At 51.6% G+C, this 71,472-nt stretch overlaps 2 protein-coding genes across 2 annotated transcripts; one reads left to right on the forward strand and one right to left on the reverse strand.

Moving 5' to 3' along the window:
* Window positions 1–7,701: 7,701 nt before the first annotated feature.
* On the forward strand, window positions 7,702–49,425 carry ggcx (gamma-glutamyl carboxylase). The gene is made up of 15 exons (XM_038785507.1): window positions 7,702–7,881; window positions 9,237–9,443; window positions 20,117–20,275; window positions 22,654–22,819; window positions 26,819–26,897; window positions 28,629–28,735; window positions 31,167–31,330; window positions 34,009–34,301; window positions 38,423–38,554; window positions 42,600–42,751; window positions 43,884–44,053; window positions 46,692–46,822; window positions 47,896–48,043; window positions 48,813–49,008; window positions 49,165–49,425. The coding sequence occupies exons 1-15, from the start codon at window positions 7,845–7,847 to the stop codon at window positions 49,319–49,321; spliced, it is 2,298 nt and encodes a 765-aa protein (XP_038641435.1). The 5' UTR covers window positions 7,702–7,844; the 3' UTR covers window positions 49,322–49,425.
* A 9,459-nt stretch (window positions 49,426–58,884) lies between these two features.
* Window positions 58,885–68,099, reverse strand: LOC119957349 (S-adenosylmethionine synthase). Its single transcript, XM_038785263.1, has 9 exons — window positions 67,867–68,099; window positions 65,987–66,064; window positions 65,251–65,373; window positions 64,229–64,341; window positions 63,987–64,130; window positions 62,866–63,084; window positions 61,834–62,016; window positions 60,780–60,913; window positions 58,885–60,433 (listed from the first exon to the last, which is right to left on the reverse strand). Exons 1-9 carry the CDS (start codon window positions 67,955–67,957, stop codon window positions 60,331–60,333), a joined length of 1,188 nt encoding a protein of 395 aa, XP_038641191.1. The 5' UTR covers window positions 67,958–68,099; the 3' UTR covers window positions 58,885–60,330.
* Between the last annotated feature and the right edge of the window lie 3,373 nt (window positions 68,100–71,472).

The following is a 71,472-nucleotide window of genomic DNA, read 5'->3' on the forward strand; positions in this document are numbered from 1 at the left end:
CCTGGTGCAGTATTATTGATACCTGGTGTAGTATTACTGATACCTGGTGTAGTATTACTGATACGTGGTGTAGTATTACTGATACCTGGTGTAGTATTACTGATACCTGGAGTAGTATTACTGATACCTGGTGCAGTATTACTGATACCTGGTGCAGTATTACTGATACCTGGTGTAGTATTACTGATACCTGATGCAGTATTACTGATACCTGGTGTAGTATTACTGATACCTGGTGTAGTATTACTGATAGCTGGTGTAGTATTACTGATACCTGGTGCAGTATTACTGATACCTGGTGCAGTATTACTGATACCTGGTGCAGTATTACTGATACCTGGTGCAGTATCACTGATACCTGGTGTAGTATTACTGATACCTGGTGTAGTATTACTGATACCTGGTGTAGTATTACTGATACCTGGTGTAGTATTACTGATACCTGGTGCAGTATTACTGATACCTGGTGTAGTATTACTGATACCTGGAACAGTATTACTGATACCTGGTGTAGTATTACTGATACCTGGTGCAGTATTACTGATACCTGGTGCAGTATTACTGATACCTGGTGTAGTATTACTGATACCTGGTGTAGTATTATTGATACCTGGTGTAGTATTACTGATACCTGGTATAGTATTACTGATACCTGGTGCAGTATTACTGATACCTGGTGCAGTATTACTGATACCTGGTGCAGTATTACTGATACCTGGTGCAGTATTACTGATACCTGGTGCAGTATTACTGATACCTGGTGCAGTATTACTGATACCTGGTGTAGTATTACTGATACCTGGTGTAGTATTACTGATACCTGGTGTAGTATTACTGATACCTGGTGCAGTATTACTGATACCTGGTGTAGTATTACTGATACCTGGTTTAGTATTACTGATACCTGGTGTAGTATTACTGATACCTGGTGTAGTATTACTGATACCTGGCGCAGTATTACTGATAGCTGGTGCAGTATTACTGATACCTGGTTAGTATTATTGATACCTGGTGTAGTATTACTGATACCTGGTGTAGTATTACTGATAGCTGGTGCAGTATTACTGATACCTGGTACAGTATTACTGATACCTGGTGCAGTATTCCTGATACCTGGTGTAGTATTACTGATACCTGGTGCAGTATTACTGAACCTGGTATAGTATAGTGATACCTGGGTAGTTATTACTGATACCTGGTGTAGTATTACTGATACCTGGTGTAGTATTATTGATACCTGGTATAGTATTACTGATACCTGGTGTAGTATTACTGATACCTGGTGTCGTATTACTGATACCTGGTTAGTATTACTGATACCTGGTGTAGTATTACTGATACCTGGTGTAGTATTACTGATACTGGTGCAGTATTACTGATACCTGGTGTAGTATTACTGACTACCTGGTATAGTATTACTGATACCTGGTGCAGTATTACTGATACCTGGTGCAGTATTACGGATACCTGGTGCAGTATTACTGATACCTGGTGCAGTATTATTGATACCTGGTGAGTATACTGATACCTGGCGCAGTATTACTGATACCTGGTGTAGTATTCTGATACCTGGGTTAAGTATACTGATCTGGATGCAGTACCTAGTGGTGTAGTATTACTGATACCTGGTGCAGTATTACTGATACCTGGTGTAGTATTACTGATACCTGGAACGTATTACTGATACCTGGTGTAGTATTACTGATACCTGGTGCAGTATTACTGATACCTGGTGCAGTATTATTGATACCTGGTGCAGTATTACTGATACCTGGTGTAGTATTACTGATACCTGGTGCAGTATTACTGATACCTGGTGTAGTATTACTGATACCTGGTGCAGTATCACTGATACCTGGTGTAGTATTACTGATACCTGGTGTAGTATTACTGATACCTGGTGTTGTATTACTGATACCTGGTGTAGTATTACTGATACCTGGTGCAGTATTACTGATACCTGGTGTAGTATTACTGATACCTGGAACAGTATTACTGATACCTGGTGTAGTATTACTGATACCTGGTGCAGTATTACTGATACCTGGTGCAGTATTATTGATACCTGGTGCAGTATTACTGATACCTGGTGTAGTATTACTGATACCTTGTGCAGTATTACTGATACCTGGTGTAGTATTACTGATACCTGGTGCAGTATTACTGATACCTGGTGTAGTATTACTGATACCTGGTGTAGTATTATTGATACCTGGTGTAGTATTACTGATACCTGGTATAGTATTACTGATACCTGGTGCAGTATTACTGATACCTGGTGCAGTATTACTGATACCTGGTGCAGTATTACTGATACCTGGTGCAGTATTACTGATACCTGGTGCAGTATTACTGATACCTGGTGTAGTATTACTGATACCTGGTGTAGTATTACTGATACCTGGTGTAGTATTACTGATACCTGGTGCAGTATTACTGATACCTGGTGTAGTATTACTGATACCTGGTTTAGTATTACTGATACCTGGTGTAGTATTACTGATACCTGGTGTAGTATTACTGATACCTGGCGCAGTATTACTGATAGCTGGTGCAGTATTACTGATACCTGGTTTAGTATTATTGATACCTGGTGTAGTATTACTGATACCTGGTGTAGTATTACTGATAGCTGGTGCAGTATTACTGATACCTGGTACAGTATTACTGATACCTGGTGCAGTATTCCTGATACCTGGTGTAGTATTACTGATACCTGGTGCAGTATTACTGATACCTGGTATAGTATTACTGATACCTGGTGTAGTATTACTGATACCTGGTGTAGTATTACTGATACCTGGTGTAGTATTATTGATACCTGGTATAGTATTACTGATACCTGGTGTAGTATTACTGATACCTGGTGTAGTATTACTGATACCTGGTGTAGTATTACTGATACCTGGTGTAGTATTACTGATACCTGGTGTAGTATTACTGATACCTGGTGCAGTATTACTGATACCTGGTGTAGTATTACTGATACCTGGTATAGTATTACTGATACCTGGTGCAGTATTACTGATACCTGGTGCAGTATTACTGATACCTGGTGCAGTATTACTGATACCTGGTGTAGTATTACTGATACCTGGCGCAGTATTACTGATACCTGGTGTAGTATTACTGATACCTGGTGTAGTATTACTGATACCTGGTGCAGTATTACTGATACGTGGTGCAGTATTACTGATACCTGGTGTAGTATTACTGATACCTGGTGTAGTATTACTGATACCTGGCGCAGTATTAATGCTACCTGGTGTAGTATTACTGATACCTGGTGTAGTATTACTGATACCTGGTGCAGTATTACTGATACGTGGTGCAGTATTACTGATACCTGGTGTAGTATTACTGATACCTGGTGTAGTATTACTGATACCTGGTGTAGTATTACTGATACCTGGTGCAGTATTACTGATACCTGGTGCAGTATTACTGATAGCTGGTGCAGTATTACTGATACCTGGTGTAGTATTACTGATACCTGGTGTAGTATTACTGATACCTGGTGTAGTATTACTGATACCTGGTGCAGTATTACTGATACCTGGTGTAGTATTACTGATACCTGGTGTAGTATTACTGATACCTGGTGCAGTATTACTGATACCTGGTGCAGTATTACTGATACCTGGTGCAGTATTACTGATACCTGGCGCAGTATTACTGATACCTGGTGTAGTATTACTGATACCTTGTGTAGTATTACTGATACCTGGTGTAGTATTACTGATACCTGGTGCAGTAGTACTGATACCTGGTGTAGTATTACTGATGGCTGGTGCAGTATTAATGATACCTGGTGCAGTATTACTGATACCTGGTGTAGTATTACTGATACCTGGTGCAGTATTACTGATACCTGGTGCAGTATTACTGATACCTGGTGTAGTATTACTGATACCTGGTATAGTATTACTGATACCTGGTATAGTATTACTGATACCTGGCGCAGTATTACTGATACCTGGTGTAGTATTACTGATACCTGGTGCAGTATTACTGATACCTGGTGTAGTATTACTGATACCTGGCGCAGTATTACTGATACCTGGTGCAGTATTACTGATACCTGGTGTAGTATTACTGATACCTGGTGCAGTATTACTGATACCTGGTGTAGTATTACTGATACCTGGTGCAGTATTACTGATACCTGGTGCAGTATTATTGATACCTGGTGTAGTATTACTGATACCTGGTGCAGTATTACTGATACCTGGTGTAGTATTACTGATACCTGGTGTAGTATTACTGATACCTGGTGCAGTATTACTGATACCTGGTGTAGTATTACTGATACCTGGTGTAGTATTACTGATACCTGGTGTAGTATTACTGATACCTGTTGCAGTATTACTGATACCTGGCGCAGTATTACTGATACCTGGTGTAGTATTACTGATACCTGGTGTAGTATTACTGATACCTGGTGTAGTATTACTGATACCTGGTGTAGTATTACTGATACCTGGTGCAGTATTACTGATACCTGGTGTAGTATTACTGATACCTGGTTTAGTATTACTGATACCTGGTGTAGTATTACTGATACCTGGTGTAGTATTACTGATACCTGGCGCAGTATTACTGATAGCTGGTGCAGTATTACTGATACCTGGTTTAGTATTATTGATACCTGGTGTAGTATTACTGATACCTGGTGTAGTATTACTGATAGCTGGTGCAGTATTACTGATACCTGGTACAGTATTACTGATACCTGGTGCAGTATTCCTGATACCTGGTGTAGTATTACTGATACCTGGTGCAGTATTACTGATACCTGGTATAGTATTACTGATACCTGGTGTAGTATTACTGATACCTGGTGTAGTATTACTGATACCTGGTGTAGTATTATTGATACCTGGTATAGTATTACTGATACCTGGTGTAGTATTACTGATACCTGGTGTAGTATTACTGATACCTGGTGTAGTATTACTGATACCTGGTGTAGTATTACTGATACCTGGTGTAGTATTACTGATACCTGGTGCAGTATTACTGATACCTGGTGTAGTATTACTGATACCTGGTATAGTATTACTGATACCTGGTGCAGTATTACTGATACCTGGTGCAGTATTACTGATACCTGGTGCAGTATTACTGATACCTGGTGTAGTATTACTGATACCTGGCGCAGTATTACTGATACCTGGTGTAGTATTACTGATACCTGGTGTAGTATTACTGATACCTGGTGCAGTATTACTGATACGTGGTGCAGTATTACTGATACCTGGTGTAGTATTACTGATACCTGGTGTAGTATTACTGATACCTGGCGCAGTATTAATGCTACCTGGTGTAGTATTACTGATACCTGGTGTAGTATTACTGATACCTGGTGCAGTATTACTGATACGTGGTGCAGTATTACTGATACCTGGTGTAGTATTACTGATACCTGGTGTAGTATTACTGATACCTGGTGTAGTATTACTGATACCTGGTGCAGTATTACTGATACCTGGTGCAGTATTACTGATAGCTGGTGCAGTATTACTGATACCTGGTGTAGTATTACTGATACCTGGTGTAGTATTACTGATACCTGGTGTAGTATTACTGATACCTGGTGCAGTATTACTGATACCTGGTGTAGTATTACTGATACCTGGTGTAGTATTACTGATACCTGGTGCAGTATTACTGATACCTGGTGCAGTATTACTGATACCTGGTGCAGTATTACTGATACCTGGCGCAGTATTACTGATACCTGGTGTAGTATTACTGATACCTTGTGTAGTATTACTGATACCTGGTGTAGTATTACTGATACCTGGTGCAGTAGTACTGATACCTGGTGTAGTATTACTGATGGCTGGTGCAGTATTAATGATACCTGGTGCAGTATTACTGATACCTGGTGTAGTATTACTGATACCTGGTGCAGTATTACTGATACCTGGTGCAGTATTACTGATACCTGGTGTAGTATTACTGATACCTGGTATAGTATTACTGATACCTGGTATAGTATTACTGATACCTGGCGCAGTATTACTGATACCTGGTGTAGTATTACTGATACCTGGTGCAGTATTACTGATACCTGGTGTAGTATTACTGATACCTGGCGCAGTATTACTGATACCTGGTGCTGTATTACTGATACCTGGTGTAGTATTACTGATACCTGGTGCAGTATTACTGATACCTGGTGTAGTATTACTGATACCTGGTGCAGTATTACTGATACCTGGTGCAGTATTATTGATACCTGGTGTAGTATTACTGATACCTGGTGCAGTATTACTGATACCTGGTGTAGTATTACTGATACCTGGTGTAGTATTACTGATACCTGGTGCAGTATTACTGATACCTGGTGTAGTATTACTGATACCTGGTGTAGTATTACTGATACCTGGTGTAGTATTACTGATACCTGTTGCAGTATTACTGATACCTGGCGCAGTATTACTGATACCTGGTGCAGTATTACTGATACCTGGTGTAGTATTACTGATACCTGGTGTAGTATTACTGATACCTGGTGTAGTATTACTGATACCTGGTGCAGTATTACTGATACCTGGCGCAGTATTACTGATACCTGGTGTAGTATTACTGATACCTGGTGTAGTATTACTGATACCTGGTGTAGTATTACTGATACCTGGTATAGTATTACTGATACCTGGTGTAGTATTACTGATACCTGGTGTAGTATTACTGATACCTGGTGTAGTATTACTGATACCTGGCGCAGTATTACTGATAGCTGGCGCAGTATTACTGATACCTGGTGTAGTATTACTGATACCTGGTGTAGTATTACTGATACCTGGTGTAGTATTACCGTGTCTGCGTGGGTCTCGCCCCCACACAACCTAAAGATGTGCAGGGTAGGTGGATTGGCCATGCTAAATTGCCTTTTAATTGGCAAAAATGAATTGGGTACTCTAAATTTATAAAAAAGACAGAGTTTCTTGATTAATAAGGGGATCAGGGGAGAAGGCAGGAGAATGGGGATGAGAAAAATATCAGCCATGATTGAATGGCATAGCAGACTCGATGGGCCGAGTGGCCATAATTCTGCATCTTATGTGATAGATAGATAGAACAGTACAGCACAGAACAGGCCCTTCGGCCCTCGATGTTGTGCCGAGCCATGATCACCCTACTCAAACCCAAGTATCCACCCTATACCCGCAACCCAACAACCCCCCACCCCTTAACCTTACTTTTTAGGGCACTACGGGCAATTTAGTATGGCCAATCCACCTAACCCGCACATCTTTGGACTGTGGGAGGAAACCGGAGCACCCGGAGGAAACCCACGCACACATGGGGAGGACGTGCAGACTCCGCACAGACAGTGACCCAGCCGGGAATCGAACCTGGGACCCTGGAGCTGTGAAGCATTTATGCTAACCACCATGCTGCCCAAATGTGCTTGACCATATTTAATTTTCCTTTGATTGGGAGAGGGGGAAGAATTGGGTAATACATTTTTAAAATAATGACACAGATAAGGTTGGACAAAGAGGTTGGGTTTTGAAAGTGTGCAGTAAGGGGCAGGGGAGGGAACTGTAGAGCTGTTTTGTTGGAATAGCTGGCAGAGTTATTGGAGAAGGTGCTCTGTGTATGACGGCGTTGTGCTCTATTTGGTGAACAGCCACATTCAGGGGAGGGATCTGGGAAAGCTGGGAGGAGCTATTTGACGACAAGGCTTTGCGGCAGTGTGGCTGGGAGCAGAGGCTTGTGGAGGAGAGAGTGGGGACGTGCTTTCTGGCGGTGTGGCAGGCTCCTGAGGACGTGGGAGCTGCGCTGTGACTGTAGCCAGCGCTGGTTCCCAGATCCCAGCGGTGGACACAATGCAGCGGGCGAGCAGGGACAACCTGAGCAAGACAGGTAAGTGTGTAGACAGCACAGCACACAGTCCCCTCCAACAAATGCAACCACCTCTGAAACAGACGCACTGTGTCCACAAAGAAATAATGCAATCCCAAGATTCAACCTCACTCAGAATCAACAGTGGTTAATGATTTATAATGGGGAAATCAGCAAATACAGAGAGAGAGGTATATTTCACTGCTGTTGTAAGATGTAATGCACCCCTCTTAATCCCCAAAGACCCACTTGTCCTTGAAGTCTGTACTATGCAACAATTCCTTCTGCAAGTGGCTGACACAGTGGTTGGCACTGCTTTTTAAAAGTTTAATGGGCCCAATTCTCTTTGTTTTTTTGCTCAATTTTAGAATGGCCAATTCGCCAGCGCGGCGCACCTTTACGGGTTGTGGGGGTGAGAGCCACGCAGACACGGTGGGGGAGAATGTGCAAATTCCACACGCGGGGGGGGGGGGGAACCGGGGTCGGGACGCTGCCGTGGTTGGCATTGCTGCCTCACAGCGTCAGGGACCCGGGGTCGATTCTGGCCTTGGGGTAAATGTCAGTGTGTGGAGTTAGCCACCCCCTCGCCTCCCTCCCCGTGTCTGCGTGGGTTTCCTCCGGGTGCTCCGCATTCCCCCCACAGTCCAAAGATGTCCAGGTCAGGTGGATTGGCTGCGCTAAAATTGCCTCTTAGTGTCCAAAGATCTGCAAGTTAGGTCGATTGGCCATGCTAAATTTTCCCTCAGTAATAATATTTATTAGTGTCACAAGTAGGCTGACATTGACGCTGCAATGAAGTTACTGTGAAAAGCCCCTAGTCGCCACACTCCGGCGCCTGTTCGGGTACACGGAGGGAGAATTCAGAATGTCCGATTCACCCAACAGCACGTCTTTCGGGGACTTGTGGGAGGAAACCGGAGCGTCCGGAGGAAACCCACGCAGACACGGGGAGAACATGCAGGCTCCGCACAGACAGTGACCCAAGCCGGGAATCGAACCTGAGACACTGGTGCCGTGAAGCAACAGTGCTAAGCACTGTGCTACCGTGCTCTGCCCCATGTGTCCAAAGATTAGGAGGATTGGCTGGGCTGAAATGACCCCTTAGTGTCTAAAGATGTGATTAGGTGGGGTTACGGGGATAGGGTGGGGAGTGGGTGTAGAGGGGACGCTCTTTCGAAGCGATGGGCTGAATGGCCTCCTCCTGCACAGTCGGGATTCTATACTTGAATTAGATGGCGGAGCAGGCTTCAGAGACTTCTGGAGCCTCCTACGGCTCCTTGTTTGTGCGTTTGTAACATTTTGGGGGCTGGGCGGGAGGAGGAAATTAACAAAAAAGACATAAGTTGCTATTTGGTCTGTTTTTCTTTGGGGCCAAGCTGCGGCCTCTGGTTCCAGCTCTCCGGCTACGCCTCAGCGCGCGAGGGCGAAGGCCCCTCAGGGGGCCGGGACGGAGGTGGAGGAAGGCAAAATGAAGAGGATCTTTGGGTTTGAGCTGTCGGATCTGCGAAGCTGGCATCGATTTGTCTGTCTGCTGAACCGGCCCACCGACCCCGCTTCTCTGGGGGTCTTCCGATTCCTGTTTGGTGAGTCCAGACTTCTTTCCTGCCTGTCGAAAGCGGTGGTGGGGGGGGGGGGGGGGGGGGGGGGGGGGGGTAAAGCATGTGGCACTGTTCAAAGCAGAGAAGGATCATCCTGAGTTAGGCCTCATTTGGAATATTGCGCACAATTCTGGTCGCCACACGACCAGAAGGATGTGGAGGCTTTGGAGAGGGCACAGAAGCGGTTGATTAGGATGTTGCCTGGTATGGAGGGCATTAGCTAGGAGGAGAGGTTGGATAAACTCGGTCTGGTCTCACTGCAACGACGGAGGTTGAGAGGCGACCTGATAGAGGGCTACAAAATTGAGTGGCATGGACAGAGTGGATAGTCAGATGCTCTTTACTAGGGTCGGAGAGTCAAGTACTAGGAGACATAGGTTTAAAGTGCGTGGGGAAAAGTTTAGAACAGATGTGCGAGGCAGGTTTTGTACACAGAGGGTGGTAAATATATGGAACGCGCTGCCTGGGGAGGTGGTTGGAACAGGTATGACAGCGGCATTTAAGGGGCAGCTGGTCAGATATATGGATAAGGTGGGAATGGGAGGATACGGACTCCGTAAGTACAGACAGTTTTAGTTTAGACGGGCAGCATGGTCGGTACAGGCTTGGAGGGCCGAAGGGCCTGTTCCTGTGCTGTATTGTTCTTTGCACTCATCCCAGAGGGTGGTGGGTGCCTGGAACAGCTGAGGTGGTAGAGGCGGGCACGATAGCATCATTTAAGATGCATCTGGACAGATATATGAACGGGCGGGGAACAGAGGGAAGTAGACCTTGGAAAATAGGCGACAGGTTTAGATAAAGGATCTGGATCGGCGCAGGCTGGGAGGGCCGAAGGACCTGTTCCTGTGCTGTAATTGTCTTTGTTCTTTGTTTTTTATTAACTGGAAAATGTTTCCCCCGTGTCTCTCGAAGTGTCTCCTGAACAAGCAGAAACAAACTTTGAGATAAAAGTGACTTCAACAGAAACTTGTTTTGAAAAAAGTGTCACTCATTTAAAAGGCGATGGTTAATTCGACATTAATCAATTATCCCAAGTTAATTAAGTTTTCCATGACTTCTGTCCCACGTTCAAACTCCTTATGTCACATCTGGTCTCGGCTAGGATACTGTTTCAATCTTGTTGAATGTACCTTCATAGAATTTACAGTGCAGAAGGAGGCCATTTGGCCCATCGAGTCTGCACCAGCTCTTGGAATGAGCACCCTACCCAAGCCCACACCCCGACCATAACCCCATAACCCAGTCACCCCACCTAACACTAAGGGCAATTTGGACCCTGAGGGCAATTTAGCCTGGCCAATCCACCTAACCTGCACATCTTTGGACTGTGGGAGGAAACCGGAGCACCCGGAGGAAACCCACGCAGACACGGGGAGAACGTGCAGACTCCGCACAGCTTCATATCAGATAACGTCAGAACATGGGAGTTCATTATTTGTAACACTTGATAAAGCCGTGGACAGTGTTTATATAACTTACTCATCCGTCATTTTCAGGAATCGTTTTTTAGCTCAATGTTTTAAAGGACCCGCCCTCAATAATTGCTGAATCCAACAATGACGATTGTCGCTACGAAAGTACAACCAGTGGCTTTCAAACGTTTTGGGAGGCTGTGAAAGGCGCTATAAAAATGCACGCCTATGTTTCTTTAAATAGTTGAAAAGGTGCCCACCCTGTGCGTATGCTCACTGTTCACCTGCTTTGCCGGGGGAGGGGAGGAGAGAGAGAGGGAGGAGGGGCAACTTCTACCTTCTCTAAAGCCTGGGTTAGGCCTCAACTAGGATTAGGCCTCAAATGGAGTGTTGTGTCCAGTTCTCGTCGCCACGCTTTAGGGAGGGATGTGAGGGTTCCTCGAGTGGGAGATTTTGGAGAAGGTGAGGTTGGAGACGCTGGAGTTGGAAGGAGGTGGAGGGGGGAGATTTGAACGAGGTGTACAAGTTTGCGACAGGTTTGGATAAGGTCGTCAGAGGGAAGCTGTTCCCGTTTGCTGATGGTACAAGGACCCCGGGGCGGGGTGGGGGGAACTGTGAGGAAGAACATTTTTACCCAGCGGGTAGTAATGAGCTGGAATCCGCTGTCGAAGAGGACGATGGATGATTTCCAAAGAAAATTGGATGGACAATTGTGGGTTGCACGTTTGAAGCGTTACGAGCATAGAGGGTGGAAGTGGGACTACGTTGCAGAGAGCTAGCATGGACCCGATGGAATGAATGGCCTCCTGGACTGCAATGTTCTATGTTGGATGACTCCGTGGTAAAGTGTGCAACCTAATGGATTATTCATTTTTTAACCCAGAATAAAAAAATGTCGCATTTCATTTTTTAAAATAGTTTTTCTTTTCCACGTCAATGCGCTCTAACTGGAAAAGGAGCGTGTCCCAGGCAATCCCTGGTCTGTGATGTTAACCCTTTGAGCCAGGAAGGGAGAAAATAAAGAATGAGTTTCCAGTTCTACCCAGTGACCATGTCTGACTGATCTCACCGATCAACACACACACAAACATACAGAGAAAATAGCAGCAGGAGGAGGCCATTTGGCCCTTCTAGCCTGCTCCGCCAATCATTATGATCATGGCTGATCATCAAGTTCAATACCCTGATCCCGCTTCCCCCCCCCCCCCCCCCCAATATCCCTTTAGCCCCCAAGAGCGATATCTAATTCCTTCGTGAAATTAGACGTTTTGGCCTCAACTACTTTCTGTGGGAGTGAATTCCACAGATTCACCACACTCTGGGTGAAGAAATTTCTCCTCACCTCAGTCCTAAAAGGTTTACCCCTTATCCTCAAACTCTGACCCCTAGTTCTGGACTCCCCCCACCATCGGGAACATTCTTTCTGAATCTACCCTGTCCAATCTTCTCTCGCTCTTCTAGACTCCAATGAATGTAATCCTAACCGCCTCGTATGACAGTCCCGCCATCCCAGGAATCAGCCTGGTAAACCTTCGCTGCCCTCCCTCCATCGCAAGAACATCCTCAATAAGGGCCGGCTTGAACCTCTGGTTGACGTGGCGGCGAAACTCTGCAACAGGCTGTGGAGAAAATTGACTAGGCCTCAGCTGACAGCAGGGGTGCTGGAGTAGTGGGTGCGGGGCAGGTGGGGCAATGTTGGTTTCTAGTGGCTCCCTGTATGAGCCTAGCCTGGTTGGATGTCACCTGGCTACCCCCTAACCCAGGGGTCCGCAACCTGTAGCTTCCGGGCATCATGTGACTTTTGAAACATCCAATTTGCACCTCCCAACTTTTCCCAGTTGAATCGCATTGACATGGAAAAAAAACTATTAAAAAAAATGAAGCGAGGGCTATTTTTTATTGGAACGTAAAACATACAGTGCAGAAGGAGGCCATTCGGCCCATCGAGTCTGCACCGACCCACTTAAGCCCTCACTTCCACCCTATCCCCGTAACCCAATAACCCCTCCTAACCTTTTTGGACACTGAGGGCAATTTATCACGGCCAATCCACCTAACCTGCACATCTTTGGACTGTGGGAGGAAACCGGAGCACCCGGAGGAAACCCACGCAGACACGGGGAGAACGTGCAGACTCCGCACAGACAGTGACTCAAGCCGGGAATCGAACCTGGAACCCTGGAGCTGTGAAGCCACAGTGCTAACCACTATGCCACCGTGCTGCCCAAAAAAACTATATTATTGTGGGTTAAAAAGTTAATATGTTGCTCTTTAAGGCTTGAAATGATTATTTTCACAAAAACAGCATTGTGCTCCAAGTTAATCAGTTCCAATGGTTATAGATAAGGACTTTAATTTTGAACAACAGGGTTTAGGAAAACAATTTTGGTAGTTTTAATGTAGCAGGGATTATACATTATTCTGAACGCGTTTTGATGACGAGGCTCAATAGCTGATACATTTATCGTAACTCGACGCACCTTGGGCAGCATGGTGGCGCAGTGGTTAGCACTGCTGCCTCACGGCGCCGAGGACCCGGGTTCAATCCCGGCCCCGGGTCACCGTCCGTGTGGAGTTTGCACATTCTCCCCCGTGTCTGCGTGTGTCTCACCCCCCACCCCACAACCCAAAGATGTGCCGGGTAGGTGGATTGGCCACGCTAAATTGCCCCTTAATTGGGGACCAAAACAGAATTGGGTACTCTAAATTTAAAAAAAACTCTACGCACCTTAAGTTGAAGGTTGTTTTAAAGCTAACTTTACTGGCAAAATTATAGTAAAAAATAAAAAAAAGTGTGACAATTCAGCATTTTATAGAATCGGGTCCCTACAGTGCTGATGAAGGCCATTCGGCCCATCGAGTCTGTACCGACCCTCTGAAAGAGCGCCCTAACTAAGCCCACTCCCCCGCCCTATCTCCGTAACGCCATTACTCCACCTTAGCTGCACATCTTTGGACTGTGGGAGGATACCGGAGCGCCCGGAGGAAACCCACGCAGACACGGGGGAGGTACGGGCAAACTCCGCGCAGCGGGCGGTCAGGATCTGGAGAGGGTTGCCTGAGTGTGAGGTAGAGGCAGGTCTGGGCGAGGCTATCGAAAGAGAGCAATGGGCGAGGGTGTGGGCCGAGGTGAGTTACTTTTGCTGAGGATCTGACAACGCAGTGGGCCCAGCAAACAAAAAAATGTTTCTCTTTTGACTCCAATTGACTTTTGCGGGTCCCCTGCTTCAAACAAGGCCGTGCATTCCAGTTAAATGTCGGTGCCGTGACCACTCCCAATTCATTAAAAAAGCTAACATACACAGATTTGTTCTTTCCACTGCTAATCCAGCCCAGATTTCCTGTGAAGTTCAAAGCGATCATGTACCTCGCTCGTAACTTTGGGGGGGGGCGAGATAATTGAACGCACATGGACGGCTACCCTTAACGAGGGCTGAATCACCATCCACCAGGCCGTCACCTCTGTGCTGTGCGCGTGGCATGTTTTCTGGTTCTAGTTACGATATGCGGAGCTGGTTAGAACTTTTTTCAACGATCTTACTAACACACATAAGATCCCGAGGGAGCGTGATAGGGTGGACGCCCAAGAGGATGTTTTCCCTCGTTGGGGAGACGAGAAATAGGGGGACACGGGTTAAGAACAAGAGGTCACCCTCGGCACAGTGGTTAGCTCTGTTGCCTCACAGCTCCAGCACCCTCGGTTCGCAGTGTTGAAGTAAGCCTACTTGTGACACTAAGGAAGATTATCTCTAGCGTTAAGGTAGAGATGAGGAGATTGAATTTTTCTCTGAGGGTTGGTAATCGATGGAATCCAAGCGATCAGCGAGGCTGAGATTCATTCAAGGCAGATCTCTGATAGACACGGCAGTCTAGGATTATTGAGGAGGGGTGGGGGCGTGGGTGGGTGGGGAGGGGGAGCGCAGCGAGCAACCCCATTATGTCCCTCACAGATGAGCCTGGGTCCGAAATGCGCAGCAAAAAAAAAAATCATCTGCGTACAGAGATACCCTGTGCTCCACCCCCACCTCACTATCCCACTCAGCGCAACAATAATAATCGCTTGTTGTCACGGGTAGGCTTGAAATGAAGTTACCGTGAAAAGCCCCTAGTCGCCACATTCCGGCGCCTGTTCGGGGAGGCCGGTACGGGAATTGAACCCGCGCTGCTGGCCTTGTTCTGCATTACAAGCCAGCTGTTTCGCCCACTGTGCTAAACCAACCCCAGGTAAAGGGATGGCCGGCTTCCTGCGAGCCGGAATAGCCAACGGGGACAGAAGGGGGCAAATGGGCCTTTCTCATTCCCGGAATAGCGGGAAGTTCTCCGACCGCGTGTCATTCGTCCGCACACGAGCTGTCGGAGCCTGCTCCAGCAATTTTACCCAAGCCACAAACTTGGGCCCAATTCCAAACTTCTCCAGTGCCACCGCAAACAGATACCTCCACTCCACTCTTGCCGAACGCCTTCTCCGTATCCAACGCCACCGCCACCTCTAACCCCCTCCCCTGTGCCGGAGAAAGCTCCGCATTCTGCAGCCGTCGCAAGTTCGACAACAACTGACGGCCCTTGACAAACCCCGTCTGATCCTCCCCACCACCTTGGGAAGAGACTCCTCCAGCCTCACTGCCCACACCTTCGCCAGCATCTTGACATCCACATTCAGTAGAGAAATGGGCCTGTACGACCCACACTGCACCAGGTCCTTATCCTGTTTCAGTAACAATGAAATGGATGCCTCATTTTGTCCGGCAGCGCCCCTTTACCATCGCATCCTCAAACATGTCCCCATCAGCATCGCCAACTTATCCTTAAACTTCTTATTAAACTCCACCGGGAACCCATCCGGCCCCGGTGCCTTACCCAACTGAACCTTCCCTCCACTTCCTCCAATCCTAATGACTCCTCTAACCCGGCTCTCTCCTCCTCTCCCACCTCCGGCCACTCCAATTGGTCCAGGAACTCCCTCATCTTCGACTTGTATAAACCCCGATAAAATTCCTCAAACCCCTTATTCACCTGTTCCGGAGCCACCACCATCCCTCCCTTTCATAGAATTTACAGTGCAGAAGGAGGCCATTCGGCCCATCGAGTCTGCACCGGCTCTTGGAAAGAGCGCCCTACCCAAGGTCAACGCCTCCACCCTATCCCCATAACCCAGTAACCCCACCCAACACTAAGGGCAATTTTGGACACTAAGGGGCAATTTATCACGGCCAATCCACCTAACCTGCACATCTTTGGACTGTGGGAGGAAACCGGAGCACCCGGAGGAAACCCACGCACACACGGGGAGGATGTGCAGACTCCGCACAGACAGTGACCCAAGCCGGAATCGAACCGGGCACCCTGGAGCTGTGAAGCGATTGTGCTATCCACAATGCTACCGTGCTGCCTCGATCCATCCCTAATCTGCACCGCCTGCTACTCCTTCCTCCTCACCAAAAGCCCCGGCTCCGGATCCCCCATGTATCTTCCATCCACCTCCAAAATCTCCTCCAGTGCCTCCCCTACCCACCTTCATCTTGAATGCGATGACCTCCCCCCTCACTACCACCTTCAATGCCTCCTAAACCCCCTGACAATGAGCCCTCCCCATTTCGATTGAAGTCCACGTACTCCTCCATCACCCTCCCCACCTTGATGTGAAGTTTTGGGTCTGCCAACAAGCCCACATCCGGCCTCCATGCCTTCCCCAGGACCTCATCCAGCCAGTGCAGCGCGTGATCCGATATCCGCTCACCGGGTACTCCTCCTTCTTTACCCCTGCCAGCCACGCCTTCCCTACCATAAAGCACAAAGAACAAAGAAAAGGACAGCACAGGAACAGGCCCTTCGGCCCTCCAAGCCTGCGCCGACCATGCTGCCCGTCTAAACTAAAATCTACACTTCCTGGGTCCGTATCCCTCCATTCCCATCCTATTCATGTATTTGTCAAGATGCCCCTTAAATGTCACTATCGTCCCTGCTTCCACCACCTCCTCCGGCAGCGAGTTCCTGGCACCCACTACCCTCTGTGTAAAAAAACTTACCTCGTACATCTCCTCCAAACCTTGCCCCTCGCACCTTAAACCTATGCCCCCTAACAATTGACCCCTCTACCCTGGGGAAAAGCCTCTGACTATCCACTCTGTCGATGCCCCTCATAATTTTGTAGACCTCTATCAGGTCGCCCCCTCAACCTCCTTCGTTCCAGTGAGAACAAACCGAGTTTATTCAACCGCTCCTCATAGCTAATGCCCTCCATACCAGGTAACATCCTGGTAAATCTCTTCTGCACCCTCTCTAAAGCCTCCACATCCTTCTGGTAGTGTGGCGACCAGAATTGAACACTATACTCCCAAGTGTGGCCTAACTAAGGTTTTTACATATAGAATTTACAGTGCAGAAGGAGGCCATTCGGCCCATCGAGTCTGCACCGGCTCTTGGAAAGAGCACCCTACCCCCTACCCAAGGTCAACACCTCCACCCTATCCCCATACCTCAGTAACCCCACCCAACACTAAGGGCAATTTTGGACACTAAGGGCAATTTATCACGGCCAATCCACCTAACCTGCACATCTTTGGACTGTGGGAGGAAACCGGAGCACCCGGAGGAAACCCACGCACACACGGGGAGGATGTGCAGACTCCGCACAGACAGTGACCCAAGCGGGGAATCGAACCTGGGACCCTGGAGCTGTGAAGCGATTGTGCTATCCACAATGCTACCGTGCTGCCCTATACAGCTGCAACCTGACTTGCCAATTTGTATACTCAATGCCTCCTTATTTACCCCGCCCAGCAACGCCTTTCTTACCACAAGACACCCTAGGGCAGCACGGTAGCATTGTGGATGGAAGATACATGGGGGATCCGGAGCCGGATTGGTGAGGAGGAAGGAGTAGCAGGCGGTGCAGATTAGGGATGGATCGAGGCAGCACGGTAGCATTGTGGATGCTCTGGTTTCCTCCCACAGTCCAAAGATGTGCAGGTTAGGTGGATTGACCATGATCAATTGCCCTTAGTATCCAAAATTGCCCTTAGTGTTGGGTGGGGTTACTGGGTTTTGGGGATAGGGTGGAGGTGCTGACCTCAGGTGGGGTGCTCTTTCCAAAAAGCCGGTGCAGACTCGAAGGGCCGAGTGGCCTCCTTCTGCACTGTAAATTCTATGTCATTATGCACTGAGGAGAAAAACGAATATTCCCTGTCCCGTCAATGCAAAAACCTCCAGGATTCCGGTACGAGGATTTCTGAGCTTCGGAATTCCCTCCACTGTCTTCCCCAAGTTTTTCCGGGCCGGACAAGCTCAATGAGGGGAGTCCGCATTGCTTGCAAATGAATGTTAATCCACATTTGCTCCCTTTCTCCACCATGGAAGCTTTGACCCTTGTGGCTTGTGTGATCCTCGGCTGCGGGAAATTGAACCGTGGAGGCGGGGGCATCGTGGTATTGTCACTGGACTAGTAAACCAGGAGACCCAGGTTGATGCTCTGGGGACCCAGGTTCAAATCCCACCGCCGCAGTTGGTGAAATTTGAACGCAACAAAAATGGAAGTCTAAAGATGACCATTGTCGATGTCGTAAAAACCCATCTGGTTCACTAAAGTCCTTCAGGGAAGGAAATCTGCCGTCCTTACCCGGTCTGGCCTACTCGTGACTCCAGACCCACACAGCGATGTGGTTGACTCTTAACTGCCCCCTAGAGGGCAATTAGGGATGGGCAATAAATGTTAGCGCAGCCTGCGACGCCCTATTCCTATGAATAAATAAAGATTCGACCTTTACCGATGGTTTGCGATCAGTAACTCTCATACAGAAATGGCAAGTGGAGCTTAATCTAGGCAAATGTGAGGTAATTCATTTTCGAAGGTCTGACACACAGAGGGGAAATATATCGGAACTGGCAAAACTCTGAGGAATATAGAAAGTCGGAGAGATCTGGGCGTGCAGGTCCACAGATCTTTGAAGGTGGCAGCACAAGTGGACAAGTTAGTCAAGAAAGCAGACGGAATGCTTGTCTTCATTGGACGGGGCATCGAGTATAAAAACTGGCAAGTCGTGCTGCAGTTGGATAGAACCTTGTGAAGGCCGCGCTTGGGAATATTGCGCACAATTCTGGTCGCCACGCTCCCAGAAGGATGTGGAGGCTTTGGAGAGGGTGCAGAGGAGGTTTACCAGGATGTTGCCTGGTCTGGAGGGTGTTAGCTATGGGGAGAGGCTGAATAGACTCGGACTGTTTTCATTAGAAAGGCGGAGGTTGAGGGGCGACCTGATAGAGGCCTACAAGATTATGAGGGACATGGATAGAGTGGATGGGCAGGCACTCTTTCCCAGGGTGGAGGGGTCAGTCACCAGGGGGCATAGGTTTAAGGTCCGTGGGGCAAAGTTTAGAGGAGATGTAGGAGGCAGGTTTTTTACACAGAGGGTGGTGAGTGACTGGAATGCGTTGCCAGGGGAGGATGTGGAAGTAGATACATTAACGGCGTTCAAAAGGCATCTCGACAAACACATGGATAGGATGGGTATAGAGCAGGGGTGGGCAAACTTTTCCGTGCAAGGGCCACATTCAGAAATTCACAATTTTAAAGGGCCGCATAGTATTAATAGTCCCGGTTGTAACCAATTAGCGTGCGGCATATACCTCAGCGCTTCCCCCGGCGGCATCCTGCCTTTAGCCCTCTTTATCTCTACTTTTCAAAAATGGCGCTTCACCCGGTTATGATTCTGGGCGCCTCATATAGAACATAGAACAGTACAGCACAGAACAGGCCCTTCGGCTCTCGATGTTGTGCCGAGCAATGATCACCCTACTCAAGTCAACGTATCCACCCTATGCCAGTAACCCAACAGCCCCCCACATTAACCTTATAAAAAAAATAAAAAAATAAAAAATTAAAAAAAAAAATTTTTTTTTTTTGTGACTTGATCTTGGTGGGCCGCATAAAGACCTTTGGCGGGCCGCATTTTTCCCACCCCTGGTATAGAGGGATACGGCACAAGGAAGGGCTGAGGGGTTTGGCCAATGTTGGTATCATGGCCGGCAGAGGCTTGGAGGGCCGAAGGGCCTGTTCCTGCAATTGTTCTTCGTTCATTAGTTGTTCTTTGTCGCCCCCCTCTCAATGATTTTATTGGGTATTTCAAAGAGCTGGCACACCTGCGATGGCCTGAATGGCCTCATTTTGAGTTGTATGCGGCAGGATTTTCTTCTCCAACCTTTCTCTCCCTTTTCTCTGTCCCCCCCCGCCCCCCCCCCGCCCCAAACTTGCAGGTTTATTGATGACCATTGACATTCCACAAGAGCGGGGCTTGAGTTCGCTGGATTTCCAGTACTACGATGAGCTGGTGGTCTGTCGCTTTCCTCTCTTCAATTTCCTGCAGCCTTTCCCCTTGGACTGGATGTACGTGGTCTTTGTCATCATGTGGTTGGGTGAGTCTGTGGTCTCCGGTCCCTCATTTAGATCGGCCCGGAAACCCGGTTACACGGGACAGATTGGAGAGGGCCGGGAAGTTCCCCTTGGAGAAGAGGAGGGTTGGGGAGGAGGCTTGATCGAGGCGGTCAAAATCGCCAGGGGGGGTTCTGGGACAGAGCCGATAGCGAGCGAGACTGCTCCCGTGGGCGGAAGGGTTGAGATTAAGAGGGGAACATAGACGTAAAGTGATTTGTAGCAGAAGTGACTGAGGAGGGGCTGGCACCGGGGCCACGTGGAACACAATCCATTCCAACGGGAAACGGTGTGCGATTCGCCGGGTCCGTGATTGACACTCGGGAGGCTGACAAGCTGCAGCCGCAGAAACACATTACCCTCCCCACCCACACTCATCCCAGCCGCACACACACATTACCCTCCCCCCACACACTCATCCCAGCCGCACACACACATTACCCTCCCCCCACACACTCATCCCAGCCGCACACACACATTACACTCCCCACACACACTCATCCCAGCCACACACACACATTACACTCCCCACACACACTCATCCCAGCCCCACACATACATTACGCTCCCCACACACACTCATCCCAGCCACACACACACATTACACTCCCCACACACACTCATCCCAGCCGCACACACACATTACACCCCCCACACACACTCATCCCAGCCGCACACACACATTACACTCCCCACACACACTCATCCCAGCCTCACACACACATTACCCTCCCCACCCACACTCATCCCAGCCACACACACACATTACACTCCCCACACACACTCATCCCAGCTGCACAAACACATTACCCTCCCCACCCACACTCATCCCAGCCACACACACATTACACTCCCCACACACACTCATCCCAGCCGCACACACACATTACACTCCCCACACACACTCATCCCAGCCGCACACACACATTGCACTCCCCACACACACTCATCCCAGCCTCACACACACATTACACTCCCCACACACACTCATCCCAGCCCCACACACATTACACTCCCCACACACACTCATCCCAGCCGCACATACACATTACACTCCCCACACACACTCACCCCAGCCGCACACACACATTACACTCCCCACACACACTCGTCCCAGCCGCGCGCACACATTACACTCCCCCCACACACTCATCCCAGCCACACACACACATTACACTCCCCACACACACTCATCCCAGCCCCACACACACATACACTCCCCACACACACTCATTCCAGCCGCACACACACATTACCCTCCCCACACACACTCATCCCAGCCTCACACACACATTACACTCCCCACACACACTCACCCCAGCCGCACACACACATTACACTCCCCACACACACTCATCCCAGCCGCACACACACATTACACTCCCCACACACACTCATCCCAGCCGCACACACACATTACACTCCCCACACACACTCATCCCAGCCTCACACACACATTACACTCCCCACACGCACTCATCCCAGCCCCACACACACATTACACTCCCCACACACACTCATCCCAGCCACACACACATTACACTCCCCACACACACTCATCCCAGCCTCACACACACATTACACTCCCCACACACACTCATCCCAGCCGCACACACACATTACCCTCCCCACACACACTCATCCCAGCCTCACACACATTACACTCCCCACACACACTCATCCCAGCCCCACACACACATTACACTCCCCACACACACTCATCCCAGCCGCACAAACACATTACACTCCCCACACACACTCATCCCAGCCTCACACACACATTACACTCCCCACACACACTCATCCCAGCCTCACACACACATTACACTCCCCACACACACTCATCCCAGCCTCACACACACATTACACTCCCCACACACACTCATCCCAGCCTCACACACACATTACACTCCCCACACACACTCATCCCAGCCGCACACACACATTACACTCCCCACACACACTCATCCCAGCCCCACACACATTACACTCCCCACACACACTCATCCCAGCCTCACACACACATTACACTCCCCACACACACTCATCCCAGCCCCACACACATTACACTCCCCACACACACTCATCCCAGCCTCACACACACATTACACTCCCCGCACACACTCATCCCAGCCGCACACACACATTACACTCCCCACACACCCTCATCCCAGCCAACAAGATGGCACAGGTTGCCCTGGAGCGCGCCCATACAGCTGATGGGTCGGCTGGGGTCAGAGGGCACCGAGGGGGAGTGCTGTGGCGGACACCCATACGACCTGTGGCCACCTGCGCCACCGTGCCGCCCGTTTCTAACTCGGTTAACATTTCAGCACCTGCCTCTCCCTCTTTCTCTTTCCAGGGGCCGTCGGCATAATGCTGGGATGTTTCTATCGCCTCTCCTGCCTGATGTTTCTCATCCCTTACTGGTACAATTTCTTCCTGGATAAGACTGCCTGGAACAACCACTCGTACCTGTACGGTCTCATTGGTTTCCAGCTCAGCTTGATGGATGCCAACAGATACTGGTATGCAACTCCGGTGTTGCTCGTTACGCTTTTCCTTAATTTGCTCTGTTTTAATTACCTTTGCTCAAGAGTCGCCAGGTATCTTTCTGATACCACCACAGGGTTCAAAGCCGAATACTGATCAACGGCTCGATACACCAGTTAGTCAGTTTGAAATCAATACACATTTATTTACACACACAGTCAATTATTACTCATGCACAAACTCTACTCACTAAACTACAACTGCTACTAAAAGCCTATACTTAGCTTCGGGCGCCCACTCAGTCAGAGGGACAATGGCCGTTGTCCGGTTCTGATACTGCTGGCTTCGAACTGGTATAGAATAGTAGCTAGGAGCGCCTATCTCGTGGCGTGCGATGACCTTAGACTTCCTTGGCTGGTGCTTGGCGGTCCTCTCATCGCTGAGAGCCAAGGCCAAGAAGAAGAGAGCGATCTGTCTTGGGGGCTCCTCTTTATACCCCAAAGGGTTTCTCGCCCTTCTGGGCGGTTCCTGAACTTGGCCCCAATTAATTGGACCATGTCCCAATCGTTTGTATCGATTCTCTCCAATAAAGGGGTCGTTCCTCGATCACTGGGCGGGTCCTAGGTGATCGTTCGTCTGCCTTTGTTTTAGTCTCCACTGGCGCCGGGGAGTCTGCCCTGGTACCGATTGCTTAAATGTTTCTCTTTTGTCCCTGGAGATAGCTCATTACTATGCTAATGGCTTGTAGTATCAGTTCTGTCTGGGAGCTGCAAGCTCCAATCCACAGGCAAACCTTGCACCTGCTTGTTTTCCTAGCACTGTCCAAATTTTCCCTGTACTCGGGACGTGGCCACCCCAGGCGGGTACACCGGGCAAATGCCACCCACTGGCTTGACGGAGATTGAAGGGGAGATGGGGCTCCCGGGCACCCCCTTTCCTGCCGTGCGCTTTCTGTTTGTCCCCGCCCTCTATTACCGGGGCTCCGTCTTGAGAGATCCCTCCCTGGCCTGACTCAACGAAACCCAGCACCACGAATTGCGGCTGCGAGGGGCGGCAGGGTGGCGCATTGGTTAGCACTGCTGCCTCACGGGCGCCGAGGACCCGGGTTCGATCCCGGCCCCGGGTCACTGCCCGTGTGGAGTTTGCACATTCTCCCCGTGTCTGCGTGGGTCTCACCCTCACAACCCAAAGCTGTGCCGGTTAGGTGGATTGGCCAGGCTAAATTGCCCCTTAATTGGAAAAAAATGAATTGGGTACTCTAAATTTAAATGAAAATAAGATTGCGACCGCCCAATCTTTGATTGTCACTTGGCTGTACATAACTTGAATATCTGTTACGAGCGACATTTTTGCTGAAGTGTTTTTCGTTCTCCCTCGCAAGGACAAAGACAAAAATGCCAAATTTCAAACGCTTACAACAATTTATACCTCAGGAGTTGTTTTGAAAATCTAGTATCATAGAACAGAATCCCGACAGTGCAGATTCGGCCATTTGGCACCTCAAGTCAGACAGGCCGGAATCAAACCCAGGTCCTTGGAGCCGTGAGGCAGCGGTGCTAACCACTGTGCCACCCTGGCCACCCATTAGTCTAGTCTGATTGGCCAAGGCGTTGCCATGGAGATAGCAATGAGGAACTAGAGGCTCGCCAAGTGTAGTCAACACTCTTGTCTCCTGTCGTATAAATTGTGACTGTTTGAAATTTGGTATTCTTGTATCTGTCCCGATGGGAAGCTTCAACAACCTCTCGCTTTTCAGCAATATTCGTCTTTGATTATTGTATTTGGCGATTCATTGTTTTTTTTAAATTGAGGGGCAATTTAGCGTGGCCAATCCACCTACCCTGCACTTCTTTGGGTTGTGTGGGGGTGAGGCACACGCAGACACGGGGAGAATGTGCAAACTCCACACGGACAGTGACCCGGGATCGAACCCGGGTCCTCGGCGCCGTGAGGCAGCAGTGCTAACCCACTGTGTCCCCTCTAAACCTGAGCTCACCTAATACGCTACTGCCCCGGGTCTTAACTCACAGCAAGTCCCGATCATCCATCACCCCCCCCGTGCCTACATTTCATAGATTTCATAGAATTTACAGTGCCGAAGGAGGCCATTCAGCCCATCGAGTCTGCACCGGCTCCTGGAAAGAGCACCCTACCCAAGCCCACACCTCCACCCTATCCCCATAACCCAGTAACCCCACCCAACACTAAGGGCAATTTGGACCCTAAGGGCAATTTTAACGCGGCCAAACCACCCAACCTGCACATCTTTGGACTGTGGGAGGAAACCGGAGCACCCGGAGGAAACCCACGCAGACACGGGGAGAACGTGCAGACTCCACACAGACATTTGCACTCGATTAGGTTAGGTGGATTGGCCGTGATAAATTGCCCTTAGTGTCCAAAATTGCCCTTAGTGTTGGGTGGGGTTACTGGGTTATGGGGATAGGGTGGAGGTGTGGACCTTGGGTAGGGTGCTCTTTCCAGGAGCCGGTGCAGACTCGATGGGCCGAATGGCCTCCTTCTGCACTGTAAATTCTATGATCTATGATTAAGTAATGTAGCGATTTAAAAATTCTCATACTTCTTTTGAAGTACCTCCATGGTCTTCAGCCTCCCTACCTCTGCAATCTTCTCCAGCCCTCCGAGATCTCTGCCTGCCTCTAACTATCCGGGATGTCGCGCCTCACCTGATTTTTAATTGTTCCGCCATTGGTGTCCTTGCCTTTAGCTGGGTGGGACTCTTGAGTTCTGGAATTCTCTCCCTAAGCCTGTCCCGCCACCTCACTTTTCCCCATTTTAGACATTCAGGCCTACCTCATAGGCCGAGCGTTCGGTCACCTGACCTAATATCTCCTTCAGTGGCTCGGTGTGAAATTTCTCCCTCTTCGGAAGCTCCGGAGAAGCATCTCGTTGATGGATAAGGTTCTTTCGCTCGCAGGGTCAGAGGGCAAAGAACATCGAATTTACAGAGCAGAAGGAGGCCATTTTGGCCCATCGAGTCTGCACCGGCCCCAGGAAAGAGTACCTCGGGTATCGATGGAAGGATCATGTCCGAAGATGCAGTATGGGTGGAGGGGGTTACGGTCAAGTGGGAGGAGGAGGTGGAAGATGGGGTGTTGAGTCAGGCCCTACGGAGGGAGAACGCCACGCCCTCGTGTGTGTGAGGCTTGGTTTAATAGGGCTTAAAAGACTATAGGGCTCATTGGAATAGATCCAGGTTTTATGCGGGAGTGGGGGACGTGTTGTTGGCAGGGTCTGACCAGCCATGTTCTGGTCGCCTTCTAAGTTCGTGGGGATTCTGGGACTCCGTCGTTAGCACCATGTTGGCGATTCTGAAAACCAAACGGGAGCCCTGTCCCGTATTTGGGTGTCAAACGTGCCCGGGCTGCAGATGGGCCCGGGGGCCTACATCCTCGCTGACTGCTCGGAGGCAAGTGCTCACGGGATTGGGGTCAGCGTCTCTACCCTGTGCCTCGGTGTGGCTGGGGGATCTGATGGAGGCCTTGAGAAAGTCAAGATTAGGGCAGCAACGGCGGCACAGTTGGTCGACACCGCTGCCTCGCAGCTCCAGGGTCCCAGGTTCGATTCCCGGCTTGGGTGACTGTCTGCCCGTGTCTCCCCCGAGCCTCTCCCGCGGGTTTCCTCCGGGTGCTCCGGTTTCCTCCCTCAGTCCAAAGATGGTCAGGTGGATTGGCCGTGCTAAATTGTGTCCGAAAGGTGAGGTGGGGTTACAGGGATAGGGCGGAGGCGTGGGGCTTAGGTAGGGGGCTCTTTCCGAGGGCCGGTGCAGACTCGATGGGCCGAATGGCCTCCTTCTGCACTGTTGGGATTCTACACCATGAGGAGGGGGGGAGGCAATTGAGGAGTTCTATCAAAGATGGCAGCTGTTTATTTGCTTGTGGGGGGGGGGGGACAGTGGGTTGGAGGGCGTCACTTTTTCAATGGGGGGGGGGATGGGTGGGCGTGTTGTTTGGGTGTCATGTGTAAAATGGAAAATGACATGAATTCAAAAAAAAACTTGAATCTGTGTTTAGGTCCGTCGATGGACTGCGGACACGGAGGAAGAGGAATGCTCAGGTGCCGTTGTGGAATTACACTGTGCTGAGGACGCAGGTTAGAAATGCGCCGTGCGTCTCCCCACCCCCCCCCCCCCCGCGTATTTGTCCCTCACGTCGCGCGGTTCCCCTCCCCCCCCCCCCCCCCCCGCCCGCCGCTGGGGGTCGCTCCTCAGCTGAAGCCTGAGGCCCCTCTAACCTGGCCTGACGTGGCTGTCATAACCTCCATGAGGACCACGGGGGAACTTTCCTTGATCTCCCCGCGAAACTCTGCCTTCATATTCTATACGGCAGCAGGGTAGCATGGTGGTTAGCACAATTGCTTCACAGCTCCAGGGTCCCAGGTTCGATTCCCGGCTTGGGTCACTGTCTGTGCGGAGTCTGCACGTCCTCCCCGTGTGTGCGTGGGTTTCCTCCGGGTGCTCCGCCGTCCTCCCACAGTTCAAAGATGCGCGGGTTAGGTGGATTGGCCATGCTAAATTGCCCCTCAGTGTCCAAAATTGCCCTTAGTGTTGGGTGGGGTTACTGGGTTATGGGGATAGGGTGGAGGTGTTGACCTTGGGTAGGGTGCTCTTTCCAAGAGCCGGTGCAGACTCGATGGGCCGAATGGCCCCCTTCTGCACTGTAAATTCTATGATAAAGCCCAGGATCATGTGCGCTTTAGTAACCATGCCCCTTAACCATTCCACCATTTGTAATGAGATGTACACATGTAACCCCCCCCCCACAGGTTCCTCCGCATCTACACGCCCTTTTTTTTTATATAAATGTTTTTTGTTGGGATTTGCAACAAAGTATGTTTGCCGTTATGTACACAGGATATGTAGAATTGTACTTTTAACTGTATCCATTGTCAGCATGGAGGGACAGTGGTTAATCTTTAATGATCTTTATTAGTGTCACATTAGGCTGATATTAACACTGCAATGAAGTTACTGTGAAAAGCCCCTAGTCCCCACACTCCGGCACCTGTTCGGGTACACGGAGGGAGAATTCAGAATGTCCAATTCACCTAACAAGCACATCTTTCGGGGACTTGTGGGAGGAAACCGGAGCACCCGGAGGAAACCCACGCAGACACGGGGGGAGAACGTGCAAACCCCACACACAGACAGTGACCCAAGCCGGGAATCGAACTTGGGACCCTGTGCTACCATGGTTAGCACTGCTGCCTCACCGCGCCGGAGACCTGGATTCAATTCCGGCCTGGGGTGACTGTGCGGAGTCTGCACGTTCTCCCCCGTGCCTGCGTGGGTTCCCTCCGGGTGCTCCGGTTTCCTCCCACAAGTCCCAAGATCTGCAGGTTAGGTGGTTTGGCCGTGATCGATTGCCCCTTAGTTTGCAAAAAGGTTAGGTGGGGGCCTGGGGTAGGGCGGGGGAATGGGCTTGGGTTAGGGTGCTCTTTCAGAGGGTCGGCACAGACAAGACGGGCCAAATGGCCTCCGTCTGCTCTGTAGGGAATCTAGGCTTCTATGAATTCTACCATAGTCTCAGCATTTTTGGGGGCGTGACCCCAGTCAAACAGTGCCGCTCACAAAAATTCGGGGCAAGAACGGGGAATTTCTTCCTCAGGGAAAGATTACCCTTCGACTAAAATGGATTGTTTGGTCACTGCAGTTTGTGGGGGCTTGCTGAGTAACGTTTGGCCATCTTTCAGTGCACGTTTGAGTACTCCCTGCATTGTGACTGGCCCCTCTTCTGCACGGACATCTCTGGCGGCCAACGTCACTCTTTCGTGACGTCCCGGTGATGTTGCTGGTCCTTCATTTTCTCCTCCGTTCTCTTTCAGGTCTTCATTGTGTATTTTCTTGCCGGCGTCAAGAAGCTCGATGCAGATTGGGTGGGAGGATACTCCATGGGCCATCTCTCGCGCCATTGGCTGTTTGACCCCTTTAAGTAAGTCGCGCCAAGCCGGGCCTGTCCGACCTTTCCCCTCCAGGGGTCGCCGAGCGAAATTCAGGGCGGTACCCTTTTTGGCCAAACAATCGAGCCAATTTCAGAAAAGGTTGAGGTTTCAAGTCATCGCAAGGAAATGTTGAGTTTGCGGGGCGGCGCGGCGGCGCAGTGGTTAGCACTGCTGCCTCACGGCGCCGAGGACCCGGGTTCGATCCCGGCCCCGGGTCACTGTCCGAGTGGAGTTTGCACATTCTCCCCGTGTTTGCGTGGGTTTCACCCCCACAACCCAAAGATGTGCAGAGTAGGTGGATTGGCCGCTCTAAATTGACCCTCAATTGGAAAAGTTCTTTGCCCTTCACTCGCCCGCCAGCCGTAGGCTCACTGCTCAGCCAATCAGAGGCTCTTTCCTCCCCCCCTCCCGGGCTCGCTAGTCAGCCTATCGGCTGCGAGCAGGGGGGAGAAGCAGATTCTGATTGGGGGGGAGCATCTCCAAGTGGAATCTTGCATTGAAACTCAACTGGTAGACAAGAGGGCCGGGTTCTCCGGTTTGCAGACTTAAGTGCTGATGCCGGCGTGGGAACGGTGGCTTTAAGCCAGGAAAAATGGCGCAAAATCTGCACCGATCCTCCGTCAGGTGGGGAGGGGGTGGGTGGGGGGGGGGGGGGGCTAGCAGCCACCCAGCGTAAAGCGGCTTTACCTGCGGATACGGATGGAGAATTGCCGGGGATGTGGCCGCGTGTGACAGCAGCGGCCTGCAGCAGTTTCGCTGTACAACATGATGCCGGCCGCCAGTAACCCCTCTCGCCACCCCCCCCCCCCCAGCCCACACCAAAGCCCCCCCCCCCCTGCCCGTGGAACGTCCCCCCCCCCCCCCCCCCCCCCACCTCCCTTGACTATGACGGCGGCGCAGGTCACAGTCCGTAGCCGCCACGCCGTGCAGACGGAAAAATAAAAGGATAAGCGATCCACGCCGTCGGGAACTCTGCCCATCCGGGGCGGAGCATCGGGGGAACGGCCCCTCAGGCAAAGAACAGAGTAAAGTACAGCACAGGAACAGGCCCTTCGGCCCTCCAAGCCTGCGCCGACCATGCTGCCCGTCTAAACTAAAATCCTCGACACTTCCGAGGTCCGTATCCCTGTATTCCCATCCTATTCATGTAATTGTCAAGATGCCCCTTGAACGTCACTATGGTCCCTGCTTCCTTCCGAGGCCTTCGAGTACGCGGTTTCCGAGGGGGGGGGGGGGGCGGAGCATCGAAAAAGCGGCACCGCCCCCAATTCCAGGATTCTCCGGCCGAGTGCGATTTCGCCGTCGGCGACTAGAGAATCCCGCCCAGGGATTTTGAAGACTGCCTCGGCGTAAGGGGGTTTTGGGAATGCAGTGAGGCGAAATCTCCTCGATCAGAGAGTTGTGAATCTATGGAATTTTTTTCTTTCCCGAGCTAATTTTGGATGCTCCATCTTTGAATAGAATAATCTTTACTATCGTCACAGGTAGGCATACATTAACGAAAGATTCTTTCCTCACCCCTTCTCCCCTTTGCTTCCCCCTTCCCCTCCCCCCACATGTCCATCTGTCACAGTTTACCCTCTGATAGTTTCTCTGCTGTTTGACCTTTCACATCTTTTGTTCTCTCTGGGGACTGCCATTCGCACTCTGTCCCCTTGGTTTCTGTGGCCATTAGCACCCCGTTTCCCTGGGTTTCTGTGGCTATGACTCGTCTTTCATTCTCACTCCACAGTATAAATATTTCCCACTCTCTGACTGTTAGCTTTAACAAAGGGTCATCTGAACTTGAAACGTTGGCTCTTTTCTCTCCCTACAGATGCTGCCAGACCTGCTGAGATTTTCCAGCATTTTCCCTTTCGTTTCAGATTCCAGCATCCGCAGTAATTTGCTTTTATCCTAGGCTGACATTAACACTGCAAAGAAGTTACTGTGAAAAGCCCCTAGTCGCCACATTCCGGCACCTGTTCGGGTGAACAGAGAGAGAACTCAGAATGTCCAATTCACCCTAACAAGCACGTCTTTCGGGACTTGTGGGAGGAAACCGGAGCACCCGGAGGAAACCCACACAGACACGGGGAGAACGTGCAGACTCCACATAGACAGTGACCCAAGCCGGGAATCGAACCCGGTACCCTGGCGCTGTGAAGCAACAGTGCTAACCACTGTGCTACCGCGCCGCCCATACAGTCGGCATCTTGGTTCCCCAGCGAATTAAGGGATTGAGGAGTGGGTGAGGAATGTGGAGTTGAAGCCCACATTCAGCTATGATCAAATCGACAGGCCATCTGGTCTACCCCTGCTTCCTGTAACATTTGGTGATCTTCATTGTGTGTGTGGACATGGAGAAATCCTTTATTCTCAGTGAGTGGCCCATTCAGAACTCGGTTGTACTTACCTCTCTGTTTTTTCCCCTTTGAATAGGCTGGTGCTGACGGAGGAACTAGTGAATGTGCTGGTCGTACATGGTGGAGGCCTTGTCCTGGACTTGACCGCGGGGTACCTCCTCTTCTTTGACCTCACCCGCCCGTACGCCCTGGTTTTTGTCAGCTACTTCCATTGCATGAACTCCCAGCTCTTCAGCATAGGTAACTACCTCTCCTCGCTTCCCAGGATCCTTCGCAATCTCTTGTTGACACTGAATCTGGGACCTGCCGTAGGCCGCCGCCGCACAGCGCTCCCGTTGCGCCCAGTGGGCACGGCAATTTGGCCAGCGGGAGACAATCTTTGTAACGCAGTAAGTTGTGAGGTTCTGGACTGCCCTGTCTGAGGAGGGTGGTGGAGGAGGGCATTTTATATCGGCGGAGGTATCGAAACTGGCTCCGATTGGAATGAAGAGCTTGTCGTACGAGGAACGGTTGAGGACTCTGGGTCTGTCCTCGTTGGAGTTTAGAAGGATGAGGGGGGATCTTATTGAAACTTACAGGATACTGCGAGGCCTGGATAGAGTGGACGTGGAGAGGATGTTTCCACTTGTAGGAAAAACTAGAATCAGAGGACACCATCTCCGACTAAAGGGACGATCCTTTAAAACAGAGATGAGGAGGAATTTCTTCAGCCAGAGGGTGGTGAATCTGTGGAACTCTTTGACGCAGAAGGCTGTGGAGGCCAAATCACTGAGTGTCTTTAAGACAGAGATAGATAGGTTCTTGATTAATAAGGGGATCAGGGGTTATGGGGAGAAGGCAGGAGAATGGGGATGAGAAAATATCAGCCATGATTGAATGGCGGAGCAGACTCGATGGGCCGAGTGGCCTAGTTGCCTAACTCTGCTCCTATCTCTTATGGACCTATTTTTGGTATCTATGGACGGATTATGTCGTGGCCATGGTATCGGTGGAGGGGGTTCAGGCCAAGTGGGAGGAGGAGTTGGGGCCGGTGTTGGATGATGAATGAGCTCCACATCCTCGTGTGCAAGGCTCGGCTTAATACAACAAGCTCATGGGTTTCTGGTCAGGCCACATTTGGAGTACTGTGTGCCGTTCTGGTCGCCTCATTTTAGGAAGGATGTGGAAGCTTTGGAAAAGGTGCAAAGGAGATTTACCAGGATGTTGCCTGGAATGGAGAGTAGGTCATACGAGGAAAGGTTGAGGGTGCTAGGCCTTTTCTCATTAGAACGGAGAAGGATGAGGGGCGACTTGATAGAGGTTTATAAGATGATCAGGGGAATAGATAGAGTAGACAGCCAGAGACTTTTTCCCCGAGCGGAACAAACCATTACAAAGGGACATAAATGTAAGGTGAATGGTGGAAGATATAGGGGGGATGTCAGAGGTAGGTTCTTTACCCAGAGAGTAGTGGGGGCATGGAATGCACTGCCTGTGGAAGTAGTTGAGTCGGAAACGTTAGGGACCTTCAAGCGGCTATTGGATAGGTACATGGATTAGGCTAGAATAATGGAGTGTAGATTAATTTCTGCTTAAGGGCAGCAGGGTAGCATTGTGGATAGCACAATTGCTTCACAGTTCCAGGGTCCCAGGTTCGATTCCCGGCTGGGTCACTGTCTGTGCGGAGTCTGCACATCCTCCCCGTGTGTGCGTGGGTTTCATCCGGGTGCTCCGGTTTCCTCCCACAGTCCAAAGATGTGCAGGTTGGGTGGATTGGACGCGCTAAATTGCCCTTAGTGTCCGAAATTCTATGATTAACCTAGGACAAAAGTTCGGCACAACATCGTGGGCCGAAGGGCCTGTTCTGTGCTGTATTTCTCTATGTTCTATGTTCTGGGCCTCCTCCTTTGGCACCATATTGGCGATTCTGAAAGTTCAGCTGGAGCCGTGTCCCTTGGCGGCCATATTTGGGGTATCGTACTTGCTGAAGCTGCAGACAGGAGAGGGGTCAATGTCCGGGCGTAATCTCGCTGATTGCTCGGAGCGAGTCCTGATGGGATGGAGGTCGGCTTCTCCCACCCTGTGCCTCAGTGTGACTGGGAAATCTTATTTTAAAATGTTTTTAAAAATAAATTTAGAGCACCCAATTCTTTATTTTTTCCAATTAAGAGGCAATTTAGCGTGGCCAATCCACCTACCCTGCATATCTTTGGGTTGTGGGGGCGAAACCCACGCAGACACGGGGAGAATGTGCAAACTCCACACGGACAGTGACCCAGGGCCGGGATCGAACCCGGGTCCTTGGCACCGTGAGGCAGCAGTGCTAACCGCCAGACGACTGGGAGATTTGATGGGGTTCCCAGACCTCGTGAAAGTCAAGTTAATAATTAATCTTTATTAGTGTCACAAGTAGGCTCCCTGGTCGCCACATTCCGGCGCCAGTTCGGGTACACGGAGGGAGAATTCAGAATGTTCAATTCACCCTAACAAGCACGTCTTTCGGGGACTTGTGGGAGGAAACCGGAGCGCCCGGAGGAAACCCACGCAGACACGGGGGGGGGGGGGGGAGAACGTGCAGACTCCGCACAGACAGTGACCCAAGCCGGGAATCGAACCCTGGCGCTGTGGAGCAACGGTGCTAACCACTGTGCCACCGTGCCGCCCATTTCACGGAGCTATTTAAAACCATTGAGACTGCTGGCGGTTCAGGATTCATCTTGCGAGGGCCCTAGCCAGTTGTGTGTGCTGCCTCATGCGGTCAACTTGCCTGTTGATATTGACAGTCACTGATTGCCCTGTGGGATTGTGCCCCAGCAACGTTTAAAGCAGAACGGATGGAAGGAAAATCATCAATTTTAAATGTTACTGCGATTTCCTTTTCTAATCTGACTCTGAGATTGCCCCCCTCTCTCTCTCCCTCTCTCTCTCTCTCTTTTCAGGAATGTTCCCCTACACCATGTTGGCAACGTCTCTGATCTTCTGCCACACCGACTGGCCCAGGGCAATAATCCGGAAGTTCCCGCAGTTCCTGAGGCTCCTGCTTCCGCTCGTCGAGCCGCCCCAGCGGAGCAGCGCGTGTGTGTACCCTGGGGTGGAGCCTGTGCGCAAGGCCGGAAAGCGAGAGGGCGGCAACGGGGGGGCCTTGACTCTTCGGCAGAGCCTGGGGGCCATTTTCACCGTCCTCTATCTCACCGAGCAATTCTTCTTACCCTATTCACATTTCATCACACAGGTAAATTAATATAATGCGCGTATTGCTGACTAGGCCCGGTATTTGTGGCCCATCCCTAATTGCCCCTTGAGAAGGTGGGGGTGAGCCGCCTTCTTGAGCCGCTGCGGGCCGTGTGGTGTAGGTACACCCGCAGTGCTGTTAGGGAGGGAGTTGCAGGATTTTGACCCAGCGACAGTGAAGGAACGGCTGATATATTTCCAAGTCGGGGCGGTGAGCGACTTGGAGGGGAAACTCCAGGTGGTGGGGTTCCCAGGTACCTGCTGCCCTTGTCCTTCTAGATGGTAGAGGCCGTGGGTTTGGAAGGTGCTGCCTAAGGAGGTGAGTTACTCTCCGCAGGATTCCCAGCCTCTGACCTGCTCTGGTAGCCACAGTATTTATATGGCTGGGTCCCAGTTCAGTGTCTGGTCAATGGATGTTGGGAGCGGTGATCGTTGAATTGTGCCTGGTGAAGTGGGGAGAGTTACGGAGGAGCTGTACCCATGTGAGGAGTGACCAAGCTGCTGTATCCTGGCATCATTATCGAGTGGTATGCCCTTTGTCGCGTTTTCAGGCGGTAGTTGTGAAATCAGCGTTCTGGCGTGATTTAGTCAGCTGTCTCTTCCCCCCCCCCCCCCCCCCCCCCCCCCGCCTTTCCGTCACTGTGCTGCCAAAATACATTATAATCCTGAGCCTTGATTGTCCGTGTTGGTCAAAAGGCAGTGGGAGACAGAAATCTTTGAATACTGCCCCTCGTTCGCCTATTCCCCCCCCCCCCCCCCCCCTCCCCCCCACACTGTGATAGGACCATGGCCTCCAGCCTGCCCTGGTGGTGGTGGTGTGTGGTAAGCTGCCCTTACTCAGCCTGGCCACTAGGTGGGAGTGTTTCTCCGAGATTGAGCTTGCTTTCCGAATCTCCGAGTTTAGAGGGATAGCCCTTGACAAGAAACAGGCCATTCGGCCCAGCCGCTCTGTGCTGGTACCTACGCCCCGCACAAGCTGCCTCTTGCCCTGGGCGGCACGGCAGTGCAAGCGGCTAGCACTGTGGCTACACAGCGCCGGGGTCCCGGGTTCGATTCCCGTCTTGGGTCACTGTCTGTGCGGAGTCTGCACGTTCTCCCCCTGTGTGCGCGTGGGTTTCCTCCGGGTGCTCCTGTTTCCTCCCACAAGTCCCGTAAGATGTGCAGGTTGGGTGGATTGGCCGTGCTAAATTGCCCTTAGTGTTCAAAAAGGTTAGGAGGGGTTATTGGGTTATGGGGATAGGGAGGAAGTGAGAGCTTACGTGGGTCGGTGCAGACTCGATGGGCCGAATGGCCTCCTGCACTGTATGTCTATGGACAAATCCTTTTTATTTCCTTTCTCATTCCCCAAGGGGGCATTCCTGCCTCTCTCTGGGTAAAGACTCCTCGATAAATTCGGGATCTCCGAGAATACCTCAATGTCTGACTGCCTCTTCAAACGTGGGTTTGGTTTAAATCTCTGGATCGGTCTTGCCCTCGATGTCCCTCGTTTCCCTGTAGAACAGCCCCGAGGCCGTGAAAGAGACTTCTCCCCCCTGACCAACGGGTGAAAATCTTCATAAATACGTCACAAGGAGGGATAGGGACATCCGTATGAGGAGGAGCAGGAAAAGGCCATCCCAATCCCTCAGGCCTGCATCGCCATTCAATGCGGCAACAGCTGACCCGATTGTCAACCTTAACCTCGCGTTCCTGCCGACCCCTGACCCCCCCCTCCCCACAACCGATGACCTCTCACCCCCCTCGTTAATCGAGAATCTATCTCGCCCTGCCTTAAAAATAATCAACAACGCGGCGCCGAGGACCCGGGTTCGAATCCCGGTCCCGGGTCACTGTCCGTGTGGAGTTTGCACATTCTCCTCATGTCTGCGTGGGTCTCACCCCCACAATCCCAAAGACGTGCAGGGTAGGTGGATTGGCCACGCTAAATGGTCCCTTAATTTGGGAAGCACGGTAGCATTGTGGACAGCACAATCGCTTCACAGCTCCAGGGTCCCAGGTTCGATTCCGGCTTGGGTCACTGTCTGTGAGGAGTCTGCACATCCTCCCCGTGTCTGAGTGGGTTTCCTCCGGGTGCTCCGGTTTCCTCCCACAGTCACAAAGATGTGCAGGTTAGGTGGATTGGCCGTGATAAATTGCCCTTAGTGTCCAAAATTGCCCTTAGTGTTGGGTGGGGTTACTGGGTTATGGGGATAGGGTGGAGGTGTTGACCTTGGGTAGGGTGCTCTTTCCAGGAGCCGGTGCAGACTCGATGGGCCGAATGGCCTCCTTCTGCACTGTAAATTCTATGTAAAAATTTGGGGGGAAAAAAATAACTGGGCACTCTAAATTTATAAAAGACTCCGCTACCACCTCACTTTGAGGAAGAACGTTCCAGAGACTCGCCACCCTTTGAGGAAACAAATATCTCCAAGGTTGTGACAGGTTTGAATAAGGTCAGCTCTTCGCTTTAATGACAATGGCTTATTGTCACGAGTAGGCTTCAATGAAGTTACTGTGAAAAGCCCCTAGTTGCCACATTCCGGCGCCTGTCCGGGGAGGCTGGTACGGGAATCGAACCGTGCTGCTGGCCTGCTTTAAAAGCCAGCGGTTTAGCCGAGTGAGCTAAACCAGCCCCTTAGCTGATGGGACGAGGACTCGGGTTCCAGGTTTTGGGGGAAGGATACGGGGGGTGGAGGGATGTGAGGAGGAATTTTGTTTTCTCCAGCGAGCGGTAATGAGCTGGAACTCGCTGCCCAAGAGGATGCTGGGAGCAGAGAGGATGAACGATTTCAAAAGGCCATTGGTGTTTGAGGGTGTTGCTGCCTTCTGCTGGTGACAACGGGGCAAAACAGACACGACAGGCCTCACAGCAAGCTTTTAATTCAACCACTAAGCTTATTTAAACAGTCATGTAAGTTTCAAGTCTGACAAAATACCACCCGTCGGAGAGCGAGCTTGGCCAGGCTCGCTCTGGAGTGTGTGCACTGTTCTGAGTTTCCAAACTCCAGGGTCCCGTCTTACGAATGTTGATCCCAGCATTATCGCTGCTGAAATCTCAAAAGTCCCTACATTTTACAAGCCTTTTGTTCTTAGTTTATGGTTAATTCATGTAAGCAATCCTTGTAAAACATCGATTATGAGAGAAACTTGCTTTCGCTGTTCCAAAACAGAAGTGTTATCAAGCAAAAAGTCCGGTTGCATCCGTTGGTCTGTCTGCTCCCACGAAATTCATTTTGCTGAAGGCTACAGTTTTTCGCACACACGAGGCCGTTAGCCTCTTTTCCCATCGTGCCTCACTGTTAGCCTCTTTTCCCATCGTGCCTCACTGCTAGCCTCTTTTCCCATCATGCCTCACTGTTAGCCTCTTTTCCCATTGTGCCTCACTGTTAGCCTCTTTTCCCATCATCCCTCACTGTTAGCTTCTTTTCCCATCGTGCCGCACTGGTACCCTGTTTTCCCATCATGACATCTTTCCTACTCAGCAATGGAAAGAAACTGGCTGGGTTACGGGGGTGAAGCAGGTGCAATGGGACTGGCTGGGTTGATCTACACTGTAGATTCTACAGAGAGCAGACATGGACTCAACGGCCAGAATGGGTTCGATTCCGGCCTTGGGTGACTGCCTGTGCGGAGTCTGCACGTTCTCCCCGTGGGTTTCCTCCGGGTGCTCCGGATTCCTCCCACAGTCCAAAGATATGCGGGTTAGGTGGATTGACCATGATAAATTGTCCTTTAGTGTCCACCGGTTAGATGGAGTTATAGGGATAGGGCGGTGGGCGGGGGAGGGGGGGGGGGTGGCAGGGGTGCTCTTTCAGAGGATGAGTGAGACCCAATGGGCCGAATGGCCTCCTTCCGCACTGTAGGAATTCCATGAATGGCCTCCTGTGCTGTCATGACTAAATTGTCGCTGTGAGAGAAACCATTTTTCTGGGCCTTGATTTGAACCCAAAGTGACGAGCAGAAAATCGCGATTTGAACCGAACGATCTGAAGGGGGGGGGGAACCCGTTTACCTTTTGTCAATTCCGCCATTTCAATTTTCCAGCAAAGCCCGGGGCTCCACTTTCCACTTGTGACTACTTGCAAAGCAGAACGGCGACTGTGGTGAGAGGCAGGAGTGGCTAATTTCTGCATCTTCTTTCAGGGCTACAACAACTGGACGAACGGACTGTACGGATATTCCTGGGACATGATGGTCCACAGCAGATACCACCAGCATGCCAAGATCACCTACAAGGATGGAGTAACCGGAGAGACAGGCTACCTAAATCCTGGCGTGAGTTAAAGCAGGCCCGGGGGGGAGGGGGAGAGGGGGGGGAGGAGGAGGGGGGGGGGGGGGGGAGGAGGGGGGGGGAGGAGAGGGGGGGGGAGGAGAGGGGGGGGGAGGAGAGGGGGGGGGAGGAGAGGGGGGGGGGAGGAGAGGGGGGGGGGAGGAGAGGGGGGGGGGAGGAGAGGGGGGGGGGGAGGAGAGGGGGGGGGGGAGGAGAGGGGGGGGAGGAGAGGGGGGGGGGGAGGAGAGGGGGGGGGAGGAGAGGGGGGGGGGGAGGAGAGGGGGGGGGGAGGAGAGGGGGGGGGAGGAGAGGGGGGGGGAGGAGAGGGGGGGGGGAGGAGAGGGGGGGGGAGGAGAGGGGGGGGAGGAGAGGGGGGGGGGGGAGAGGAGGAGAAGGGGGGGAGGAGGAGGAGGGGGGGGAGGAGGAGAAGGGGGGGAGGAGGAGAAGGGGGGGAGGAGGAGAAGGGGGGGAGGAGGAGAAGGGGGGGAGGAGGAGAGGGGGGGGGAGGAGGAGAGGGGGGGGAGGAGGAGGAGGAGGGAGGAGGAGGAGGAGGGGGGGAGAGGAGGAGGAGGAGGGAGGGGGGAGGGAGGGGGGGGAGGGGGAGTGGTGGGGGGGAGGGGGGAGGGGGATGGGGGAGTGGTGGGGGGGAGGGGGGAGGGGGAGGGGGGGGAGTGGTGGGGGGGAGGGGGGAGGGGGAGGGGGGGGAGTGGTGGGGGGGAGGGGGGAGGGGGAGGGGGGTGGTAGGGGGGAGGGGGAGGGGGTGGTAGGGGGGAGGGGTGGGGGAGTGGGGGGGAGTGGTGGGGGGGAGGGGGATGGGGGGAGTGGGGGGGGAGGGGGAGTGGTGGGGGGTAGGGGGATGGGGGGGAGGGGGGAGGGGAGGGGAGGGGGGAGGAGGGGGGGGAGGGGGGAGGGGAGGGGAGGGGAGGGGGGAGGAGGAGGGGGAGGGGGGTAGGGGGGGAGAGTTGTGTAGAACTTTGGTGAGGCCACAGCTAGAGTACTGTGTGCAGTTCTCGTCGCCACTCTATAGGAAGGATGTGATTGCCCTGGAGAGGGAGCAGAGGGGATTCACCAGGATGTTGCCCTGGGCTGGAGCGTTTCAGCTATGGAGAGAGGCTGGTTAGGCCGGGGTTGTTTTCCTTGGAGCAGAGAAGGCTGAGGGGGAACCTGATTGAGGTGGACAACATTATGAGGGACTCGGATAGGGTGGATAGGGAGGAACATTTCCCCTGAGTTGAAGGGTCAGTTATGAGGGGACACAAGTTCAAGGTGAGGGGTGGGAGGGTGAGGGGGGATTTGAGGTCAAACTTTTTTTACCCAGAGGGTAGTGAGGGTCTGGGATGCACGGCCTGGGAGGGGGGGTAGAGGCGGGTTGCCTCACATCCTTTCAAAAGTACCTGGATGAGCAGTTGGCACACCATAACATTCAAGGCTACCGGCCAAGTGCTGACAAATGGGATTGGGTCGGCAGGTCAGGTGTTTTTTATCCGTCGGCGCAGGCTCGAAGGGCCTCTTCTGCCCTGTATTATTCTGCGATATTAAAGATGTTATGTAGACTGCAATTCATTCTTGCCATCTCAGACCCAACTCCGTCCTTATCCGAAGGGGTCAGCACTACCGCCTCCCAGCCCCAGGCACCGGGGTTCAATTCCGGCCTCGGGTGACTGTCTGTGTGGGGAGTCTGCACGTTCTCCCCGTGTCTGCGTGGGTTTCCTCCGGGCGCTCCGGTTTGCTCCCACAGTCCAACGGGTGAGGTGGATTGGCCGTGATAAATTGCCCCACTGTGTCCAAATGTTCGGTGTGGTAACAGTGATGGGGCGGAGGATTGGGCCTAGACAGGGGGCTCTCTCAGAGGGTCAGTGCAGACTCGATAGGCCGAATGGACTCCTGCACTGTACGATTCAACGAAAGCCACTCCATAGTTAACGGGAGTGAGAAGCTAGCTATTTTTTAAATATATCTGCTTTCAGCCTAACCCGCGAGGAGACAGACACCAGTCCTGACTGATAATTCCACAGAGTTTGAAATGAAATGAAAATCGCTTATTGTCACAAGTCGGCTTCAATGAAGTTACTGTGAAAAGCCCCTAGTCGCCACATTCCGGCGCCTGTTCAGGGAGGCCGGTACGGGAATTGAACCCACGCTGCTGGCCTTGTTCTGCATCACAAGCCAGCTGTTTAGCCCACTGTGCGCGAATTACGACTTCCACGTACCTCTGGTCGGGCCCTAAACCTGGTGACTTTTACCCGCTTTCCAGCTGGGGAGAATTCTCGTCATTGTTCTGTGCCACTCAAGGCTAGAGGGCTGCCTTTATTCCCGTAATAACTCAAGGAATAGGCGCAAGAGAAGGCAGTACGGCCCCTTGAGCCCCTCTGCCATTCAATACATAGTTGATCTCCAACAACACTGTTCGACACCATTCAGGAAAAAGCTTTGATCGGCACCCCATTCACTCCCTCCCCCACCGACGCACAGTGGCAGCCGTGTGTACCATCTACAAGATGCACTGCAGCAACTCACCAAGGCTCCTTAGGCAGCACCTTCCAAACCCACGGCCTCTACCATCTAGAAGGACAAGGGCAGCAGATACCTGGGAACCCCACCACCTGGAGGTTCCCCTCCAAGTCACTCACCGCCCCGACGTGGAAATATATCGGCCGTTCCTTCACTGTCGCTGGGTCAAAATCCTGGAACTCCCTCCCTAACAGCACGGTGGATGTCCCTACACCAAACGGACTGCAGCGGCTAAAGAAGGCGGCTCACCCACCACCTTCTCAAGGGGCAATTAGGGATGGGGAACAAATACTGGGCCTAGCCAGCGAGGCGCACGTCCCAGCTGCCCGCCGGGCTCCATATCCCAGAAATCCTAGAGACCGAAAGTATGTCCGTTCCACAGCCTTAAAAGTTTTTCAATGCTTGAGCTTGAGAATTCCAAAGATTCACGCAGACACGGGTGAGAACGTGCAGACTCTGCACACAGTGACCCAAGCCGGGAATCGAACCCGGGTCCCTGGCGCTGTGAAGCAACAGTGCTAACTGTTATGATGTGCAGACACACACATAATGATGTACAGACAGGCAGCTAATGGACACGGAGAACAGGACATGACCAATAAGCAGGCAGGACACTCAGGGGTGGGATCTGACTGTAAAAGACACGAGGCACTCACTCCGCCTCCTTCCACTGATGAACACCTAGAGCAGGGGTGGGCAAACTACGGCCCGCGGGCAAGGTCTTTATGCGGCCCACCAAGTCAATTTTTTTTTTTTTTTTTTTAAATTTTTTTTTAAGGTTAATGGGGGGGGCTGTTGGGTTACTTACTGGTATAGGGTGGATACGTTGACTTGAGTACGGTGATCATTGCTCGGCACAACGTCGAGGGCCGATATGTTCTATATGAGGCGCCCAGAATCATAATCGGGTGAAGTAATTATATTACTTAATATACTATGCGGCCCTTTAAAATTGTGAATTTCTGAATGTGGCCCTTGCACGGAAAAGTTTGCCCACCCCTGACCTAGAGAGTCAGTCAAGGGTGTTGTTACAATGTCACACCTCCAGCACGTGGCTAAGAGCTGGTCTGGTTCAGTCAGAGAGAGTAACCACACTTAAGTTAGCAGAGAGTCGGACTCACAGAGAGCTGTGCTAACTGTGCTATTAGTTCAATAAACCTGATCGAACTAACTTCAAGGTCTGGAGTATCTTTCTGATCTAAGCTGCATCCAGTTGCAGCCAGTGTTAGACCAGTGTACCTAACACGACACTAATCACTGTGCTACTGCGCCGCCCACGTGCAAATGTGCAGGGTAGGTGGACTGGCCACACTAAATTGCCCCTTAATTGGAAAAAATAATTGGGTACTTTAAATTTAAAAAAGAAAATTTGGAAATCCAAGTATACTACATCAACTGGATCCCCTTTATCCATCATACACGACACGTCCTTATAAAGAAAATCTGATTTGTCAATCTCAAATTTCTTTGAGTTAAAAACCTCGTCGACTTTCCCGCCTCTGAACGGTGTGACTAAAAATGTGTCCCTGTCCGATGCAGGTATGGACTCAGAGTCGGCGTTGGAAAGATCATGCAGACATGTTGAAACAGTACTCCACCTGCCTCGCCAGAGAGCTTCGGAAATACAACGTCTCCAATCCTGAGATCTATTTTGACATCTGGGTGTCTATAAACGAAAGGTTTCAGCAGAGGTGAGAACAGGAGTGAAGCCGTGTGACTTCTGTAGATTCAGTACCAGCCGTGACTTCACATCGAGGGCCGAAGGGCCTGTTCTGTGCTGTACTGTTCTATGTTCTATGTCCAATCCATGTCCATTTGCAGCAAATATCGCAACAACGTTCAGTCTCGGGCTGATAAGCGATAAGTAACACAGTGCCAGGCAATGACCATCTCTTAACAGTAGAGAATATAACCTTCCCTTTGACATTCAACGGCATTACCATCCCAGAATCCCCCACTATCAACATCCTGGGGGTTACCATTGACCAGACACTGAACTGGACCCAGCCGTATAAATACTGTGGCTACCAGAGCAGGTCAGAGGCTGGGAATCCTGCGGAGTGTAACTCACCTCCTGACTCCCCCCCCAAAGCCTGTCCACCATCTACAAGGCACAAGTCAGGAGTGTGAGGGAATACTCTCCACTTGCCTGGATGAGTGCAGCTCCCAACAACACTCAAGAAGCTCCACACCATCCAGGACAAAGCAGCCCCGCTTGATCGGCACCCCATCCACAAACATTCACTCCCTCCCCCACCGACGCACAGTGGCAGCCGTGTGTACCATCTACAAGATGCACTGCAGCAACTCACCAAGGCTCCTTAGGCAGCACCTTCCAAACCCACGACCTCTACCATCTAGAAGGACAAGAGCAGCAGATACTTGGGAACCCCACCACCTGGAGGTTCCCCTCCTAGTCACTCACCGCCCCGACTTGGAAATATATCGGCCGTTCCTTCACTGTCGCTGGGTCTAAATCCTGGCACTCCCTCCCTAACAGCACTGTGGGTGTACCTACACCACACGGGCTGCAGCGGCTCAAGAAGGTGGCTCACCCACCCCCTTCTCAAGGGGCGAATAGGGGTGGGCAACAAATGCTGGGCCCGGCCAGCGACAACCGCCTCTCACAAATGAATAATAACAGAAGAGGAGTCGGGTTGCTGACTTGCTGTTGCCCAGTTTAACCTGAGCCGTAGCAGTTATTATTTAGGTGGTTCAGTGTGAGAGTCCACAGGCCCATCATCCAGTTACAAAAGTGGTGTCCCTGTGCGCACTGTTGAAGAGCTGGCTCCTGTTTACGCCACGCTGAATCTTTCTTTCTAGACTCTTTGACCCCCGGGTAGACATTGTGACAGCCGAATGGTCTCCCTTTAAGAAGACATCTTGGCTGATGCCCCAGCTGGTCGATCTCTCTCCCTGGCGATCAAAGTTTAACGAAATTGAGAAAATGTTGGACAATCAGACGAATGTGGTTTTCATTGCAGACTTTCCAGGTAAATTAGAAAACAGGAACGGCGGGGGGTGGGGGGGGGGGGGGTGATGGGAGTAACCAGACAGCAGCAGGCTGTGACGGTTCCCGTGGGTGAATAGTTCTGCACCGCCTGATGGGGCGTCAGTCAGTTCAAAGTCTCCCCTGAAAGACTTGCACCTCCCACACTTCCTCAGTACTGGGCAGCACAAGTGGCTAGCACTGTGGCTTCACAGCGCCAGGGTCCCGGGTTCGATTCCCAGCTTGGGTCACTGTCTGTACGGAGTCTGCACGTCCCCCCCCCCCGTGTCTGCGTGGGTTTCCTCCGGGTGCTCCGGTTTCCTCCCACAGTCCAAAGACGTGCAGGTTAGGTGGATTGGCCGTGATAAATTGCCCTCAGTGACCAAAAAGGTTAGGAGGGGTTATTGGGTTACGGGGATAGGGTGGAAGTGAGTGAGTCGGTGCAGACTCGATGGGCCGAATGGCCTCCTTCTGCACTGTATGTTCTATGTACTGCATTAGAGTGTCGGACGTGATTTTCTAATGCTCGAGTGGGGTCTGAATGGATTGCCCCGTGGGACGGGGACGGGGGGGGGGGGGGGGGGGGGGGACAGGGGGGGGGGTAGCATGGTCTCAATGGGCCGAATGGTCGGCCCCTGTGCCGCAAATGACAGTCACCCAAGGCCAGAATTGAACCCGGGTCCCTGGAGCTGTGAGGCGGTATACAAACTTGACATTCCATTTCCCATCAAGCTCTGATTTTTAACTTGACCAAATTCTCATTCCATTTCCCATTAAGCTCTGATTCTAACTTGAGCCAAACTCTCACTGTGAGGCAGGAGTGTCAACCACGTGCCGCCCAGTTATTCCCAAATCTGTTGAGTCAAGCAGATGGAGTGAGGTGACGTGATTACTGCTGGAAATTGTTTAATGTGTAGATGCACAGACTGCATCCTGGAAACGGTCTCCTTGCTTTTCCCGATCACATGAGGTTCCTGCAATGTCCGTACGTTGGTCAGATTTCCCTGACCTGTCCCTGCGCCTTCACTGGTTTGTAAGGCGAACTAGGCCGACAGCGCGGGTTCAATTCCCCGTACCGGCTGAGGTCATTCCTGAATCCTCCACCGCGCCTCTCACGTGAGGTGTGGTGACCCCTTGGGTTAAATCACCACCAGTCAGCTCCCCCTCCCCCCGGTCCTCTCTCCAAAGGGGAAGCAGCCAATAGCCTCCTGGTACTTTGCGCGACTTTCACATCGTAAACCGGTTATGGCGTCGGAGGCCGTTCAGCGTGTCCCGTCTCCCAATTCAAGAACGCCTCGATCGAATCGCCTCTCAATCCTCCCTTGGAGGAGAACAGGTCCTAGCCTCTCCAATCTGCCCACATAACTGAAACCCCTCATCCCTGGAACCGCTCTCGTGAATCTTCCCCACATCCTGTCTGAGGCCTTGACGGTCTTCTGAAAGTGCGGCGCCCAGAACTGGACCCAGTACTCTAGCCAAGGCCTAACGCAGGTGTCAACCTTAACGATGGGAGATGGCCATTAAATACCGTCATACTGGCCTTCCGTGTCAATTCCACCTTCCTGTGCCATTCCCAATATTCCCAACCTCCGACACATAAGAGCTAGGAGCAGGAGTCGGCCATCTGGCCCCTTGAGCCTGCTCTGGCGTTCAATGAGATCATGGCTGATCTTTTGTGGACTCAGCTCCACTTTCCGGCCCGAACACCATAACCCTTAATCCCTTTATTCTTCAAAAAACTATCTATCTTTACCGTAAAAACATGTAATGAAGGAGCCTCAACTGCTTCACTGGGCAAGGAATTCCATAGATTCACAACCCTTTGGGTGAAGAAGTTCCTCCTAAACTCAGTCCTAAATCTACTTCCCCTTATTTCTTCTTTCACCCACCAGTGGAAACAACCTGCCCGCATCTATCCTATCTATTCCCTTCATAATTTTATATGTTTCTATAAGATCCCCCTCATCCTTCTAAATTCCAACGAGTACAGTCCCAGTCTACTCAACCTCTCCTCGTAATCCAACTCCTTCAGCTCTGGGATTAACCTAGTGAATCTCCTCTGCACACCCTCCAGCGCCAGTACGTCCTTTCTCAGGTAAGGAGACCAAAACTGAACACAATACTCCAGGTTGTTGTTGTGGTATGTACTCCGGGATAACACAGGCTGCAACTCGGTGCAGCTTTGACCAAAAGATACTCCGGACTTTGAAGTAAGTTCAAGGTGATTTATTGAACCATTAGCACAGTTCGCTACGAGTTCGACTCTCCTGCTAACCTTGCTGCAGTAACTCAGTCTCACTAACCAGTCGGCTCTAAGCCACGTGGTGGGTGTGATGCTTCAGATCTGCCCCTGTCCGACTCTCTAAGTGTCGCCTGTGGAAAGAGACAGAGCATGTGTGTCCTGTCCTTATATAATATATATATAAAACACTCCCTAGTCTTAAACTCCATCCTTACAGCAACGAAGGATGAAACGCGTTGGACGGGAAGCGGTCACGAGGAGACTCAGGCACCACCTCAGACGCCCGAGGGGCCGGTTGGGCCTGGTGCCAGGCCAATGTCAGTTGGGGGGGGGGGGGGGGGGGGGGGGGGGGTGGTTTAACCGTTGGATCGCATTGACTCTCCCAAGCCTCTGTTTGAAGGGCTGCACCTGGAGAATTTTGTGAGCGAGGACCTGGGCAACACCAGCATTCAGGTGCTGAAAGGGGAAGTGGCGGTGGAGATCGTGGCCGAGAAGAAAAACTACACCCTGAAGGAGGGTGGAAAGATGCAGGTCAGAGGTCAAGTGTTCTGCCGCACGCGGTATTCCTGAATTATTGTGACAGGAAAAAGGATGAATCTTATCACAAGATTCAGGTGTGACTCACCGAATAGCTTCTGACTTCAGGCACATTCCCGAGTAGGAACGCTGTGTGCGGCCAATTCCCTTAACTGGTTTCAAATCTTTATGCCTGACTACGTCCCCATGAGGGTGGGGAGGGAGATTTGGTCCCAGCGATTGGGGGGGTGGGGGGGGGGGATTTTAGCTCCAAAAGTGAGGTTGATAAAGCTGCAGTTGGTGACCACGAAGGAGGTTCGGGGGGGGGAGATTTGATCGAGGTGGACAAGATGGTGGCGGGGTTTCAGATCAGCTCGACAAAGTGAAGCTGTTCCCGTTACTTGGCACCGGGGTCAGCTCTGCTGCCTCACAGCGCCAGGGACCCGGGTTCCAAGCCATGTGGTGACTGTGCAGAGTCTGCACGTTCTCCCCCCGTGTCTGCGTGGGTTTCCTCCGGGTGCTCCGCTTTCCTCCCGCAGTCCAAAGACGTGCAGGTGAGGTGGATTGGCCGTGATCAACTGCCCCTTAGTGTCCAAAAGGTTAGGAGGGGTTACGGGGATAGGGCGAGTGGCGTGGGCCTAGGTGGGGTGCTCTTTCGGAGAGCCTTAGAATTTACAGTGCAGGAGGAGGCCATTCAGCCCATCGAGTGTGCGCCGGCCCTCGGAACGAGCACCCTACCCAAGCCCACGCCTCCACCCTATTCCCGTAACCCAGCAACCCCTCCTCACCTTTTTTTGGACACTGATGGAAATTTTAACACGGCCAATCCACCTAACCTGAACATCTTTGGACGTGTGGGAGGGAACCGGAGCACCCAGAGGAAACCCACGCAGACACGGGGGAGAACGTGCAGACTCCGCACGGACAGTGACCCAAGGCCGGGAATCGGACCCGGGACCCGGGAGCTGTGAAGCTACTGTGCTAACCACTGTGCTGCCGTGCCGTCGGTGCACCCGATGGGCCGAATGGCCTCCTTCTGTCCAGTAACGTCCCTCTGAACAGAGAGGATCTGACTTTGTGTGTTGCAGCTTCCAGCCGGGGATTACCATCACGTACACACCTTGTCCGGCGAACCCTCGTGTTACATGTACATCTACGTCAATACCACGTTGGTGCAGTTTGAAGAGAATTACACCCGGTTCATGGAGCTGCAGGAGAAGATCAAGAACGGAACTGGTGCGTGCGGAGCCGAATCCTGTGGCGATCGCTGGCCCCAGTTGCTTTTGGGCTGGGGGGGGGGGGGGGGGGGGGTGGAGCCAACATGACCATTCCTGACCCTTTGGCCCCCTACACTTTGCCAAGATAACCATCTCCGATGAATGGCCACTTCCTTACAGCAGTGACTACACGACAAAGTAGGACATTTCCATGTAGGACTTCCTGAGAAATCCCCCCCCCTCGCTCTTTAACGTATAGGTTGTACACATAAACGATTTGGAGGAAAATGTAGCCGGTCTGATTAGTAAGTTTGCGGATGACACCAAGGTTGGTAGAGGGGCAGATAGTATTGAGGGGCGACCTGATAGAGGTCTACAAGATTATGAGGGGCATGGATAGAGTGGATGGGCAGGCACTCTTTCCCAGGGTGGAGGGGTCAGACACCAGGGGGCATAGGTTTAAGGTCCGTGGGGCAAAGTTTAGAGGAGATGTGCGAGGCAGGTTTTTTACACAGAGGGTGGTGAGAGCCTGGAACACGTTGCCAGGGGAGGTTGTGGAAGCCGATACATTAACGGCGTTCAAAAGGCATCTTGACAAACACATGGATAGGATGGGTATAGAGGGATACGGCACAAGGAAGGGCTGAGGGTTGTGGCCAAGGGTGGTATCATGACCAGTACAGGCTTGGAGGGCCGAAGGGCCTGTTCCTGCGCTGTATTGTCCTCAGTGCTAAATATTATGCAGCAGTGCCGAAGGTCAGCTTACCCTTCGCCCTTGTGTTACACAGAAACGGAGGACGTTTTGCCGGAGATACAGATGGCGCTGAATGGCAGCGGCGAGAACCTCAACATCACCGACCCCCTGCTCGCGGCGTTCGTCCGACGCCAGCGGAGGTGGGAGGAGCACGAGAGAAGAAAGAACGCGACGTTGGCGGAGAGGTTTGTCAGATTCGCCCAGAAGAAGCACCAGACATTCCGGAGGAGGTGAGTGTTCCGATCCCCACCTCCCACCGCGACGGGCTCTCCTCGGGAGACCCCACTGTTATTTTGGACGCGGGATGACCCTTTCTTTGTTGCTGACGTTGCTCCGTTGCCATTGCTGACCCACGTTCCTCCACCCCCCCCCCCCCTCCCCTGTAGCATCCTCATGACCGGCTACGCGATACGGAACCTCCTTTTTGGACGACCCCCGATGGAACAGCTAATAGAGGAACTGGATTACGTCGACAAGAAACTCTACGGAAGCGCGGACGCTGAATCCCAGAGGACCAAGCCCGAGGACCACGTCGAACTGTGATCGGCGTACGACCCCGTCACACGACCGAATCTCAAGCTTCTCAAAATCCACCCGCCGCAACAAGACCCAAACTATTTTTTTAAATAAATGTATCTTTACAATTGGTCCTGTCTCGTTTGATCATGCGGGCCTTTACCCAAAGGACCACGGGAACAGGAGTGGGCCATTCAGCCCCTCGAGCCTGTCCCACCATTCAATGGCTGACCTGTGACCTAACTCCTTCCTCTGGAACCTTAATATCTTTGCTTAACAAAAATCTACCTCAGATTGAAAATGAACAACTGATATTGCTTCGACTGCTCTTTGTGGGAGTTCCAAACTGCTACCACCCTTTGAGTGAAGATATTCTTCCCAACATCTCTCCTGAACGGTCCAGCCCTAACTTTTAGACCTTGCCCCCTAGTTTTTGAATCTCCAACCTGTGAAATAGTTTATCTTTATCTATCCTGTCTTTCCCTGTTAATGTGTTCAATACTTCGATCAGATCGCCCCCTAACCTAGATTCTAGCAAGAACAGGTCAAATTTGAGTAATCTCTTCTCGCAACTCAACCCCTGTAATCCGGGTATAATTTTAGTAAACCTACGTTGCACTCCCTCCAATGCTAAAGTATCCTTCCTGAGGTGTGGTGGCCAGAACTGCTCACAGTGGCTCCAAGTGGGGTCTAACCAGGGGGCTGGTAAAGCTGCAGCATAACCCCTGTGTCTGTATATTCCTGAGGTGTGGTGCCCAGAACTGCTCACAGTGACTCCCCAAGTGGGGTCTAACCAGGGGGTTGGTAAAGCTGCAGCATAACCCCTGTCTGTATATTCCTGAGGTGAGGTGCCCAGAACTGCTCACAGTGGCTCCAAGTGGGGTCTAACCAGGGGGCTGGTAAAGCTGCAACATAACCCCTGTGTCTGTATATTCCTGAGGTGTGGTGCCCAGAACTGCTCACAGTGACTCCAAGTGGGGTCTAACCAGGGGGCTGGTAAAACTGCAGCATAACCCCTGTGTCTGTATATTCCTGAGGTGTGGTGGCCAGAACTGCTCACAGTGGCTCCAAGTGGGGTCTAACCAGGGGGCTGGTAAAGCTGCAGCATAACCCCTGTGTCTGTATATTCCTGAGGTGTGGTGGCCAGAACTGCTCACAGTGGCTCCAAGTGGGGTCTAACCAGGGGTTGGTAAAGCTGCAGCATAACCCCTGTGTCTGTATATTCCTGAGGTGAGGTGCCCAGAACTGCTCACAGCGACTCCAAGTGGGGTCTAACCAGGGGTTGGAGCATCCAGAGTTGGGAGCTGCATAATCGGAAATAAAAGCAGAAAATGTTGCAACTACCCAGCATCTGTGGAGAGAGCGAGGCAAGAGTTCATGTTTCAGTTTGATGGTCAGCACGGGGGTAGAAATGGGTTTGAGCAAGCAGAGACGATGGGCTGGATTCTCCGATCCCCGACGACGGAATCGTGCCCGGCGACGGGGCGGAGAATTCCCAAGTACTCCGAAATCTGGGGCGGCCGAAGGGGGGGGGGGGGGACTATTTTGCGGGCTGGGTCGGCGAGCAGCATCCGCCATGAAGCACGGCCGCTGCGGGCCGCCGCTCTGCGCATGCGCGACAACAGACCCGCAATTCTCTAGGACGTATTGGCAGCTAAGGCCACCTTTCTGCTAGCCCCCAGCAAAACGGACAATCGGTGGCCGTTTTGCGCCAGTTTTCTTGCCACCGTTCCCACGCCGGTGGGACCCGATATTTCTCCATAGTCGGAAGACCATTTGGAAGAAGCGCTGAGGTCAGTGAGGGCAGAGAATGTACTCTGGGCAGGGGACCTCAATGTCCACGACCAAGAGATGGTTACTCAACCCAACAACACAAAGATAGGTTGGAAAGTTAACTGTGAAGAGGACGTCATGAGCTGCGAGGAAACACAGATGGCAAATGGAGTTAAAAAGTGGGGAAAATGTGAAATGGTCCAGCTAGGTAGAATAAAAAGCTTATAATCTAAATGGTGAGAGATTGCAGAGGAATCTGGGTGTCCTAGTGCGTGAATCGCTGAAGGTTAATTTGCAAGTACCGCAAGTCATTAGGAAAGTTTAAGACAGCGTTATCGTTTATTGTGAGGGGAATTGATAACCTTGGTCAGGCCGCACTTGGAATATTGCGCACATTTCTGGTCGCCTCACTACCAGAAGGACGTGGAGGCTTTGGAGAGGGTGCAGAGGAGGTTTACCAGGATGTTGCCTGGTCTGGAGGGTGTTAGCTATGTGGAGAGGCTGAATAGACTCGGACTGTTTTCATTAGAAAGACGGAGGTTGAGGGGGACCTGATAGAGGTCTACAAGATTATGAGGGGCATGGAGAGTGGATGGGCAGGGACTCTTTCCCAGGGTGGAGGGGTCAGTCACCAGGGGGCATAGGTTTAAGGTCCGTGGGGCAAAGTTTAGAGGAGATGTGTGAGGCAGGTTCTTTACACAGAGGGTGGTGAGTGCCTGGAACGCGTTGCCAGGGGAGGTTGTGGAAGCAGATACATTAACGGCCTTCAAAAGGCATCTTGACAAACACATGGATAGGATGGGTAGAGAGGGATACGGCACAAGGAAGGGCTGAGGGCTTTGGCCAAGGGTGGGATCATGGCCGGTACAGGCTTGGAGGGCCGAAGGGCCTGTTCCTCTGCTGTATTGTTCTTTGTTCTAAAAGTAGGGAGGTTATGCTTCAGTTGTATAGGGCAGTGGTGAGATCACTGTATACAATATTGTCTCCTTATTTAAGGAAAGATGTAAATGAGGGTCAGAACAGAGGTTTACCAGACCAATACCAGGAATAGGTGACTTGTCTTAATAGAGGACAGTTTGGAGAGGCTGGATTTGGACCCACGAGAGGTGACTTGATCAAAACCTTTTAAGATGCTGAAGGTTATCGATGGAGCGGATGTGGAGATGATGGTTCCTCTTGTGGGAGAATCTAGAATTAGGGACCACTGTTTAAAAATAAATAATAGCTCATTTAGGACTGAGGGTTGCACGGTGGTTAGCACTACTGCCTCGCTGCTCCAGGTTCGATTCTGACGTTGAGTGACTGTGCGGAGTCTGCACGTTCTCCCCCGTGTCTGCCTGGGTTTCCTCCGGGTGCTCCGGTTTCCTCCCACAGTCCAAAGACGTGCAGGTTAGATGGATTGGCCAGGCTGAATTGCCCTGGGTAAGGGGTGGCACTGCTGCCTCACGGCGTCGATGATCCCAGGTTCGATCCTGGCCCCGGGTCACTGTCCGGGTGGAGTTTGCACATTCTCCCCGTGTCTGCATGGGTCTCGCCCCCCCCCCCCCCCCACAACCCAAAACGATGCTCAGGGTAGGTGGATTGACCACGCTAAATTGCCCCTTAATTGGAATTTTAATAGGAATGCGGGGTTGAGGTTACAATCAGATCATCCGTGATCCTATTGGGATAGGGTGGAGGTGTTGAACTTGGGTAGGGTGCTCTTTCCAAGAGCCGGTGCAGACTTGATGGGCCGAATGGCCTCCTTCTGGACTGTAAATTCTATAATTCTATGAATGGCGGAGGAGGCCTAAGAGTGAGGCCTCTTCCTCCGAATTCTTATGAGTGGCTCAGTAGCGCCACTGCTGGCCAAGTCCAGAAGGACACCATTTCCAGATTTGACCCACGGTCACGAGAGAATCAGCAACGAGGAGGGGGTGGGTGGGACGACCCACTTTACCTCCTCCTCAATCTGTATCTGTCCAGACAGGAAGTCCCGTTTTCATCCTGGGGCCACGCTCTTATCGTGTTGGATGGGACAGATTCCCAACCAAGCTGGGTGTTTTGTGAGGGGTACTGCTATCAGTGGCAGTATGGTGATCATTGGGCACTTCAGCACGAGACAGAAAGCTGTATTTTCAGCAATACCATTAAGATAACGGCATCAATTTTCCCAGCATCCCCCTTGTTACACGTCATCTTGACGCGGGCATCCCTGTTTGTGTGAGCCAATCCATGCTTTATTCCCAGTCTGATCACAGAATAGTACGGCACAGAACAGGCCCTTCGGCCCTCGCTGTTGTGCCGAGCATTGTCCGAAACCAAGATCAAGCTATCCCACTCCCTGTCATTCTGGTGTGCTCCCATGTGCCTATCCAATAAAGTCCTAACCTTAAATAACCGCCTGATCAAGTGCTGCCTCTGCTCGTTTGCAATTTACTCCCTTTCGACAAAAGCGATTATTTTTTTAAAATTTAAAGTACCCAATTCTTTTTATTTCCCCATAAAGGGGCAGGTTAGCCGTGGCCAATTCACCAACCCTGAGGATCTGTGGGGGCGAGACCCACGCACACGCGGGGGAGATGTGCAAACTCCACGCCGACAGTGCCCCCCTCGGGGCCGGGATCGAACCTGGGTCCTCGGCGCCGTGAGGCAGCAGTGCTAACCACTGGGCCATCCGTCTACTCTTTTCCCCAATTGCTGACATCGGGCTAACAGACACCAGATGACAGCTGTTGGTGGGGGACGACCAGAATCCGAAGTGAAGGTCGAACCAACCGACCATTGCTTCAGCCACTTTTTAAGACACTAAAATATCGACCCTCAGCTCCAGGAATTCTGGCATTCCTAGCTTCAGCAATTTTTTAAAAAACAAATTAAGTTCATCAAACTCTTGCTTATCCCACGTTTCCATAAGGACCTGATCAAATATTTGAGTACGAAGTGGGAGCAACAGGCCTCAAGCCTGAACCACTATTTGATAAGATCGTGGCTGATTCAATTTTGGTTCACAACTCGACTTTCCATCTGGGACTATGGTGACTTTACCTCAACTTTACAGCGTTTGGCATTGCTGCCTCACAGCGCCAGGGAGCTGGGTTCGATTCCAGCCTTGGACGACTGTCTTGTGTGGAGCTTGCACACTTTCCCCCACGTCGGTGTGGGTTTCCTCCCAGTCCAGAAGATGCGCAGGTTAGAACACAGAACAGGCCCTTCGGTCCTCGATGCTGTGCTGAGCGTTGTCCGAAACCAAGATCAAGCTATCCCACTCCCTGTCATTCTGGTGTGCTCCATGTGCCTATCCAATAACCGCTTGAAAGTTCCTAAAGTGTCCGACTGCACTATCACAGCAGGCAGTCCATTCCCACACCCTAACCACTCTCTGAGTAAAGGCCCTACCTCGGACATCGCTCCTATATCTCCCACCCTGAATCTTATAGTTATGCCCCCTTGTAACAGCTACATCCACCCGAGGAAATAGTCTCTGAACGTCCACTCTATCTACCCCCCTCATCATCTTATAAACCTCGATTAAGTTGCCTCTCATCCTCCTCTGCTCCAGAGAGAAAAGCCCTAGCTCCCTCAACCTGTCCTCATAAGACCTACCCTCCAAACCAGGCAGCATCCTGGTAAATCTTCTTTGCACCCTTTCCAATGCTTCCACATCCTTCCTATAATGAGGTGACCAGAACTGCACACAATACTCCAAATGTGGTCTCACCAGGGTCATGTACAGTTGCAGCATAACCCCGCAGCTCTTAAACTCAAGCCCCGTTAATAGACGCTAACACACTATAAGCCTTCTTCACGGCTCTATCCACTAGAGGGGGGGGGGGGGGGATTGCCACGATTAATGTGCAGGGTTACAGGGATAGAGCGGGAGTGTGTGCCTAGGTACGGTGTTCTTTCGGTGGGTCTGTGCAGATCCGATGGGCTCCCTTCTGCACTCCAGGGAGTCAAAAGATGTGATCACCTCCCTCGACTGGCATACTTGGTGACACACGCGTCAACTTTTAGTTCCACCCCAGCGCCGAGGAATAACCTTTTTTTCCAAGAAGAATCTTATAGTCGCCAGCTGCTGTCTCGGCATGGGAGGATTTTGGAGGAAGGGGGCTCCGGCCGAGCGCTGGGGGGGGGGGGGGTAGAGATTGTGGTGTGAGGATGCCTCAACCTCGTGTGCAAGGTTGGGGGTTGATACTGTTGTACCTGTAAAATCTCAGGTACTTTCAATCTATTTACTTAAAGGTTTACCGAGGTGTCTTGAAAAGCGAGAATAAACCACACTCAAATTCAACAGTATTTATTTAACACGCAATTAACCCGTACATGACCCACAAACTATACCCGTACATCGGTGTAAGCTACGTGCAAAGATAGTTGGCAGGCTATGGATTGGATCAGCGATCTTCTGTCTGTCTTCACTGACAGTCTCTTCCTGCTCTGGTCAAGGTCTCCTCCCGCGTTGAGCCTTCACTGCAGACGGTCCCTAGTGCCTACTTTTATCCCATCTTGACTTTGCACCCTTTCCCACTTCCTGTGGCCGTTTACCAATGGGGTATCGAGAGGGGGGGTTATAGTGTCCTAGCAACCGATTGACGGTCACCTGGGCCCGCCCTAGGTGTCAATTTCCAGTGGTGTTATTTGCACATATATCTTTACCAAATAGTGACGGTGCCTATCAATCGGATCAATTACCTCTGGATGGCCTATTTGAAAGGGCAGGTTCAGAAATCTCTCAGCAGCCTGTCTGACCTAGTGTATTCGAACTTGGCCAGTTCGAATTCCCACAGGGCTGTGCTGCTGGGAGTGACTGCAGCTTGTTTTAAAGTGCCCAATTCTTTCATTGGGGGCAGCACGGTTGCTTCACAGCCCCAGGTTCGATTCCTGACTCGGGTCACTGTCTGTGCAGAGTGCACGTTCTCCCCGTGTCTGCGTGGGTTTCCTCCGGGTGCTCCGGTTTCCTCTCAGTCTGAAGATGTGCGGGTTAGGTGGATTGGCCGTGATAAATTACCCTTAGTGTCCAAAAAGGTTTTAAGTGGGGTTACTGGGGGGGCAGCACAGTGGTTAGCACTGCTGCCTCACGGCACTGTGGTCCCAGGTTCGATCCCGGCTCTGGGTTACTGTCCGTGTGGAGTTTGCACATTCTCCCCGTGCCTGCGTGGGTCTCACAACCCAAAAATGTGCAGAGCAGGTGGATTGGCCACGCTAAATTGGAATAAAATAATTGGGTAATCTAGAAAAAGTAGGGTTACTGGGATGGGGTGGAGCTGTGGGCTTGGGTAGAGTGCCCTTTTGAAGGGCCAGTGCACACTAGATGGGCTGAATGGCCTCCTTCAGTACGGTAAATTCTATCATTTAAAATGGCCAATCTTAGTTGGGCGTAAGAGCTAGGCCCTGGCAGGTCACAATACAATTAACGGTGATGCACAGGGCACAGCTGACTAAGTAGAGGACAGCACGGTAGCATGGTGGTTAGCACAATCGCTTCACAGCTCCAGGGCCCCAGGTTCCATTCCGGGTTGGGTCACTGTCTGTGCGGAGTCTACACATCCTCCCCGTGTGTGCGTGGGTTTCCTCCGGGTGCTCCGGTTTCCTCCCACAGTCCAAAGATGCGCAGGTTAGGTGGATTGGGCGTGATAAATTGTCCTTAGTGTCCAAAATTGCCCTTAGTGTTGGGTGGGGTTACTGGGTTATGGGGATGGGGTGGAGGTGTTGACCTTGGGTAGGGTGCTCTCTCCAAGAGCCGGTGCAGACTCGATGGGCCGAATGGCCTCCTTCTGCACTGTAAATTCTATGTAACTGACTGTTTGAGGGGGTGCAGAGTATCTGTGAACGGTATGGGAGGGGCCCAGCTGATCATGTACGCATATTCCAGTCCTGCCCCGAAGTTGGAGAAATTTTGGAGACCAGCACTCGGCTCCTGGTGATTTTGTCTGTGGACCTGGAACTCTGGTCCCTGAGGGGCCATATTCAGAGGTTGTGTGTCAGACCTGCTGGAGTTGCAAGCACAAGAGGGGGGAATGAGGGAGAAAATATTTTAGCCTTCACCTTGCTTATCGCTCGCGTTGGGGTGGCTGGGGGGGAACCTAATGGGAGTTCCTGCATTGATGAAACTTGCCTTAAGAGGGGCCTGTTTATTCTGCATTTCAGGAGAGAGTTACCGACGATGGTTAGGCGGTGTTGGGTTTATTTTGTGTTGTAATGTCTTTCCAAAACGTTAAAAATTTGAATAAAGAAACAAATCTCCAGCTGTTGGCCAGGCAGGAAGTGGTTAGACTCGACCACGGTTCACACCCTCGTCCCGATAAATCTCTAGCCCAACACTACGTTGGAATCAGGGGCAAATCTTAAATCTCAGCCGACTTGTGACAATAATAAAGATTAACGGCATTTGAAAGAATTTGACTAATTTTGATCAGAGTATGATACCCCAACTTGAGCCTACACTAATTAGCACAGGGCTGAATAGTTGGCTTTTACAGCAAACCAATGCAGGCCAGCAGGGTGGCCAGAAGGCCGTATTGTGCCCAGTAACAAGTGATGATTGGGTCTGACTCCTGGAAGCAGGCACAGGGGCAAAGGCCCTGCTCCCTCTCGTACCAATACTTGGGAGGAATGATTAAACATTAAATCGTGTAGGTAGTGTGCATGAAAAATAGGGTCAATGATTTGTTCCAGTTGGTGAAACATGCAGCTCGACAACCTCGACTGGAGTGAGTGCAAAGAGCCTTGAATAAACCCGGGTTCACAGCAAGTTCATTGTGTTAACCTGATGTCTAATTGCAGTGCAATACAATTTAACACTTATGTTGGAAGGTTGACTGGCTGCGTTGACAAGTTACTTATTTCAACATGTGAAGCAGGGCATAACTAAGACCTTACGGACTAAGCCATGACCACTGTGGGGCGATGCAAGACAAGTTGGAGAATTTACAAAACCGCTTCAAGAATAAAGTTTGGTTTATGTTGAGCAATGGCCCCCTGGCAGCATCATGGGGCCAAATCTTGCGCTCTGGATTTACAACGCAGATCTCCACTGGGTAGCACTGTAGCTTCACAGCCCCAGGGTCCCAGGTTCGATTCCCCGCTGTGCAAAAGATGTGCAGGTTAGGTGCATTAGCCAAGCTAAAAATTGCCCTTAGATTAGGTGGATTACAGGGATAGGGCAGAAGTGTGGATTTAAGCAGGGTGCTCTTTCCGAGAGCCAGAAGCTGTTTAGCAGAGGGCTTAATCGCTGGCTTTGAAAGCAGACCCAGGCAGGCCAGCAGCACGGTTCAATTCCCGTACCGGCCTCCCTGGACAGGCGCCGGAATGTGGCGACTAGGGGGCTTTTCACAGTAACTTCATTTGAAGCCTACTTGTGGACAATAAGCAGTTTTCATTTAATTTCGTTTTCATTTCTAGGGGCTGGTTTAGCACACCGGACTAAATCGCTGGCTTTTAAAGCAGACCAAGGCAGGCCAGCAGCACGGTTCAATTCCCGTACCAGCCTCCCCGAACAGGTGTCGGAATGCGCCGACTAGGGGGCTTTTCACAGTAACTGCATTTGAAGCCGACTCGTGACAATAAGCCACTTTCATTTCATTCTCAGACTCAAATGGCACTGCACTGTAAATTCTATGAGATTTTATGTGGCAAGGCAATCTTCCCGATTGCCAGGATCCTCCACATCCCCTTTGTAAACACTGGGCTGGTGCGACAGTACTGTAGGTGACCCAGGGCCGGGATCGAATCCAGGTCCTTGGTGTGCTAACCACCGCACCACCTTAACATGCAACCCAAACGTCTCAACAGCACATTTCCCCACAGCCCAGAAAGACAACCGAGAAACAGGCAGCTTTATATGGAGAACCTAGCACTTTATTGAGATCTCAGCATTTGGAATTCCGACAACAGACATACGTAATAACTGCCAAGTTACAAAAAGGCACTTGTCGATCGCAGCAGTGGCAGGAGAGCATGTAAACAGGCCAGCTTCTCTGTACAACACTAGCCAAGAGCCACTCCACACCAACTGCTGCACTCGCCAGCCCCCTGTGTTTAACACCAGCCAGACCCCCCTGTAGGTTGGGCCCCGAGGGCTTTCTGTAGGACACCTCGGGCCTACCAGGGATACTGGGACTGAAGGAATTGCAATATAGCTCTTTTTAAAAAAAAATATCCGTATCTTTTAAGCTGCCCACTGAGACAGTAGCTTCTCTGTAACCACGCCAAGTCTCAGAATAAATAGGAACGTTATATTATTCAAGTATGAAGGTTAGATTCCTGGAGCCATCACCGCGCTGGTTTCTCTGTACCTACACCAGCATCACCGCAATGGCTGCAATGTCCATCTGACTGAAAATACAGCTCGAAAATCGAGGAGCCCATTGTGCAGTTATCGGAGTTATGGATTAATTCCTTGTAGGAGAAAGAGAGAGAGAGAAACAAAAACGAACCAAAAAAAAATTGTGCAATCCATAGACCTTCGGGGGGGGGAAGCCCCCGACTTCTATTGCGTCAAGGCTATCAAGGGACGAAGGAGGAGGAAAAAAAAAATATATAAGAGTGTAAAAATCAGGTTTGGCCAGTGCAGAAACAAACAATGCATAGCTGCTGTCAATTCCTTTTTAAAAACCCTTTTTGTTTTTTTAAAAATCATTACGTACGTCCTCGAAGAGAAAGAAAAAAAAAAAAATCAGGAATGAGGGAGGCAATTAAAAACCGGTCGCTAATCCCGAAACAGGACTGCGCGTTTTGTTTTTTTTTTTTAAAGTGTCAAGGACATCAATGTTACATTAAGGGTTGGAGCTACAATTACTAGGGTGCACCCCAACGTTTGGGTGATGCACTGACAGAAAAGGTCATCACTCCCCCCCCCATGTATAAGCGACGCTACAGGTTTTCACGTGGAATGGGATTGAGGCAAAGCAAAATTCTCGCAGATTAGGGTTACAAGCGGTCAATCAGGACAAATGTAGTGTCTGGTCACCCCCCCCCCGCCTCCCCCCCCCAAGAGCATGGAAAACTCAAAATATAAAAACTTTGATCCTCTAGTTCGTGGTCCCTTTCAACCCACACCCTGCTGAATGAAAGCTACACATTAGCATTCCAATGGCTAGCACAGGGGAGGGAGGGAGGGGAATGGGGGTTAAGGACAAAGTAAGGGAGGGGGGCGGGGGAGAGATTCTGCCACTATGGGGAGTTACAGGAGGACAGGATATATGGGATGGGGCCTTTCTCCCCGAGTGCTTGCAGCTTCTCTGTATTATACACCAGCAAGTCTGGGGAGAAAGACTTTACACTCAGTACTTAAGTTTCTTAGGCACTTCCCAGGGGAAGCTATCCCTACCAAAGTGGCCATAGGCTGCCGTCTTCTGATAAATTGGCTTCTTCATGTCCAGGTCCCTGGAAAACACATTCAGATGTTGAGTACCTTTTCCCTCCCCTGCTACATCTCTTCCTCCCCGCCTCCCGAACATACTTTGCCCCCTTGTTTTTAAAAAATTTAGACCCCCCCAATTCATTTTTCCCCCCCAATTAAGGGATAATTTTGCGTGGCCAATCCACCTACCCTTGCAGGGTGACCCGGTGCAAACATGGGGAAAGAATATGCATCTCCACACAGACAGCAGGATCAAACCTGGGACCTCGGCACCGCGAGGCTTTACTGACCGCCGTGCTAACCCCTCTGCCCCCCTTCTTTTAAAAAAAAACTCACCACGTATCCTACCACCCCAACACCACTCTTTACCTGACGATGACACCGGGACGAAGGTCAAAGTTCTTCTTCACCACTTCCAACAGCTCCCTCTCAGTCATTTCGGACGTCCCGTAGGAGAAGATGGAAATGGACAGAGGGTGCGCCACCCCGATGGCGTAGGACACCTAGGAGCCAGACGGGACTGTTACTGCCCGGGTAACACGCACACAAACTTTAACCACCAGCTCCAGATGTGGCCAACCCTGACAAACCAAGACAAGAGCTGCACACTCTGGGAGGAGTGTAGCATAATATAGCCTCAACTATCACACGATAGTCAGAGCGGGGGGGGGGGGCTTCCTCACTAACTATGCATTTTAAAAAGATCCCATCACTAATTTTGCATTTTAAAAAGATCCCATCACTAATTTTGCATTTTAAAAAGATCCCATCACTAATTTTGCATTTTAAAAAGATCCCATCACTAATTTTGCATTTTAAAAAGATCCCATCACTAATTTTGCATTTTAAAAAGATCCCATCACTAATTTTGCATTTTAAAAAGATCCCATCACTAATTTTGCATTTTAAAAAGATCCCATCACTAATTTAAGCCAGGCAGTGACTGGAGGGCACGATTCACGAAGCTCTCCGCCTCTCCTCGGATCGTGACTGGAGGGCACGATTCACGAAGCTCTCCGCCTCTCCTCGGATCGTGACTGGAGTCTTTTGTAGCCGAAGAAAGGGGGCTAAATAATCGCAATCATTCACGCACTGCCCGTCATCTGGCTACAAACGGGAAATGTATGTTGAAATGAAATGAAAATGGCTTATTGTCACGAGTAGGCTTCAATGAAGTTACTGTGAAAAGCCCCTAGTCGCCACATTCCGGCGCCTGTCCGGGGAGGCTGGTACGGGAACTGAACCATGCTGCTGGCCTGCTTTAAAAGCCAGCGATTTAGCCTGGTGAGCTAAACCAGCTATTCGCCTTTGCGCAATAGACCATTGGTGCTTCGTGACTAAACGCAGGGGGGGAAACGCCATTACATTAATCCCCCCACCCCTTACATACCACCGTGTAAAACATGTAGCTGCGTACACTCACCTGCACAAGGACCCGGCGACACAGACCAGCCTTTACCAGAGACTTGGCAACCCAACGAGCAGCATAGGCGGCAGACCGATCCACCTTGGTGTAGTCCTTGCCAGAGAACGCACCACCCCCGTGGGCACCCCATCCACCATAGGTATCAACAATGATCTTGCGCCCAGTGAGGCCTGCGTCTCCCTGTTTGGAGAGGTTTTTTTTTCTCGTTCAAGTCTCAAATCGTCAGAACAAAACCGAACGCATTTTTTCCTCCCTCTCTCTCTCGCTTTTGTCACTCTGGATTTCAGTAGCGTAGCAGCATGCATGGCCTTCCTTACCATTACGAAATGGGAGACAGCCTGCCCCGAGTATATTGGGCTGGGACAAAAGCAACAACAACAAAAAAAAAAAATAGCACGGCGTCTGAAAGTTTAAGTGCGGTACCAGTGGGTCCGACACTGTCACCGCGAACAGGAAGTGGCGGCAAATTAGGACGACCCAAAATGGAATTTAGTATTCTTTCCTCCTCCGGTACCATAAATATCCCAGGTGGACAAGCAGCCAGGGTCAATTCTAAGCAGTCTCATTTTTAAAAACACCAAATGTTGCATCTACGCATTTGTGCAAGCGAACCTGGAGCAAGAGAAAGCACCCCCCCCCCCCCCAAATCCTTGCCTTCAGTCAAATCTTAACAGTGGAGCACGGGGGGGGGGGGTCAATACCCAGCTCAGCTCAAGGTCGAGACAGCAGTAAGGTGCTTCCCAAGCTCGGGAGACGAGGCATTCCTGCTTCCAACAACCCTCACCGGGAGCGAGCACTGGGTGGAACATGGTTTTTGGTTCAGACGTTTTGACACGCGGGGGAGGGGGGTCAAGGAATCAGCTGAGTAAATTCCCCAGCTTTCACTGGGCTAAAAAAAAATAAAAATCATTTTCTTTCAGACAAGCAGCAAAGCTTCTAAAGCACATGCAAGAAAGCCCCAGCCTCCAAAACTAATCTGCAGTTCAGCAGCTTTCAGAAACTGCAAAAGAACGACAAGCTCTAGCCAACCTGGGGTCCGCCAATAACAAATCTTCCACTGGGCTGCAGGTGGTAGATGGTCTCGTCGTCCAGGTACTTGGAGGGCACGACGGCCTTGACCACCTTGTCCTTCAGGGCATCCCTCATCTCGTCCAGGGGAACCTCCTCGTCGTGCTGCACGGAGATGACTATAGTGTGCACGCGGATAGGAATGACAGCTCCGTGGTCCTGCAGGTATTGCACTGTCACCTGTGCACCAGGAAGGGGGGGAAACAACACGGCAGACATTAACATGTCTCTAGGCATCGATTAACCGTGACAGCTAACAGGAGAGGTATTTGCTCCTTCTCTATGGAGAGGATGATCAATAAAACACAAGAGGGCTGAGAAAAGTCACAGGGACACACGGCTGAAGGAGGCCAGTTATGTCCACACTAGTCAACCCTGGTTGGCCACCCATTCCTATATTGTCGACAGGACACCGCTCTTCAGGAAGACTGTGGGAGATTCGCGCCTTTTCCCAACGTTCTAGTTGGAAGAGGTGCTCCGGTTTCCTCCCATGGAGCAAAGATGTGCAGGTTAGGTGGATTGGCCACGCTAAACTGCCCCTGAAGTGTCCAGGGATTCACAGGTTAAGTGGAGCTATGGGGGAAGTGGGCCACGATCGAGAGCTCTTTCAGAGGGTCAGTGCAGATTCACTCCTTTCGCACTGTAGGGATTCTACGAGAAAATTTCCTCATTGATCCCCAGTCAAAACCTACATTCCTCCCCTACCAGGGTCCCAGGTTAGATTCCCGGCTCGAGTCACTGTGCGGAGTCAGCACATTCACCCCGTCTCTGCGTGGGTTTCCCCCGGGTGCGCCGGTTTCCTCCCACATGTTGCGAAAGACGTGCTCGTTGGGCGAATGGGAAATTCTAAGTTCTCCCTCGGTGTACCCGAGCAGGCGCCGGAGAGTGGCGACGAGGGGCTTTTCCACAGCAGTGTTAATGTTAAGCCTACTCGTGACAGTAGCAAAAGATTATTAAATAGTGTCACTCAAGTCTCCCTTCCGAGATCAGAGCAGGTAATGCTGGGGAGGTGAAAAAAAAAAAAGAAGCACGATCGCATGCTCTCAAGTCAAAAAACAAAAACGCTACCAAGCTCACGTCACCTGTGTTTTGCAATCTGGTCGAAGCCAGGGCAGAGTGCCATCTCGTCTCAGCTCTGCCAACTTGGCGTTCAGTTTGTGAGCGAGGACAATAGTCAGAGGCATGCACTCTTCGGTTTCATCAGTGGCATAACCAAACATCAGACCCTGAAAGAGGATGTTCGACAAGTTTAGTTTCACACCCATTTAAAAAAAACAACCTAATGCAGCAGTTAAAAGTCCAAGATGGCCAAAGGTGAGCTTACTTGATCTCCAGCACCAATATCTTCCTCGTTCCTATCCAAATGAACACCCTGTGCAATATCTGGGGACTGCTGCTCCAAAGCAACCAGAACATTGCAGGTCTTGTGGTCAAAACCTGCAAGGCAACCAGCAAGTTGATCCTTATTACACATTCAAGACTCACATCATAAGAACATAAGAACTAGGAGTAGGCTAAGAATGGGGACAAGTACAAGTGGGATTTAGGTCTTAGTTAATAGTTAACCAACTCTTTCCATGTATTCCATTATAGTCCTTGTTATAAATAAACAGTTATTGTGTTTACATTTTCAAACCTGGTGACTAATTATTTACCCAAAGACTTGGGTATTCTCATAAGTATTATTGACTAATTCTCTTGTGCTGTGGAGAATTCGGCTGGAACTGACTTGTGCACTTGCCCAGGATGCCGTAACAACACCCACATGTTCTCACATTCACATACCCTCATATATACACACACTAGTAATAAGAACTAGGAGCAGGAGTCGGCCATCTGGCCCCTCATGCCTGCTCCGCCATTCAGCGAGATCATGGCTGATCTTTTGAAGACTCAGCTCCACTTTCCGGCCCGAACACCATAACCCTTAATCTTCAAAAAACAATCTTTACCTCAAAAACATTTAATGAAGGAGCCTCAACTGCTTCACTGGGCAAGGAATTCCATAGATTCGCAACCCTTTGGGTGAAGTTCCTCCTAAATTCAGTCCTAAATCTACTTCCCCTTATTTTGAGGCTATGTCCCCTAGTTCTGCTTTCACCCGCCAGTGGAAACAACCTGCCCGCATCTATCCTATCTATTCCCTTCATAATTTTAAATGTTTCTATAAGATCCCTCCTCACCCTTCTAAATTCCAATAAGTACAGTCCCAGTCTACTCAACCACTCCTCATAATCCAACCCCTTCAGCTCTGGGAGTAACCTAGTGAATCTCCTCTGCACACCCTCCAGCGCCAGTACGTCCTTTCACGTAATGGGTGGCAGCGAGACCTCGACCGTAACGCACCTTTTGAAGAATCATCATATCCAATATGCTTGATGGTATCTCGCACGACCTTCTGATAATCCACAGACGCCCTGGAAGTGATCTCGCCACACAGCAGAATCATACCAGTCTTTGCAACGGTCTCTGGAGAAGGAAATAGGAGCTGTTAATACAACATAGAGACCCCAGTTTGAATCTCTCCTTACCCCAAAATGGAGTGTATTTCTTAGCAGTAAAAAAAAAAGATTGTGCAAATTTGTGAACACAGTAACAGTTTAGAATCATTTGAATAGTTAACATCAGCACGGTAGCATTGTGGTTAGCACAATCGCTTCACAGCTCCAGGGTCCCAGGTTCAATTCCGGCTTGGGTCACTGTCTGTGCGGAGTCTGCACGTTCTCCCCGTGTGTGCGTGGGTTTCCTCCGGGTGCTCCGGTTTCCTCCCACAGTCCAACGATGTGCAGGTTAGGTGGATTGGACATGATAAATTGCCCTTAGTGTCCAAAATTGCCCTTAGTGTTGGGTGGGGTTACTGGATTATGGGGATAGGGTGGAGGTGTTGACCGTGGGTAGGGAGCTCTTTCCAGGAGCCAGTGCAGACTCGATGGGCCGAATGGCCTCCTTCTGCACTGTAAATTCTAGGAATCAATCATTTTCATCAGCCTGAGAAGTTAGCTGCAGGGTTTGAGAGGTCTCAACATACCCTTTTTTAAAGTCAGACGAGTAGATGCCAGAGACATCATTAAAAAAAACTTACCACAAGCAACTTTGGCATCAGGGTCTTGTTTGAGATGGGCATCCAACACAGCATCGCTAATTTGATCACAAATTTTATCTGCACGAAAGAAGAGATCAGTTATCAGCCAAAGTACCAAAACAGTGTCCTGCCGATACGATTTTCCCGTTTCCTCACAAAATATCACGTTCTGCACTGGGCTGGAGCGAGGCCAACAGAGCGGCTTCAATTCCCGTATGGCTGAGGTTACCCGCCTTCCTTAACGTCGCCCCTCACACCAGACTCAGGTCAAACCACCACCAGTCAGCTTCACGACCCTCGAAAGGGGACCAAGCAGCCTATGGTCATCTGGGACTATGGCAACTTCGTTACCTATTGGGGAACTGGATTTGGCAACAGGCTGCTAGAGTTATTTTGTAGCATACGCTGTTGCCACACCTAGTCCTTGCACAGATGGTAAGGGACTGATTACCACAGCTAAACGTTGGACTCCAAGGCAGTTTTAGCACAACCAACCCAACTAACCTGCACAACGTTGGACTGTGGGAGGAAACGGGAGCACAGAGATCTCTTCTCATTCTATTCTGACCCGATAGGTAGTTTGTTTTTCCAATTAAGAAGCAATTTAGCGTGGCCAATCCACCTACCTTGCGCAACTTTGCGTTGTGCAGGCAAAACCCACACAAACACAGGGAGAATGTGCAAACTCCAGTGACCCAGAATCGAACTTGGGACCTCGGCGCCGTGAGGCAGCAGTGCTAACCACTGCACCACCATGCAGTGCGACTTTAAAAAGGGTATGTTGAGACCTCTCAAACCCTACAGCCAACTTCTCAGGCCGATGTTAACTATTCAAATGATTCCAAACTGTTAATGTATTCAAAAATGTGCTTTGGGCAGCACGGTAGCATTGTGGGTAGCAAAATTGCTTCACAGCGCCAGGGTGTCAGGTTCGATTCCAGCTTGGGTCACTGTCTGTGTGTGGAGTCTGCACATCCTCCCCGTGTGTGCGTGGGTTTCCTCCGGGTGCTCCAGTTTCCTCCCACAGTCCAAAGATGTGCAGGTTAGGTGGATTGGCCATGATAAATTGCCCTTCATGTCCAAAATTGTCCTTGGTGTTGGGTGGGGTTGCTGGGTTATGGGGGTAGGGTGCTCTTTCCAAGAGCCAGTGCAGACTCGCTGGGCCGAATGGCCTCCCTCTGCACTGTAACTTCTACGATCTATGCTGCCCTATGACTGGATACTTATTTTTTTCCTTTCATCTCAGGAATCCAAGCACCTGCGAGAAAAATGAGCCTTGGACCAGCCAGGGAGAGTTTGAATTCAGCAGTGACGCCTCTGCAGTCGAACTGCCCAAACACACTCACCATGCCAACTCAGCGGACGCTAGGACCCAGAGGAACGCGAGGGGGTTTTGTTACCCGACACGTTCGGGAGGGAGGTGGGCGGGGACAGCCCGTGGGGAGTGACAGGCGGCGGAGCCAATGGGAAGCGCGCCTCATTCGCCGAGGGAGGGGGGGGGGATTGGCGGCGCGAGGCGGGGAGCCGTCGGCAGGTTCCGCCCACCCGCCAGGTTCGGGGTGGAGACGGAAACCCCCGAGGGGGGAGCCGATGAGGTAGACCCACAGCGCGCGCGTCTGGCTTGTCATCCCACCCGCGTCATGCCGCGCGCGGTCGCCGGCCGGCCCCAAGGAGGCAGCGCGCAGGCGTATATGGAAGAAGCGCGGAGGGGTCCGAAGATTGCCGAGCGCCGGCCGAAGATCCCCGAAGCGGCGCCCGCCGAAGCTGCACGAGGTGCCGGCCCGGCTCGCGTGCTCCCCTCCCCCACCCGGCTGGGGCGCGCGGACGAGGCCCGGGGTTGCGGGGGGGGGGGGGGGGGGGGGGGGGAAGTTCTCACTCACCCGGGTGACCTTCGCCCACCGACTCGGAGGTGAAGAGGAAAGCTCGCTCGTCCAGCGAGGAGCAGTGCAGCCCGTTGATCTGACCGTTCATGGCGGCGAGTATGTAAGTGCGTGGAGGGGGAGAGAGAAAGAGATGGCGGGGAGTAAGATCCGGAATGTGTGTGCGCACGCAGCCGCTGTCTCCTCTCTTTCGCCGCGGCTCCTGCTCCGCTGAAGAATGGCAGCCGCCCGCCCGCCGCCCCCCTTTATAAAGCAGCCGGCCCGCACCACGTGGTCCCACGCTCCGCCCTCCTCATGACGTAGACACCGGGCGCCACCACCCCTCCGCGGGGGGGGGGTGCACCGTCCACATTGGGAGATTCAATCCCCTCTGCTGAAAGAGGGGGCCAGGGCATGAGACGAACCCCCACCTTAATTATCATACAGGGGGCTGAGCTCCCCTCCCCTGCCTGCCTTTGGATCGGGGAGAGGGTACGTTTGAGAAAGGGTGAAAGCAGACCCCCCCTTCCCTCTAGTGGTAGCTGCTGCAGAGTGAAAGGGAGGGGAGAGGAGGGGGCGGGGCCTGGCTCCCGGGGACTCCTGTCAATCATCCCGCTGGCTGCAGAATGCCGCAGTGAGGCGCAGTCACATTGCTTCCATGTTGTGGGGGGCATGATGGGTGGGGGGGATTGCAACCCCCCATCGCTTGCAACAATCACCTGTCTTCGATTTGCAACACGTTGCTGACTTTGCAAAAAAACCCACGGTTCGAAAATTTGCAATTATTAACACCCCCCCCCCCCCCCAACAATCTGAATTATTGCCATGAATGTCAGTCCCTCAATATCATTGTCACAAGTAGGCTTACATGGCAATGAAGTTACTGTGAAAAGCCCCCAGTCGCCACATTCCGGCGCCTGTTCGGGTACACAGAGGGAGAATTCAGAATGTCCAATTCACCCTAACAAGCACCGGCGGAATTCTCCCATCGGGAGACAAACAGCCGATGTCGGAGTGAAACCCGGAGTGTTTCACTCCGGCCTCGGAGGCCGCTCCTCGCTCCCTATTCTCCCCTCGCCCCCCGGGGGCACGTGAATCTCGGGCGCCGGGCCATGACGCTTGCGTCAAAGCGGCGCGCCGGGAATGACATGACCGGCGGCGCCTAAGTGACGTCAGCCGCGCATGCACAGGTTGGCCGGCTCCAACCCGCGCATGCGCGGTTGCCGTCTTCCCCTCCGCTGCCCTGCAAGTCGTGGCGGCTTGATCTTGCGGGGCGGCGGAGGGAAAAGAGTGCGTCTTTCAGAGACGCCGGCCCGTTGATCGATGGGCAGCACGGTAGCATTGTGGATAGCACAATCGCTTCACAGCTCCAGGGTCCCGGGTTTGATTCCGGTTTGGGTCACTGTCTGTGCGGAGTCTGCACATCCTCCCCGTGTCTGCGTGGGTTTCCTCCGGGTGCTCCGGTATCCCCCCGCAGTCCAAAGATGTGCAGGTTAGGTGGATTGGCCAGGCTAAATTGCCCTGAGTGACCAAAATTGCCCTTAGTGTTGGGTGGGGTTACTGGGTTATGGGGATAGTGTGGAGGTGTTGACCTTGGGTAGGGTGCTCTTTCCAAGAGCCGGTGCAGGCTCGATGGGCCGAATGGCCTCCTTCTGCACTGTAAATTCTATGATCTCCTGAGCACCCCCCTGGTGCTCGATCCTCCCTCCGTTCCCCCCCCCACAGGCCCCACAGGCAGCGGTCGCGCGCTGTTCACGCCGGCAGCGACCAGGTGTGGTTGGCGCCGGCGAGAACCGGTCGGGTTCGGCAGGCCGTTCGGCCCATCCGGGCCGGAGAATCGGCGGTCGCCGTTAGAAACGGCGAGCGGCGATTCTCCGAGCGGCCTGCCGAAAAACACGACACGCCGTTTGAGGGGGGGGGGGGGGGGGGGTGGGAGAATCGCGGGGGCGTGGCTGGAATCGTCCGGCCCTCCTGCGATTCTCCCACCCGGCGTGGGGTGCGGAGAATCGCGCCCCACGTCTTTCGGGGCTGAATTGCCCCTGTGTCATTTCTTTTGCTTCATTCACGGCGGTGGGTTTGCGTTAGAATGATGTGGGGGGGGGGGGGGGGGCGACCCTCAGCAATCTCGTTATGTTACGTAGCAAGGAAAGGTTGTGGGGGTGTACGTACATCGGTTTGTCTCCTGGATGTGTAGCCGCGGAAGTTTCCAGAAGATCCCACCCCCTCCTCCCCCCCCCGCACAGTCTTATCATCTCCAAGAAAATAGCCTCTCCCAGCGAATGCAAAGCGATGTAAAACTCATCGGAAGAATGGAAATTCCTCTTCCCTTGACAGTGCCAATATTTGTTTTCCTCAGGGTTTTGTCCTTGGTTAGATTTTGTCCTTGCCGATGAAATGAAAATGAAATGAAAATTGCTTATTGTCACGAGTAGGCTTCAATGAAGTTACTGTGAAAAGCCCCTAGTCGCCACATTCCGGCGCCTGTTCGGGGAGGCCGGTACGGGAATCGAACCGTGCTGCTGGCCTGCTTGGTCTGCTTTAAAAGCCAGCGATTTAGCTCAGTGAGCTAAACCAGCGGGAATGGAGGAGGGGGAAGGCAAGGCAAAGTGATCACTTGGCCACGGACCACAAATGCCCTGTGTTCCCACGAGTTAGTCCACCTTTCCCAGAACATCAGAACTCTGAAACACCTCCCTCAGTTCCCATTCCCCCAGTGAAACAATGTAAATGCTCCTTTGACTGCAATTGCAGTCGGTCAGAAACGCTGACTTTTTAAAAAATAAATTTAGAGTGCCCAATTATTTTTTCCAATTAAGGGGCAATTTAGCGTGGCCAATCCACCCAGCCTGCACATCTTTTGGGTTGTGGGGGCGAAACGCGGGGAGAATGTGCAAACTCCACACGGACAGTGACCCAGGGCCGGGATTGGAACCCGGGTCCTCAGCGCCGTGAGGCAGCAATCTGTCCAGACTATTTAACTTTTCAAAAGATATACAAACGGCCTGCGGAGCCGAGAGCAACACCCCTATTTAATGGGACTTTGCCTTTTCTTGGCCTTGTGGATCAAAGAACTAAGAATGACAGGAACAGGCCCTCCGGCCCTCCAAGTCTATAACGACTGCCCATCGGAGCTAAAACTTCCTACCCTTCCGGGCTCCGTATCCCTCTATTCCCATCCTATTCATGTATTTGTCAAGGCATCCCTTATCGTAGAATTCACAGTGCAGGAGGAGGCCATTCGGCCCATCGAGTCTGCACCGGCCCCTGGAAAGAGCACCCTATTTAAGCCCGCCCCCACCCTATCCCTGTAACCCACCTGCCTTTTTTGGACACGAAGGGCAATTCTAGCACGGCCAATCCACCTAACCTGCACGTCTTTCGGGACTTGTGGGCGGAAGCCGGAGCACCCGGAGGAAACCCGCGCAGACACGGGGGGAGAACGTGCAGAGTCCGCACTGACAGCAACCCAAGCCGGGAATCGAACCGGGGACCCTGGATCTGCGAGGCAACAGTGCTAACCACTGCGCTACCGTTACCGCCCTATTGTCGTGGCACCATTTTTAAATGCCGTCCTCCGGCCTTCCCACTGCACACAACTCACCTCATGGTCCCCCCCCCCCCCCCCCC

Source organism: Scyliorhinus canicula, chromosome 26, assembly GCF_902713615.1.
Source record: "Scyliorhinus canicula chromosome 26, sScyCan1.1, whole genome shotgun sequence".
NCBI lineage: Eukaryota > Metazoa > Chordata > Chondrichthyes > Carcharhiniformes > Scyliorhinidae > Scyliorhinus > Scyliorhinus canicula.

Coding starts and splice junctions, on each gene's coding strand:
- ggcx (XM_038785507.1), top strand. CDS start 7,845: ATGCAGCGGGCGAGCAGGGACAACCTGAGCAAGACAG. Junction 9,444..20,116: donor GGTCTTCCGATTCCTGTTTG/GTGAGTCCAGAC, acceptor CCAAACTTGCAG/GTTTATTGATGACCATTGAC. Junction 48,044..48,812: donor GAAGATCAAGAACGGAACTG/GTGCGTGCGGAG, acceptor TGTGTTACACAG/AAACGGAGGACGTTTTGCCG.
- LOC119957349 (XM_038785263.1), bottom strand. CDS start 67,957: ATGAACGGTCAGATCAACGGGCTGCACTGCTCCTCGCTGGACGAGCGA. Junction 62,017..62,865: donor TTGTTATTGGCGGACCCCAG/GTTGGCTAGAGC, acceptor CTCTCCAAACAG/GGAGACGCAGGCCTCACTGG. Junction 60,914..61,833: donor GTCGCCGGGTCCTTGTGCAG/GTGAGTGTACGC, acceptor TCTGGCTCCTAG/GTGTCCTACGCCATCGGGGT.